The sequence below is a fragment of the Salmo salar genome, unplaced genomic scaffold, assembly GCF_905237065.1.
Source record: "Salmo salar unplaced genomic scaffold, Ssal_v3.1, whole genome shotgun sequence".
Lineage (NCBI taxonomy): Eukaryota > Metazoa > Chordata > Actinopteri > Salmoniformes > Salmonidae > Salmo > Salmo salar.
Window position 1 is genome coordinate 19,826 of NW_025548408.1, and position 72,089 is coordinate 91,914.

General features: G+C 48.3%; 1 pseudogene; it reads right to left on the reverse strand.

The window, feature by feature from the left end:
- Nucleotides 1-3,266: 3,266 nt before the first annotated feature.
- On the reverse strand, nucleotides 3,267-34,823 carry LOC106591976 (nuclear pore complex protein Nup50-like; annotated as a pseudogene).
- Between the last annotated feature and the right edge of the window lie 37,266 nt (nucleotides 34,824-72,089).

Below are 72,089 nucleotides of genomic sequence, written 5' to 3' on the forward strand. Positions count from 1 at the left end.
CGGAGGGGCTAGGGGTACAAGACTGGACCTGGGGCGGAGGGGCTAGGGGTACAAGACTGGACCTGGGGCGGAGGGGCTAGGGGTACAAGACTGGACCTGGGGCGGAGGGGCTAGGGGTACAAGACTGGACCTGGGGCGGAGGGGCTAGGGGTACAAGACTGGACCTGGGGCGGAGGGGCACAAGACTGGACCTGGGGCGGAGGGGCACAAGACTGGACCTGGGGCGGAGGGGCACAAGACTGGACCTGGGGCGGAGGGGCACAAGACTGGACCTGGGGCAGAGGGGCTAGGGGTACAGGACTGGACCTGGGGCAGAGGGGCTAGGGGTACAGGACTGGACCTGGGGCGGAGGGGCTAGGCGTACAGGACTGGACCTGGGGCGGAGGGGCTAGGGGTACAAGACTGGACCAGGGGCGGAGGGGCTAGGGGTACAAGACTGGACCTGGGGCGGAGGGGCTAGGGGTACAAGACTGGACCTGGGGCGGAGGGGCTAGGGGTACAAGACTGGACCTGGGGCGGAGGGGCTAGGGGTACAAGACTGGACCTGGGGCGGAGGGGCTAGGGGTACAGGACTGGACCTGGGGCGGAGGGGCTAGGGGTACAGGACTGGACCTGGGGTAGGGGCACAGGACTGGACCTGGGGTGGAGGGGCTAGGGGTACAGGACTGGACCTGGGGTGGAGGGGCACAGGACTGGACCTGGGGCGGAGGGGCTAGGGGTACAAGACTGGACCTGGGGCGGAGGGGCTAGGGGTACAAGACTGGACCTGGGGCGGAGGGGCTAGGGGTACAAGACTGGACCTGGGGCGGAGGGGCTAGGGGTACAAGACTGGACCTGGGGCGGAGGGGCACAGGACTGGACCTGGGGCGGAGGGGCTAGGGGTACAGGACTGGACCTGGGGTGGAGGGGCTAGGGGTACAGGACTGGACCTGGGGTGGAGGGGCACAGGACTGGACCTGGGGTGGAGGGGCTAGGGGTACAGGACTGGACCTGGGGTGGAGGGGCACAGGACTGGACCTGGGGTGGAGGGGCTAGGGGTACAGGACTGGACCTGGGGTAGGGGCACAGGACTGGACCTGGGGTGGAGGGGCTAGGGGTACAGGACTGGACCTGGGGCGGAGGGGCTAGGGGTACAAGACTGGACCTGGGGCGGAGGGGCTAGGGGTACAAGACTGGACCTGGGGCGGAGGGGCTAGGGGCACAAGACTGGACCTGGGGCGGAGGGGCACAAGACTGGACCTGGGGCGGAGGGGCACAAGACTGGACCTGGGGCGGAGGGGCACAAGACTGGACCTGGGGCGGAGGGGCACAAGACTGGACCTGGGGCGGAGGGGCACAAGACTGGACCTGGGGCAGAGGGGCTAGGGGTACAAGACTGGACCTGGGGCGGAGGGGCTAGGCGTACAGGACTGGACCTGGGGCGGAGGGGCTAGGCGTACAGGACTGGACCAGGGGCGGAGGGGCTAGGGGTACAAGACTGGACCTGGGGCGGAGGGGCTAGGGGTACAAGACTGGACCTGGGGCGGAGGGGCTAGGGGTACAAGACTGGACCTGGGGCGGAGGGGCTAGGGGTACAAGACTGGACCTGGGGCGGAGGGGCTAGGGGTACAGGACTGGACCTGGGGTAGGGGCACAGGACTGGACCTGGGGTGGAGGGGCTAGGGGTACAGGACTGGACCTGGGGTGGAGGGGCACAGGACTGGACCTGGGGCGGAGGGGCTAGGGGTACAAGACTGGACCTGGGGCGGAGGGGCTAGGGGTACAAGACTGGACCTGGGGCGGAGGGGCTAGGGGTACAAGACTGGACCTGGGGCGGAGGGGCTAGGGGTACAAGACTGGACCTGGGGCGGAGGGGCTAGGGGTACAACACTGGACCTGGGGCGGAGGGGCACAGGACTGGACCTGGGGCGGAGGGGCTAGGGGTACAGGACTGGACCTGGGGCGGAGGGGCTAGGGGTACAGGACTGGACCTGGGGTGGAGGGGCACAGGACTGGACCTGGGGTGGAGGGGCTAGGGGTACAGGACTGGACCTGGGGTGGAGGGGCACAGGACTGGACCTGGGGTGGAGGGGCTAGGGGTACAGGACTGGACCTGGGGTAGGGGCACAGGACTGGACCTGGGGTGGAGGGGCTAGGGTACAGGACTGGACCTGGGGCGGAGGGGCTAGGGGTACAAGACTGGACCTGGGGCGGAGGGGCTAGGGGTACAAGACTGGACCTGGGGCGGAGGGGCTAGGGGCACAAGACTGGACCTGGGGCGGAGGGGCACAAGACTGGACCTGGGGCGGAGGGGCACAAGACTGGACCTGGGGCGGAGGGGCACAAGACTGGACCTGGGGCGGAGGGGCACAAGACTGGACCTGGGGCAGAGGGGCTAGGGGTACAAGACTGGACCTGGGGCGGAGGGGCTAGGCGTACAGGACTGGACCTGGGGCGGAGGGGCTAGGGGTACAGGACTGGACCTGGGGCGGAGGGGCACAGGACTGGACCTGGGGCGGAGGGGCACAGGACTGGACCTGGGGTGGAGGGGCTAGGGGTACAGGACTGGACCTGGGGTGGAGGGGCTAGGGGTACAAGACTGGACCTGGGGCGGAGGGGCTAGGGGCACAAGACTGGACCTGGGGCGGAGGGGCACAAGACTGGACCTGGGGCGGAGGGGCACAAGACTGGACCTGGGGCGGAGGGGCACAAGACTGGACCTGGGGCGGAGGGGCACAAGACTGGACCTGGGCGGAGGGGCACAAGACTGGACCTGGGGCGGAGGGGCACAAGACTGGACCTGGGGCGGAGGGGCACAAGACTGGACCTGGGGCGGAGGGGCACAAGACTGGACCTGGGGCGGAGGGGCACAAGACTGGACCTGGGGCGGAGGGGCACAAGACTGGACCTGGGGCGGAGGGGCACAAGACTGGACCTGGGGCGGAGGGGCACAAGACTGGACCTGGGGCGGAGGGGCACAAGACTGGACCTGGGGCGGAGGGGCTAGGGGTACAAGACTGGACCTGGGGCGGAGGGGCTAGGGGTACAAGACTGGACCTGGGGCGGAGGGGCACAGGACTGGACCTGGGGCACAGGACTGGACCTGGGGCACAGGACTGGACCTGGGGCACAGGACTGGACCTGGGGCACAGGACTGGACCTGGGGCACAGGACTGGACCTGGGGCGGAGGGGCACAGGACTGGACCTGGGGCGGAGGGGCACAGGACTGGACCTGGGGCGGAAGGGCACAGGACTGGACCTGGGGCACAGGACTGGACCTGGGGCGGAGGGGCACAGGACTGGACCTGGGGTGGAGGGGCTAGGGGTATAAGACTGGACCTGGGGTGGAGGGGCACAGGACTGGACCTGGGGTGGAGGGGTACAGGACTGGACCTAGGGGTTAGTTGATAGGCAGAAGGGTGGAGTGGGGTCAGCCTGTATCCCCCTCCAGGGACCAGGGGTTAGTTGATAGGCAGAAGGGTGGAGTGGGGTCAGCCTGTATCGCCCTCCAGGGACCAGGGGTTAGTTATCTAAGCTTTCTTCTCCTCCAGTATGTTGTGCAGTTCGTCAGCATCCTCTGCTGTTTTGACCCTGATGAGCATGGCGACAGGGTTGGTAGGGTTGTTGTGGTCCACCACAGGGTTAGGAACACAAATCACCATCACGTTGTTCTTCCCCATTCTGGAACAGGGTATGGAAGGCTGGACCATGATGTTCAACAGGATGTTACCTGGAGGAGAGAGAGAGAGAGAGGGGGTTGTTATTGATGAGGTCTGGAGCGGGATGTTACAGACAGACAGGTTATTGATGAGGTCTGGAGCGGGATGTTACAGACAGACAGGTTATTGATGAGGTCTGGACCGGGATGTTACAGACAGACAGGTTATTGATGAGGCCTGGACCAGGATGTTACAGACAGACAGGTTATTGATGAGGTCTGGACCAGGATGTTACAGACAGACAGGTTATTGATGAGGTCTGGACCAGGATGTTACAGACAGACAGGTTATTGATGAGGTCTGGACCGGGATGTTACAGACAGACAGGTTATTGATGAGGTCTGGACCAGGATGTTACAGACAGACAGGTTATTGATGAGGTCTGGACCAGGATGTTACAGACAGACAGGTTATTGATGAGGTCTGGACCAGGGTGTGTGTGTGTGTGTGTGAGTGAGTGAGTGAGTGAGTGAGTGAGTGAGTGAGTGAGTGAGTGAGTGAGTGAGTGAGTGAGTGAGTGAGTGAGTGAGTGAGTGAGTGAGTGAGTGAGTGAGTGAGTGTTGTTATTGATGAGGTCTGGACCAGGATGTTACCTGGAAAAGGAGAGAGAAAAAGAGGGACGAGACTGCAGATATCCACAGTAGTACCTCAGATAGCCACAGTAGTACCTCAGCCACAGTAGTACCTCAGATAGCCACAGTAGTACCTCAGATAGCCACAGTAGTACCTCAGATAGCCACAGTAGTACCTCAGATAGCCACAGTAGTACCTCAGATAGCCACAGTAGTACCTCAGATAGCCACAGTAGTACCTCAGATAGCCACAGTAGTACCTCAGATAGCCACAGTAGTACCTCAGATAGCCACAGTAGTACCTCAGATAGCCACAGTAGTACCTCAGATAGCCACAGTAGTACCTCAGATAGCCACAGTAGTACCTCAGATAGCCACAGTAGTACCTCAGATAGCCACAGTAGTACCTCAGATAGCCACAGTAGTACCTCAGATAGCCACAGTAGTACCTCAGATAGCCACAGTAGTACCTCAGTCTGGCCACTAAAGGGACGAGACTACAGATAGCCACAGTAGTACCTCAGATATCCACAGTAGTACCTCAGATAGCCACACTAGTACCTCAGATAGCCACACTAGTACCTCAGATAGCCACACTAGTACCTCAGATAGCCACACTAGTACCTCAGATAGCCACACTAGTACCTCAGATAGCCACACTAGTACCTCAGATAGCCACACTAGTACCTCAGATAGCCACACTAGTACCTCAGATAGCCACACTAGTACCTCAGATAGCCACACTAGTACCTCAGATAGCCACAGTAGTACCTCAGATAGCCACAGTAGTACCTCAGATAGCCACAGTAGTACCTCAGATAGCCACAGTAGTACCTCAGATAGCCACAGTAGTACCTCAGATAGCCACAGTAGTACCTCAGATAGCCACAGTAGTACCTCAGATAGCCACAGTAGTACCTCAGATAGCCACAGTAGTACCTCAGATAGCCACAGTAGTACCTCAGATAGCCACAGTAGTACCTCAGATAGCCACAGTAGTACCTCAGATAGCCACAGTAGTACCTCAGATAGCCACAGTAGTACCTCAGATAGCCACAGTAGTACCTCAGATAGCCACAGTAGTACCTCAGATATCCACAGTAGTACCTCAGATATCCACAGTAATACCTCAGATAGCCACAGTAGTACCTCAGATAGCCACAGTAGTACCTCAGATAGCCACAGTAGTACCTCAGATAGCCACAGTAGTACCTCAGATAGCCACAGTAGTACCTCAGATAGCCACAGTAGTACCTCAGATAGCCACAGTAGTACCTCAGATAGCCACAGTAGTACCTCAGATAGCCACAGTAGTACCTCAGATAGCCACAGTAGTACCTCAGATAGCCACAGTAGTACCTCAGATAGCCACAGTAGTACCTCAGATAGCCACAGTAGTACCTCAGATAGCCACAGTAGTACCTCAGATAGCCACAGTAGTACCTCAGATAGCCACAGTAGTACCTCAGATAGCCACAGTAGTACCTCAGATAGCCACAGTAGTACCTCAGATAGCCACAGTAGTACCTCAGATAGCCACAGTAGTACCTCAGATAGCCACAGTAGTACCTCAGTCTGGCCACTAAAGGGACGAGACTACAGATAGCCACAGTAGTACCTCAGATATCCACAGTAGTACCTCAGATAGCCACACTAGTACCTCAGATAGCCACACTAGTACCTCAGATAGCCACACTAGTACCTCAGATAGCCACACTAGTACCTCAGATAGCCACACTAGTACCTCAGATAGCCACACTAGTACCACAGTAGTACCTCAGATAGCCACAGTAGTACCTCAGATAGCCACAGTAGTACCTCAGATAGCCACAGTAGTACCTCAGATAGCCACAGTAGTACCTCAGATAGCCACAGTAGTACCTCAGATAGCCACAGTAGTACCTCAGATAGCCACAGTAGTACCTCAGATAGCCACAGTAGTACCTCAGATAGCCACAGTAGTGCCACAGTAGTACCTCAGATAGCCACAGTAGTACCTCAGATAGCCACTAAAGGGACGAGACTACAGATATCCACAGTAATACCTCAGATAGCCACAGTAGTACCTCAGATAGCCACAGTAGTACCTCAGATAGCCACAGTAGTACCTCAGATAGCCACAGTAGTACCTCAGATAGCCACAGTAGTACCTCAGATAGCCACAGTAGTACCTCAGATAGCCACAGTAGTACCTCAGATAGCCACAGTAGTACCTCAGTCTGGCCACTAAAGGGACGAGACTACAGATAGCCACAGTAGTACCTCAGATATCCACAGTAGTACCTCAGATAGCCACACTAGTACCTCAGATAGCCACACTAGTACCTCAGATAGCCACACTAGTACCTCAGATAGCCACACTAGTACCTCAGATAGCCACACTAGTACCTCAGATAGCCACAGTAGTACCTCAGATAGCCACAGACAGTAGTACCTCAGATAGCCACAGTAGTACCTCAGATAGCCACAGTAGTACCTCAGATAGCCACAGTAGTACCTCAGATAGCCACAGTAGTACCTCAGATAGCCACAGTAGTACCTCAGATAGCCACAGTAGTACCTCAGATAGCCACAGTAGTACCTCAGATAGCCACAGTAGTACCTCAGATAGCCACAGTAGTACCTCAGATAGCCACAGTAGTACCTCAGATAGCCACAGTAGTACCTCAGATAGCCACAGTAGTACCTCAGATAGCCACAGTAGTACCTCAGATAGCCACAGTAGTACCTCAGATAGCCACAGTAGTACCTCAGATAGCCACAGTAGTACCTCAGATAGCCACAGTAGTACCTCAGATAGCCACAGTAGTACCTCAGATAGCCACAGTAGTACCTCAGATAGCCACAGTAGTACCTCAGATAGCCACAGTAGTACCTCAGATAGCCACAGTAGTACCTCAGATAGCCACAGTAGTACCTCAGATAGCCACAGTAGTACCTCAGATAGCCACAGTAGTACCTCAGATAGCCACAGTAGTACCTCAGATAGCCACAGTAGTACCTCAGATAGCCACAGTAGTACCTCAGATAGCCACAGTAGTACCTCAGATAGCCACAGTAGTACCTCAGATAGCCACAGTAGTACCTCAGATAGCCACAGTAGTACCTCAGATAGCCACAGTAGTACCTCAGATAGCCACAGAGGGACGACTACAGATACCACAGTAGTACCTCAGATATGCCACAGTAGTACCTCAGATATCCACAGTAGTACCTCAGATAGCCACGGAGTAGTACGCTACAGATAGCCACAGTAGTACCTCAGATAGCCACAGTAGTACCTCGTATGGCAGAGATGAGTAGCTACAGCTCATAGGTCAGGCTTAATAGGGGCTAACTAGCTGTATGGGTCGCAGGCAAAAACACTTTATAAGATTGATAATGGAGTTTCAAAATAAGGCTTCTAATGGCAGGTCACAGGTTTAACCACAAATAAGGCTTAACAGTGGTCAGGTTTCACAAGGCTTAATGCGGTCCAGGAATGTTTCATAAGGCTTAATGCGGTCAGGTTTAATAAGGCTTAATGCGGTGCAGGTTTAATAAGGCTTAATGTGGTCAGGTTTAATAAGGCTTAATGTGGTCAGGTTTAATAAGGCTTAATGTGGTCAGGTTTAATAAGGCTTAATGCGGTCAGGTTTAATAAGGTAAAGCGGTAAGGTTTAATAAGGCTTAATGCGGTCAGGTTTAATAAGGTAAAGGTAAGGTTTAATAAGGCTTAATGTGGTCAGGTTTAATAAGGCTTAATGCGGTCAGGTTTAATAAGGCTTAATGTGGTCAGGTTTCATAAGGCTTAATGCGGTCAGGTTTAATAAGGCTTAATGCGGTCAGGTTTAATAAGGCTTAATGCGGTCAGGTTTAATAAGGCTTAATGCGGTCAGGTTTAATAAGGCTTAATGCGGTCAGGTTTAATAAGGCTTAATGCGGTCAGGTTTAATAAGGCTTAATGCGGTCAGGTTTAATAAGGCTTAATGCGGTCAGGTTTAATAAGGCTTAATGCGGTCAGGTTTAATAAGGCTTAATGCGGTCAGGTTTAATAAGGCTTAATGCGGTCAGGTTTAATAAGGCTTAATGCGGTAAGGCTTAATGCGGTCAGGTTTAATAAGGCTTAATGCGGTCAGGTTTAATAAGGCTTAATGCGGTCAGGTTTAATAAGGCTTAATGCGGTCAGGTTTAATAAGGCTTAATGCGGTCAGGTTTAATAAGGCTTAATGTGGTCAGGTTTAATAAGGCTTAATGCGGTCAGGTTTAATAAGGCTTAATGCGGTCAGGTTTAATAAGGCTTAATGCGGTCAGGTTTAATAAGGCTTAATGCGGTCAGGTTTAATAAGGCTTAATGTGGTCAGGTTTAATAAGGCTTAATGCGGTCAGGTTTAATAAGGCTTAATGCGGTCAGGTTTAATAAGGCTTAATGCGGTCAGGTTTAATAAGGCTTAATGCGGTCAGGTTTAATAAGGCTTAATGCGGTCAGGTTTAATAAGGCTTAATGCGGTCAGGTTTAATAAGGCTTAATGCGGTCAGGTTTAATAAGGCAAGGTTTAATAAGGAAAGGGTTAATAAGGTTTAATAGGAAAAGGTTTAATAAGGTTCAATAAGGAAATGTTTAATAAGGTGTAATAAGGTTTAATAGAGGAAAGGTTTAATAAGGTTTAATAGGGAAAGGGTTAAAGAAAAGGAAAGGTTTAATAAGTAATAAGGAAAGGTTTAATAAGGTTTAATAAGGTTTAATAGATCTAGGTTTTAGGAAAGGTTTAAATAATAAGGTTTAATGGGTTTAATAAGGAAAAGGTTTAATATTTGAAAAACATACCCAGGTTGGTATCGGCGCGGACTAACAGCTGTGTCTTTCCGTCCGACGTCGTTTTCAGATGCAGCGTTCCGACTCCTTTCTCCTTGAACTCCGTCTCCTTCTTATAGAAGAGTTTACACCTGGAAAACACCTGGAACGTCAATCTCATCGTTGTGGAAGAAAACACATTTCTGAAAAATACTGGACGTGTGTAACGAATAACAAAAAAAAAAAAAGCGTAGAATAACTGTAAACTTTCGTTATGTTATCTAAAATAGTCGGTCTTTTCCAGCGAGTTGAAAAGGTTTTTGAAGCAACGCACTGGTAAAATATAACACTGTAAAACGTTTATGGCAAATGTGACCCATAATACATTCCATTGGATGTTTCTAACACTTATATAGGAGATCCTACAGATGTATTAGAGACATATTTATTATTATTAGTATTTTTATTTTAAATGTTTCTGTAAACGACCTACTTCTTGGAGTAAAAGGCGTCAGTCTCCTTGATCTCCTGGACTTCCACTTTGGGCGGTTCGTCCGATTCCTCCCCGTTTTCATCTACGGGGCGACAAGGAAGAGACGGGCAGACGTTATGTAGAGCACGAAACATTATTTCATTAATAAAATAATAAAGAAGAAACCAAGTGTCCGATGTACAGATGAAACCAAACATACGACCTAAATCCCCTTTAAGAATATTCACTAGTTATTTTCCACAATGACCTTACATGTGAGCTCAGACCCTTGAATGTGATATCAAATAAAAATAGATTTAAATCACTGGGATTAAAAACCTGAATGTGAGATTTTAGAGAGGTTGTGTTGTCTATCACTAGCAGCACCATATCACAGGTAACATTCTGGGTGTGTTGTCTATCACTAGCAGCACCATATCACAGGTAACATTCTGATGTTGTCTATCACTAGCAGCACCATATCACCAGGTAACATTCTGAGGATGTTGTCTATCACTAGCAGCACCATATCACCAGGTAACATTCTGGGTGTGTTGTCTAACAGCACCACATCACCAGGTAACATTCTGGGTGTGTTGTCTATCAGCACCATATCACCAGGTAACATTCTGAGTATGTTGTCTAACAGCACCATATCACCAGGTAACATTCTGGGTGTGTTGTCTATCACTAGCAGCACCATATCACCAGGTAACATTCTGGGTGTGTTGTCTAGCAGCACCATATCACCAGGTAACATTCTGGGTGTGTTGTCTATCACTAGCAGCACCATATCACCAGGTAACATTCTGAGGATGTTGTCTATCACTAGCAGCACCATATCACCAGGTAACATTCTGGGTGTGTTGTCTATCAGCACCATATCACCAGGTAACATTCTGAGTATGTTGTCTAACAGCACCATATCACCAGGTAACATTCTGGGTGTGTTGTCTATCACTAGCAGCACCATATCACCAGGTAACATTCTGGGTGTGTTGTCCATCACTAGCAGCACCATATCACCAGGTAACATTCTGGGTGTGTTGTCTAGCAGCACCATATCACCAGGTAACATTCTGGGTGTGTTGTCTATCACTAGCAGCACCATATCACCAGGTAACATTCTGAGGATGTTGTCTATCACTAGCAGCACCATATCACCAGGTAACATTCTGGGTGTGTTGTCTAACAGCACCACATCACCAGGTAACATTCTGGGTGTGTTGTCTATCACTAGCAGCACCATATCACCAGGTAACATTCTGAGGATGTTGTCTATCACTAGCAGCACCATATCACCAGGTAACATTCTGGGTGTGTTGTCTATCACTAGCAGCACCATATCACCAGGTAACATTCTGGGTGTGTTGTCTAGCAGCACCATATCACCAGGTAACATTCTGAGTGTGTTGTCTATCACTAGCAGCACCATATCACCAGGTAACATTCTGAGGATGTTGTCTATCAGCACCATATCACCAGGTAACATTCTGAGTGTGTTGTCTATCACTAGCAGCACCATATCACCAGGTAACATTCTGAGTGTGTTGTCTAGCAGCACCATATCACCAGGTAACATTCTGGGTGTGTTGTCTACCACTAGCAGCACCATATCACCAGGTAACATTCTGGGTGTGTTGTCTATCACTAGCAGCACCATATCACCAGGTAACATTCTGGGTGTGTTGTCTATCACTAGCAGCACCATATCACCAGGTAACATTCTGGGTGTGTTGTCTAACAGCACCATATCACCAGGTAACATTCTGAGGATGTTGTCTATCACTAGCAGCACCATATCACCAGGTAACATTCTGGGTGTGTTGTCTATCACTAGCAGCACCATATCACCAGGTAACATTCTGGGTGTGTTGTCTATCACTATCAGCACCATATCACCAGGTAACATTCTGGGTGTGTTGTCTATCACTAGCAGCACCATATCACCAGGTAACATTCTGGGTGTGTTGTCTAACAGCACCACATCACCAGGTAACATTCTGGGTGTGTTGTCTATCAGCACCATATCACCAGGTAACATTCTGGGTGTGTTGTCTATAAGCACCATATCAACAGGTAACATTCTGGGTGAGTTGTCTATCACTAGCAGCACCATATCACCAGGTAACATTCTGGGTGTGTTGTCTAACAGCACCACATCACCAGGTAACATTCTGGGTGTGTTGTCTATCACTAGCAGCACCATATCACCAGGTAACATTCTGAGGATGTTGTCTATCACTAGCAGCACCATATCACCAGGTAACATTCTGGGTGTGTTGTCTATCAGCACCATATCACCAGGTAACATTCTGGGTGTGTTGTCTATCAGCACCATATCACCAGGTAACATTCTGGGTGTGTTGTCTATCAGCACCATATCACCAGGTAACATTCTGGGTGTGTTGTCTATCACTAGCAGCACCATATCACCAGGTAACATTCTGGGTGTGTTGTCTATCACTAGCAGCACCATATCACCAGGTAACATTCTGGGTGTGTTGTCTAACAGCACCATATCACCAGGTAACATTCTGGGTGTGTTGTCTAACAGCACCATATCACCAGGTAACATTCTGGGTGTGTTGTCCATCACTAGCAGCACCATATCACCAGGTAACATTCTGAGGATGTTGTCTATCACTAGCAGCACCATATCACCAGGTAACATTCTGGGTGTGTTGTCTAACAGCACCACATCACCAGGTAACATTCTGGGTGTGTTGTCTATCACTAGCAGCACCATATCACCAGGTAACATTCTGGGTGTGTTATCTAGCAGCACCATATCACCAGGTAACATTCTGGGTGTGTTGTCTATCACTAGCAGCACCATATCACCAGGTAACATTCTGGGTGTGTTGTCTATCACTAGCAGCACCATATCACCAGGTAACATTCTGGGTGTGTTGTCTAACAGCACCATATCACCAGGTAACATTCTGGGTGTGTTGTCTATCAGCACCATACCACCAGGTAACATTCTGGGTGTGTTGTCTATCAGCACCATACCACCAGGTAACATTCTGGGTGTGTTGTCTAGCAGCACCATATCACCAGGTAACATTCTGGGTGTGTTGTCTATCACTAGCAGCACCATATCACCAGGTAACATTCTGGGTGTGTTGTCTAACAGCACCATATCACCAGGTAACATTCTGGGTGTGTTGTCCATCACTAGCAGCACCATATCACCAGGTAACATTCTGGGTGTGTTGTCTAGCAGCACCATATCACCAGGTAACATTCTGGGTGTGTTGTCTATCACTAGCAGCACCATATCACCAGGTAACATTCTGGGTGTGTTGTCTATCACTAGCAGCACCATATCACCAGGTAACATTCTGGGTGTGTTGTCTATCAGCACCATACCACCAGGTAACATTCTGGGTGTGTTGTCTATCAGCACCATACCACCAAGGAACATTCTGGGTGTGTTGTCTATCAGCACCATACCACCAGGTAACATTCTGGGTGTGTTGTCCATCACTAGCAGCACCATATCACCAGGTAACATTCTGGGTGTGTTGTCTATCACTAGCAGCACCATATCACCAGGTAACATTCTGGGTGTGTTGTCTAGCAGCACCATATCACCAGGTAACATTCTGGGTGTGTTGTCTAGCAGCACCATATCACCAGGTAACATTCTGGGTGTGTTGTCTATCACTAGCAGCACCATATCACCAGGTAACATTCTGGGTGTGTTGTCTAGCAGCACCATATCACCAGGTAACATTCTGGGTGTGTTGTCTAGCAGCACCATATCACCAGGTAACATTCTGGGTGTGTTGTCTAGCAGCACCATATCACCAGGTAACATTCTGGGTGTGTTGTCTATCTACAGCACCATATCACCAGGTAACATTCTGGGTGTGTTGTCTATCACTAGCAGCACCATATCACCAGGTAACATTCTGGGTGTGTTGTCCATCACTAGCAGCACCATATCACCAGGTAACATTCTGGGTGTGTTGTATCACTAGCAGCACCATATCACCAGGTAACATTCTGGGTGTGTTGTCTATCACTAGCAGCACCATATCACCAGGTAACATTCTGGGTGTGTTGTCTATCACTAGCAGCACCATATCACCAGGTAACATTCTGGGTGTGTTGTCTAGCAGAACCATATCACCAGGTAACATTCTGGGTGTGTTGTCTAGCAGCACCATATCACCAGGTAACATTCTGGGTGTGTTGTCTATCACTATCAGCACCATATCACCAGGTAACATTCTGGGTGTGTTGTCTATCAGCACCATATCACCAGGTAACATTCTGGGTGTGTTGTCTATCACTAGCAGCACCATATCACCAGGTAACATTCTGGGTGTGTTGTCTATCACTAGCAGCACCATATCACCAGGTAACATTCTGGGTGTGTTGTCTATCACTAGCAGCACCATATCACCAGGTAACATTCTGGGTGTGTTGTCCATCACTAGCAGCACCATATCACCAGGTAACATTCTGGGTGTGTTGTCTAGCAGCACCATATCACCAGGTAACATTCTGAGTATGTTGTCTATCAGCACCATATCACCAGGTAACATTCTGGGTGTGTTGTCTATCACTAGCAGCACCATATCACCAGGTAACATTCTGGGTGTGTTGTCCATCACTAGCAGCACCATATCACCAGGTAACACTCTGGGTGTGTTGTCTATCACTAGCAGCACCATATCACCAGGTAACATTCTGGGTGTGTTGTCTAGCAGCACCATATCACCAGGTAACATTCTGGGTGTGTTGTCCATCACTAGCAGCACCATATCACCAGGTAACATTCTGAGGATGTTGTCTATCACTAGCAGCACCATATCACCAGGTAACATTCTGAGGATGTTGTCTATCACTAGCAGCACCATATCACCAGGTAACATGAAGCACAATCACCAGGTAACATTCTGAGGATGTTGTCTATCACTAGCAGCACCATATCACCAGGTAACATTCTGGGTGTGTTGTCTATCACTAGCAGCACCATATCACCAGGTAACATTCTGGGTGTGTTGTCTAGCAGCACCACATGATATCACAGCTGTCAGGACAGTAAAGTATAATATTTATATTACCCTACATACATTAAATCTTCCATATCGTACCTGTTGTCTGGGTGGGGGCAGCCTCAGCTTTGGCCCCACTGAAGGAGAAGGCAGGAGGTGCAGCACCTCCGAACAGAGAGGTGGAGAAGACACTGGGAGCTCCTCCGGAGCTCAGAGACCCTAACGCTGAGCTGCTCCGCTTCTGGTCCAAGTTAAAGCTGATGCCAGCGGGGATCGGAGAGGGAGCGACGGCTGAGCTTTCCACCGGGTCCTTGTCCTTACTGAAGGAGAACAGCGGCGCCCGTGGCTGTCGAGCCAGCGGTACCAGAGGAGGAGGGTGGCGGCGGTGGTGGTGCTGCCCGCTTCTCCTCTGATCCCCCGCATCGCTACGGCTCTCTGAGCTCCCGTCCGCCACCGCCACAGCAGCTCCCGTCACAGCTCCACTCCCTCCACTCCCCTCCGTATTTCTTATCGATGCTGGCCAGGTGCTTTTCATAGTCTCTGAAGATGGGGTTCAGGTCACAGAGAGGGTTTCCGTTGACGTGCTTGGTGATCCAGTCCCTGACGGAGCAGTTGAGAGCTGTGAGCTGCCTGCTGTATTCCCGGGTGTTACCGCTGTTAGAGGAGAGAGGGGAGCTGGAGATGAGAGACTGACTGGAAACCACGGGGGACGAACCATTAGACCGCTGCCCCGCGATGACAGCACTGGAGGAGGGACCGCTGAATGTTAATGAACCTAGGAGAGGAGGAGGAGGATGGGGGATAGGAGGGATAGAGGAGAGGAGGAGGGGGGAGAGAGGAGAGGAGAGGAAGAGAGGAGGGGATAGAGGAGAGGAGGATAGAGGAGAGGAGGATAGAGGAGAGGAGGATAGAGGAGGAGGGGGATAGAGGAGAGGAGGAGGGGGATAGAGGAGAGGAGGGGGATAGAGGAGAGGAGGGGGATAGAGGAGAGGAGGAGGGGGAGAGAGGAGAGGAGGAGGGGGGAGAGAGGAGAGGAGAAGAGGAGGGGGAGAGAGGAGAGGAGAAGAGGAGGGGGAGAGAGGAGAGGAGAAGAGGAGAGGAGGGGATAGAGGAGAGGAGGATAGAGGAGAGGAGGATAGAGGAGGAGGGGGATAGAGGAGAGGAGGGGGATAGAGGAGAGGAGGGGGATAGAGGAGAGGAGGGGGATAGAGGAGAGGAGGGGGATAGAGGAGAGGAGGGGGGGATAGAGGAGAGGAGGGGGATAGAGGAGAGGAGGGGGATAGAGGAGAGGAGGGGGATAGAGGAGAGGAGGGGGATAGAGGAGAGGAGGGGGATAGAGGAGAGGAGGGGGATAGAGGAGAGGAGGGGGATAGAGGAGAGGGGGGATAGAGGAGAGGGGGACAGAGGAGAGGAGGGACAGAGGAGAGGAGGGGGAAGATAGAGGAGAGGAGGGGGGGATAGAGGAGGTGGGACAGAGGAGAGGAAGAGGGGGATAGAGGAGAGGAGGAGAGGGGATAGAGGAGAGGAGGAGGGGGATAGAGGAGAGGGGATAGAGGAGAGGGGATAGAGGAGAGGAGGAGGGGTGATAGAGGAGAGGGGATAGAGGAGAGGAGGAGAGGGGATAGAGGAGAGGGGATAGAGGAGAGGGGATAGAGGAGAGGGGATAGAGGAGAGGGGATAGAGGAGAGGAGGAGGGGTGATAGAGGAGAGGGGATAGAGGAGAGGAGGAGGGGTGATAGAGGAGAGGGGATAGAGGAGAGGAGGAGAGGGGATAGAGGAGAGGAGGAGAGGGGATAGAGGAGAGGAGGAGAGGGGATAGAGGAGAGGAGGAGAGGGGATAGAGGAGAGGAGGAGGGGGGATAGAGGAGAGGAGGAGAGGAGAGGGGATAGAGGAGAGGAGGAGGGGGGATAGAGGAGAGGAGGAGAGGGGATAGAGGAGAGGGGATAGAGGAGAGGAGGAGGGGGATAGAGGAGAGGAGGAGAGGGGATAGAGGAGAGGAGGAGAGGGGATAAGGGGGAGAGGAGGAGGTGAAGAGAGAACCAGAACGTAAACGTTACAGCAGAGAGAGAAGCAGTGATACCTCAGAGCCTTAAGGCTTCAGCATGAGTCACACGGCACCGTTTGTCCATTTTGAGACGCTGTAGCCTGTAAACACTTCCTCAAAAAACAGTCCAGATTTCATCTAAGATAACTCAAGACATACAATATATTTCTACATCTGACTAGGATGTTTGGTGCAGAATTTCTCAAGTGAAAACATTTGCATGAAAACTAGCCTGTCACTGAGTGACAAACAGATCTGTGAAGAATCATGCCGCAGACCAAAACATCACAAAATGGCGTCATCCATATATGGACAAACTGTTTCAGATGGGAAGCACGCGGAGGCCCTCAGTATGCCCTGTGTTTCAGATGGGAAGCCCTCAGTATGCCCTGTGTTTCAGATGGGAAGCCCTCAGTATGCCCTGTGTTTCAGATGGGAAGCCCTCAGTATGCCCTGTGTTTCAGATGGGAAGCCCTCAGTATGCCCTGTGTTTCAGATGGGAAGCCCTCAGTATGCCCTGTGTTTCAGATGGGAAGCCCTCAGTATGCCCTGTGTTTCAGATGGGAAGCCCTCAGTATGCCCTGTGTTTCAGATGGGAAGCCCTCAGTATGCCCTGTGTTTCAGATGGGAAGCCCTCAGTATGCCCTGTGTTTCAGATGGGAAGCCCTCAGTATGCCCTGTGTTTCAGATGGGAAGCCCTCAGTATGCCCTGTGTTTCAGATGGGAAGCCCTCAGTATGCCCTGTGTTTCAGATGGGAAGCCCTCAGTATGCCCTGTGTTTCAGATGGGAAGCCCTCAGTATGCCCTGTGTTTCAGATGGGAAGCCTTCAGTATGCCCTGTGTTTCAGATGGGAAGCCCTCAGTATGCCCTGTGTTTCAGATGGGAAGCCCTCAGTATGCCCTGTGTTTCAGATGGGAAGCCCTCAGTATGCCCTGTGTTTCAGATGGGAAGCCCTCAGTATGCCCTGTGTTTCAGATGGGAAGCCCTCAGTATGCCCTGTGTTTCAGATGGGAGGCCCTCAGTATGCCCTGTGTTTCAGATGGGAGGCCCTCAGTATGCCCTGTGTTTCAGATGGGAAGCCCTCAGTATGCCCTGTGTTTCAGATGGGAAGCCCTCAGTATGCCCTGTGTTTCAGATGGGAAGCCCTCAGTATGCCCTGTGTTTCAGATGGGAAGCCCTCAGTATGCCCTGTGTTTCAGATGGGAAGCCCTCAGTATGCCCTGTGTTTCAGATGGGAAGCCCTCAGTATGCCCTGTGTTTCAGATGGGAGGCCCTCAGTATGCCCTGTGTTTCAGATGGGAGGCCCTCAGTATGCCCTGTGTTTCAGATGGGAAGCCCTCAGTATGCCCTGTGTTTCAGATGGGAGGCCCTCAGTATGCCCTGTGTTTCAGATGGGAAGCCCTCAGTATGCCCTGTGTTTCAGATGGGAAGCCCTCAGTATGCCCTGTGTTTCAGATGGGAAGCCCTCAGTATGCCCTGTGTTTCAGATGGGAGGCCCTCAGTATGCCCTGTGTTTCAGATGGGAAGCCCTCAGTATGCCCTGTGTTTCAGATGGGAAGCCCTCAGTATGCCCTGTGTTTCAGATGGGAAGCCCTCAGTATGCCCTGTGTTTCAGATGGGAGGCCCTCAGTATGCCCTGTGTTTCAGATGGGAAGCCCTCAGTATGCCCTGTGTTTCAGATGGGAAGCCCTCAGTATGCCCTGTGTTTCAGATGGGAAGCCCTCAGTATGCCCTGTGTTTCAGATGGGAAGCCCTCAGTATGCCCTGGTGTTTCAGATGGGAAGCCCTCAGTATGCCCTGGTGTTTCAGATGGGAAGCCCTCAGTATGCCCTGTGTTTCAGATGGGAAGCCCTCAGTATGCCCTGTGTTTCAGATGGGAAGCCCTCAGTATGCCCTGTGTTTCAGATGGGAAGCCCTCAGTATGCCCTGTGTTTCAGATGGGAAGCCCTCAGTATGCCCTGGTGTTTGACGGTAGAGAAGGAGAGCTATGTGGCAGTGACAGCAGAGCGAGAGACGGACGGCGAGAGACGGACGGCGAGAGACGGAGAGCGAGAGACGGAGGGCGAGAGACGGAGGGCGAGAGACGGAGGGCGAGAGACGGACAGCGAGAGACGGAGGGCGAGAGACGGAGGGCGAGAGACGGACGGCGAGAGACGGAGGGCGAGAGACGGAGGGCGAGAGACGGAGGGCGAGAGACGGAGGGCGAGAGACGGAGGGCGAGAGACGGAGGGCGAGAGACGGACGGCGAGAGACGGACGGCGAGAGACGGAGGTCGAGAGACGGAGGGCGAGAGACGGAGGGCGAGAGACGGACGGCGAGAGACGGACGGCGAGAGACGGACGGCGAGAGACGGAGGGCGAGAGACGGAGGGCGAGAGACGGAGGGCGAGAGACGGAGGGCGAGAGACGGAGCGGCGAGAGACGGACGGCGAGAGACGGACGGCGAGAGACGGAGGGCGAGAGACGGACGGCGAGAGACGGAGGGCGAGAGACGGACGGCGAGAGACGGACGGCGAGAGACGGAGGGCGAGAGACGGACGGAGAGAGACGGAGAGCGAGAGACGGACAGCGAGAGACGGAGAGCGAGAGACGGAGAGCGAGAGACGGACGGCGAGAGACGGAGAGCGAGAGACGGACGGCGAGAGACGGACGGCGAGAGACGGACGGAGAGAGACGGAGGGCGAGAGACGGACAGCGAGAGACGGAGAGCGAGAGACGGACGGAGAGAGACGGAGAGCGAGAGACGGACGGCGAGAGACGGACGGCGAGAGACGGACGGCGAGAGACGGACGGCGAGAGACGGACGGAGAACGAACAAGTCCTAGACTAACTGACTACTGGAGCATCTCTGTTCTGTCATTCTGCCCTCAGGCACCACACTGGGAGAGGAGCCGCCACACACAGCGAACCCCACTGATTCAGCTCCATTATCCTGTAATACCAGATCCACAGAGGGAACCCCACTGACAGCTCCATTATCCTGTAATACCAGATCCACACAGCGAACCCCACTGATTCAGCTCCATTATCCTGTAATACCAGATCCACAGAGGGAACCCCACTGATTCAGCTCCATTATCCTCATACCAGATCCACAGAGGGAACCCCACTGATTCAGCTCCATTATCCTGTAATAGCAGATCCACAGAGGGAACCCCACTGATTCAGCTCCATTATCCTGTAATAGCAGATCCACAGAGGGAACCCCACTGATTCACCTCCATTATCCTGTAATACCAGATCCACAGAGGGAACCCCACTGATTCAGCTCCATTATCCTGTAATAGCAGATCCAGAGGGAACCCCACTGATTCAGCTCCATTATCCTCATACCAGATCCACAGAGGGAACCCCACTGATTCAGCTCCATTATCCTGTAATACCAGATCCACAGAGGGAACCCCACTGATTCAGCTCCATTATCCTATAATACCAGATCCACAGAGGGAACCCCACTGATTCAGCTCCATTATCCTGTAATACCAGATCCACAGACGGAACCCCACTGATTCAGCTCCATTATCCTGTAATACCAGATCCACAGAGGGAACCCCACTGATTCAGCTCCATTATCCTGTAATACCAGATCCACAGAGGGAACCCCACTGATTCAGCTCCATTATCCTGTAATACCAGATCCACAGAGGGAACCCCACTGATTCAGCTCCATTATCCTGTAATACCAGATCCACAGAGGGAACCCCACTGATTCAGCTCCATTATCCTGTAATACCAGATCCACAGAGGGAACCCCACTGATTCAGCTCCATTATCCTGTAATACCAGATCCACAGAGGGAACCCCACTGATTCAGCTCCATTATCCTGTAATACCAGATCCACAGAGGGAACCCCACTGATTCAGCTCCATTATCCTGTAATACCAGATCCACAGAGGGAACCCCACTGATTCAGCTCCATTATCCTCATACCAGATCCACAGAGGGAACCCCACTGATTCACCTCCATTATCCTGTAATACCAGATCCACAGAGGGAACCCCACTGATTCAGCTCCATTATCCTGTAATACCAGATCCACAGAGGGAACCCCACTGATTCAGCTCCATTATCCTGTAATACCAGATCCACAGAGGGAACCCCACTGATTCAGCTCCATTATCCTGTAATACCAGATCCACAGAGGGAACCCCACTGATTCAGCTCCATTATCCTGTAATACCAGATCCACAGAGGGAACCCCACTGATTCAGCTCCATTATCCTGTAATACCAGATCCACAGAGGGAACCCCACTGATTCAGCTCCATTATCCTGTAATACCAGATCCACAGAGGGAACCCCACTGATTCAGCTCCATTATCCTGTAATACCAGATCCACAGAGGGAACCCCACTGATTCAGCTCCATTATCCTGTAATACCAGATCCACAGAGGGAACCCCACTGATTCAGCTCCATTATCCTGTAATACCAGATCCACAGAGGGAACCCCACTGATTCACCTCCATTATCCTGTAATACCAGATCCACAGAGGGAACCCCACTGATTCACCTCCATTATCCTGTAATACCAGATCCACAGAGGGAACCCCACTGATTCAGCTCCATTATCCTGTAATACCAGATCCACAGAGGGAACCCCACTGATTCAGCTCCATTATCCTGTAATACCAGATCCACAGAGGGAACCCCACTGATTCAGCTCCATTATCCTGTAATACCAGATCCACAGAGGGAACCCCACTGATTCAGCTCCATTATCCTGTAATACCAGATCCACAGAGGGAACCCCACTGATTCATCTCCATTATCCTGTAATACCAGATCCACAGAGGGAACCCCACTGATTCAGCTCCATTATCCTCATACCAGATCCACAGAGGGAACCCCACTGATTCAGCTCCATTATTCTGTAATACCAGATCCACAGAGGGAACCCCACTGATTCAGCTCCATTATCCTGTAATACCAGATCCACAGAGGGAACCCCACTGATTCAGCTCCATTATCCTGTAATACCAGATCCACAGAGGGAACCCCACTGATTCAGCTCCATTATCCTGTAATACCAGATCCACAGAGGGAACCCCACTGATTCAGCTCCATTATCCTGTAATACCAGATCCACAGAGGGAACCCCACTGATTCAGCTCCATTATCCTGTAATACCAGATCCACAGAGGGAACCCCACTGATTCAGCTCCATTATCCTGTAATACCAGATCCACAGAGGGAACCCCACTGATTCAGCTCCATTATCCTGTAATACCAGATCCACAGAGGGAACCCCACTGATTCAGCTCCATTATCCTGTAATACCAGATCCACAGAGGGAACCCCACTGATTCAGCTCCATTATCCTGTAATACCAGATCCACAGAGGGAACCCCACTGATTCAGCTCCATTATCCTGTAATACCAGATCCACAGAGGGAACCCCACTGATTCAGCTCCATTATCCTGTAATACCAGATCCACAGAGGGAACCCCACTGATTCAGCTCCATTATCCTCATACCAGATCCCGCTGAACAATGGAGGATTTTCAAAAGTTATACTAACGGACTTGCACATTAACAATCAATCAGTCTCTTACCTGGTGTGGCGGTGGTCTTGGTGGCAGTAGGCGAGGTGAACCCCGTGAAGGCTGGAGTGACGGGTTTGACGCTGTTCCCATTGGACAGTCCAGACAGGGGTTTGAACCCTACCCCGCTATCGAACCCGGAGAAGGTCGCGACCCCCCCAGCAGCTGGCCCGGGTCCAGACGTAGGGGCCAGGGAGAAACCTTTAAACACTTTGAACGCTCCTCCACTCTGCCCCTGTAGGCAGAAAAGACAGGAAGTAAACAAATGATTCACTAGGAAACTGGATGCTTCCATCGCCCTCCATTAGGCTAAAACATCACCGGAGGGGGGGCGCTTTAAAAAAGGACTTCTGGCATCCAAGGAAGGAAGGAAGGAAGGAAGGAAGGAAGGAAGGACTGCTTGTCTTGGGTTAAAGTAAAGCTGGAAGGAAGGAAGGAATTGGAAGGAAGGAAGGAAGGAAGGAAGGAAGGAAGGAAGGAAGGAAGGAAGGAAGGAAGGAAGGAAGGAAGGAAGGAGGAAGGAAGGAAGGAAGGAAGGGACTGCTTGACTTGGGTTAAAGTAAAGCTGGGAGGAAGGGACTGCTGAATTGGGTTAAAGTAAAGCTGGGAGGAAGGGACTGCTGAATTGGGTTAAAGTAAAGCTGGGAGGAAGGGACTGCTGAATTGGGTTAAAGTAAAGCTGGGAGGAAGGGACTGCTGAATTGGGTTAAAGTAAAGCTGGGAGGAAGGGACTGCTGAATTGGGTTAAAGTAAAGCTGGGAGGAAGGGACTGCTGAATTGGGTTAAAGTAAAGCTGGGAGGAAGGGACTGCTGAATTGGGTTAAAGTAAAGCTGGGAGGAAGGGACTGCTGAATTGGGTTAAAGTAAAGCTGGGAGGAAGGGACTGCTGAATTGGGTTAAAGTAAAGCTGGGAGGAAGGGACTGCTGAATTGGGTTAAAGTAAAGCTGGGAGGAAGGGACTGCTGAATTGGGTTAAAGTAAAGCTGGGAGGAAGGGACTGCTGAATTGGGTTAAAGTAAAGCTGGGAGGAAGGGACTGCTGAATTGGGTTAAAGTAAAGCTGGGAGGAAGGGACTGCTGAATTGGGTTAAAGTAAAGCTGGGAGGAAGGGACTGCTGAATTGGGTTAAAGTAAAGCTGGGAGGAAGGGACTGCTGAATTGGGTTAAAGTAAAGCTGGGAGGAAGGGACTGCTGAATTGGGTTAAAGTAAAGCTGGGAGGAAGGGACTGCTGAATTGGGTTAAAGTAAAGCTGGGAGGAAGGGACTGCTGAATTGGGTTAAAGTAAAGCTGGGAGGAAGGGACTGCTGAATTGGGTTAAAGTAAAGCTGGGAGGAAGGGACTGCTGAATTGGGTTAAAGTAAAGCTGGGAGGAAGGGACTGCTGAATTGGGTTAAAGTAAAGCTGGGAGGAAGGGACTGCTGAATTGGGTTAAAGTAAAGCTGGGAGGAAGGGACTGCTGAATTGGGTTAAAGTAAAGCTGGGAGGAAGGGACTGCTGAATTGGGTTAAAGTAAAGCTGGGAGGAAGGGACTGCTGAATTGGGTTAAAGTAAAGCTGGGAGGAAGGGACTGCTGAATTGGGTTAAAGTAAAGCTGGGAGGAAGGGACTGCTGAATTGGGTTAAAGTAAAGCTGGGAGGAAGGGACTGCTGAATTGGGTTAAAGTAAAGCTGGGTTGTGTTCAGTAGCCACTAAAACTGAAGAAAACATGAAAACAGGGATGCAGTTACCACCTGAACTTATGCAATAAGAAACGCTTGTTCTTTCTCCTAATGAACATGACCCAGGTTTCCCCCCTCTGACTGACAGACAGACAGCATGCAGTGAGCTAGTTCCTGTTGGTTAGTCAGTCAGGAAGCCTACCTCTGAACCAGCAGCACGACGCTTGGCCTTCTTGATGGGCCTGCTCTTCATCACATCGTCACTAGCGATGGAAAACATCCCTGCCTGATGAACACCATCAGAAAACGATTAGAAATAGGATCAAATATGTACAGTCCATCCTCACTGTGTAATATAGTCCGTCCTCACTGTGTAATATAGTCCGTCCTCACTGTGTAATATAGTCCGTCCTCACTGTGTAATACAGTCCGTCCTCACTGTGTAATATAGTCCGTCTTCACTGTGTAATATAGTCCGTCCTCACTGTGTAATATAGTCCGTCCTCACTGTGTAATATAGTCCGTCCTCACTGTGTAATATAGTCCGTCCTCACTGTGTAATATAGTCCGTCCTCACTGTGTAATATAGTCCGTCCTCACTGTGTAATATAGTCCGTCCTCACTGTGTAATATAGTCCGTCCTCACTGTGTAATATAGTCCGTCCTCACTGTGTAATATAGTCCGTCTTCACTGTGTAATATAGTCCGTCCTCACTGTGTAATATAGTCCGTCCTCACTGTGTAATACAGTCCGTCCTCACTGTGTAATACAGTCCGTCCTCACTGTGTAATACAGTCCGCCCTCACTGTGTAATACAGTCCGCCCTCACTGTGTAATACAGTCCGCCCTCACTGTGTAATACAGTCCGCCCTCACTGTGTCATACAGTCCGCCCTCACTGTGTCATACAGTCCGCCCTCACCTCACTGTGTCATACAGTCCGCCCTCACTGTGTCATACAGTCCGCCCTCACTGTGTCATACAGTCCGCCCTCACTGTGTCATACAGTCCGCCCTCACTGTGTCATACAGTCCGCCCTCACTGTGTCATACAGTCCGCCCTCACTGTGTCATACAGTCCGCCCTCACTGTGTCATACAGTCCGTCCTCACTGTGTCATACAGTCCGTCCTCACTGTGTCATACAGTCCGTCCTCACTGTGTCATACAGTCCGTCCTCACTGTGTCATACAGTCCGTCCTCACTGTGTCATACAGTCCGTCCTCACTGTGTCATACAGTCCGTCCTCACTGTGTCATACAGTCCGTCCTCACTGTGTCACAGTCCGTCCTCACTGTGTCTACAGTCCGTCCTCACTGTGTCATACAGTCCGTCCTCACTGTGTCATACAGTCCGTCCTCACTGTGTCATACAGTCCGTCCTCACTGTGTCATACAGTCCGTCCTCACTGTGTCATACAGTCCGTCCTCACTGTGTCATACAGTCCGTCCTCACTGTGTCATACAGTCCGTCCTCACTGTGTCATACAGTCCGTCCTCACTGTGTCATACAGTCCGTCCTCACTGTGTCATACAGTCCGTCCTCACTGTGTCATACAGTCCGTCCTCACTGTGTCATACAGTCCGTCCTCACTGTGTCATACAGTCCGTCCTCACTGTGTCATACAGTCCGTCCTCACTGTGTCATACAGTCCGTCCTCACTGTGTCATACAGTCCGTCCTCACTGTGTCTTACAGTCCGTCCTCACTGTGTCATATAGTCCGTCCTCACTGTGTCATATAGTCCGTCCTCACTGTGTCATATAGTCCGTCCTCACTGTGTCATATAGTCCGTCCTCACTGTGTCATATAGTCCGTCCTCACTGTGTCATATAGTCCGTCCTCACTGTGTCATATAGTCCGTCCTCACTGTGTCATATAGTCCGTCCTCACTGTGTCATATAGTCCGTCCTCACTGTGTCATATAGTCCGTCCTCACTGTGTCATATAGTCCGTCCTCACTGTGTCATATAGTCCGTCCTCACTGTGTCGTATAGTCCGTCCTCACTGTGTCATATAGTCCGTCCTCACTGTGTCATATAGTCCGTCCTCACTGTGTCATATAGTCCGTCCTCACTGTGTAATATAGTCCGTCCTCACTGTGTAATATAGTCCGTCCTCACTGTGTAATATAGTCCGTCCTCACTGTGTAATATAGTCCGTCCTCACTGTGTAATATAGTCCGTCCTCACTGTGTAATATAGTCCGTCCTCACTGTGTAATATAGTCCGTCCTCACTGTGTAATATAGTCCGTCCTCACTGTGTAATATAGTCCGTCCTCACTGTGTAATATAGTCCGTCCTCACTGTGTAATATAGTCCGTCCTCACTGTGTAATATAGTCCGTCCTCACTGTGTAATATAGTCCGTCCTCACTGTGTAATATAGTCCGCCCTCACTGTGTAATATAGTCCGCCCTCACTGTGTAATATAGTCCGCCCTCACTGTGTAATATAGTCCGCCCTCACTGTGTAATATAGTCCGTCCTCACTGTGTAATATAGTCCGTCCTCACTGTGTAATATAGTCCGTCCTCACTGTGTAATATAGGCTAGTTGAGAACAAGTCCTTTATTTAACCAGGTAGGCTAGTTGAGAACAAGTCCTTTATTTAACCAGGTTAGGCTAGTTGAGAACAAGTTCTCATTTACAACTGCGACCTGGCCAAGATAAAGCAAAGCAGTGTGACACTGAAAACAACAACACAGAGTTACACATGGAGTAAACAAGCGTACAGTCAATAATACAGTAGAGAAAAAAGAAAGTCTATATACAGTGTGTGTAAATGGAGTGAGGAGGTAAGGCAATAAATGAGCCGTAGTAGCAAAGTAATTACAATTTAGCAGATTAACACTGGACTGATAGATGAGCAGATGATGATGTGTAAGTAGTGATACTGGTGTGCAAAAGAGCAGAAAGTAAATAAAAACAATATGGGGATGAGGTAGGTAGATTGGGTGGGCTGTTTACAGATGGACTATGTACAGCTGCAGCGATCGGTTAGCTGCTCTGACAGCTGATGTTTAAAGTTAGTGAGGGAAATATAAGTCTCCAGCTTCAGCGATTTTTGCAATTCGTTCCAGTCACTGGCAGCAGAGAACTGGAAGGAAAGGCGGCCAAAGGAGGTGTTGGCTTTGGGGATGACCAGTGAGATATACATGCTGGAGCGCGTGCTACGGGTGGGTGTTGCTATGGTGACCAGTGAGCTGAGATAAGGCGGAGCTTTACCTAGCATAGACTTATAGATGACCTGGAGCCAGTGGGTTTGGTGACGAGTATGTAGCTAGGGCCAGCCAACGAGAGCATACAGGTCGCAATGGTGGGTAGTATATGGGGCTTTGGTGACAAAACGGATGGCACTGTGATAGACTGCATCCAGTTTGCTGACTAGGGCATTGGAAGCTATTTTGTAGATGACATCGCCGAAGTCGAGGATCGGTAGGATGGTCAGTTTTACGAGGGTAAGTTTGGCGGCATGAGTGAAGGAGGCTTTGTTGCGAAATAGGAAGCCAATTCTAGATTTGATTTTGGATTGGAGATGTTTAATAGGAGTCTGGAAGGAGTGTTTACAGTCTAACCAGACACCTAGGTATTTGTAGTTGTCCACATATTCTAGGTCAGAACCGTCCAGAGTAGTGATGCTAGTCGGGCGGGCGGGTGCGGGCAGCGAACGGTTGAAAAGCATGCATTTGGTTTTACTAGCATTTAAGAGCAGTTGGAGGCCATGGAAGGAGTGTTGTATGGCATTGAAGCTCATCTGGAGGGTTAACACAGTGTCCAAAGAGGGGCCAGAAGTATACAGAATGGTGTCGTCTGCGTAGAGGTGGATCAGGGAATCACCCGCAGCAAGAGCGACATCGTTGATATATACAGAGTAAAGAGTCGGCCCGAGAATTTAACCCTGTGGTACCCCCATAGAGACTGCCAGAGGTCCAGACAGTAGGCCCTCCGATTTGACACACTGAACTCTATCTGAGAAGTAGTTGGTGAACCAGGCGAGGCAGTCATTTGAGAAACCAAGGCTGTTGAGTCTGCTGATAAGAATGTGGTGATCGAGTCGAAAGCCTTGGCCAGGTCGATGAAAACGGCTGCACAGTAATGTCTTTTATCGATGACGGGTTATGATATCGTTTAGGACCTTGAGCGTGGCTGAGGTGTTACCCATGACCAGCTCGGAAACCGGATTGCACAGCGGAGAAGGTACGGTGGGATTCGAAATGGTCAGTGATCTGTTTATTAACTTGGCTTTCGAAGACTTTAGAAAGGCAGGGCAGGATGGATATAGGTCTATAGCAGTTTGGGTCTAGAGTGACCCCCCCCTTTGAAGACGGGGGTTCTACAACATTGAATCAACATGGTGTTTTGACAAGCTTCTTTGTAACCTCAGTGACTCGGGGCTAACCGATAAACTAAACTATTTTATTTCCTTACCAACCTCCTGATCTGTTTCGGAGAGCTTGCCTTCTGCCGAGGCAGCGTAGCTCCAATACTGGAGCTGGTCCCGTGGTTGATTCAGAGAGGTAGAACCTCAAACATTACTGTGAAGCCGTTGTCTTTAACCTTCTCATTTTATAACCTAGCTTTGCTCCTATGGGGGGGGGAGACGACACTCAACATGGCCGCCAGTCCTCCCATTATACCACCAGCCGTTCTAGTCATTCTATTTCTATAGCAGCACATGCAGTCAGGAGCAGAGGAGAGAAAATGTGTGTTTAAAAAAATACACAAAACTCATAAAACGTAACTCATAGGTAGACCGCTGTCATCCAAAACTCTACACCAATCACTGAAGGCCTATCCAACCCCCTCCACACCAATCACTGAAGGCCTATCCAACCACCTATCCAACCCCCTCCATACCAATCACTGAAGACCTATCCAACCCCCTCCATACCAATCACTGAAGACCTATCCAACCCCCTCCACACCAATCACTGAAGGCCTATCCAACCCCCTCCATACCAATCACTGAAGACCTATCCAACCCCCTCCATACCAATCACTGAAGGCCTATCCAACCCCCCTCCACACCAATCACTGAAGGTCTATCCAACCCCTATCCAACCCCCTCCATACCAATCACTGAAGACCTATCCAACCCCCTCCACACCAATCACTGAAGACCTATCCAACCCCTATCCAACCCCCTCCACACCAATAACTGGCCTATCCAACCCCCCTCCACACCAATAACTGGCCTATCCAACCCCCTCCATACCAATCACTGAAGGTCTATCCAACCCCCCTCCACACCAATCACTGAAGGCCTATCCAACCCCCTCCATACCAATCACTGAAGGCCTATCCAACCCCCTCCACACCAATCACTGAAGACCTATCCAACCCCCTCCACACCAATCACTGAAGGCCTATCCAACCCCTATCCAACCCCCTCTATACCAATCACTGAAGGTCTATCCAACCCCCTCCATACCAATCACTGAAGGCCTATCCAACCCCTCCACACCAATCACTGAAGGCCTATCCAACCCCCTCCACACCAATCACTGAAGGCCTATCCAACCCCTCCACACCAATCACTGAAGTCCTATCCAACCTCCTCCACACCAATCCCTGCAGACCTTTCCAACCCCCTCCACACCAATCACTGAAGGCCTATCCAACCCCCTCCACACCAATCACTGAAGGTCTATCCAACCCCCTCCACACCAATCACTGAAGGCCTATCCAACCCCCTCCACACCAATCACTGAAGTCCTATCCAACCTCCTCCACACCAATCCCTGCAGACCTTTCCAACCCCCTCCACACCAATCACTGAAGGCCTATCCAACCCCCTCCACACCAATCACTGAAGGCCTATCCAACCCCTCCACACCAATCACTGAAGGCCTATCCAACCCCCTCTATACCAATCACTGAAGGCCTATCCAACCCCTATCCAACCCCCTCCATACCAATCACTGAAGGCCTATCCAACCCCTCCATACCAATCACTGAAGGCCTATCCAACCCCCTCCACGCAAATCACTGAAGGTCTATCCAACCCCCTCCACACCAATCACTGAAGACCTATCCAACCCCCCTCCACACCAATCACTGAAGACCTATCCAACCCCCTCCACACCAATCACTGAAGGTCTATCCAACCCCTCCACACCAATCACTGAAGGTCTATCCAACCCCCCTCCATACCAATCACTGAAGGCCTATCCAACCCCCTCCACACCAATCACTGAAGGCCTATCCAACCCCCTCCACACCAATCACTGAAGACCTATCCAACCCCCTCCACACCAATCACTGAAGGCCTATCCAACCCCTAACCAACCCCCTCCACACCAATCACTGAAGACCTATCCAACCCCCCTCCATACCAATCACTGAAGGCCTATCCAACCCCTCTATACCAATCACTGAAGGCCTATCCAACCCCTATCCAACCCCCTCCATACCAATCACTGAAGGCCTATCCAACCCCTCCATACCAATCACTGAAGGCCTATCCAACCCCTCCACGCAAATCACTGAAGGTCTATCCAACCCCCTCCACACCAATCACTGAAGACCTATCCAACCCCCTCCACACCAATCACTGAAGACCTATCCAACCCCCTCCACACCAATCACTGAAGGTCTATCCAACCCCCTCCACACCAATCACTGAAGGTCTATCCAACCCCTATCCAACCCCCTCCATACCAATCACTGAAGGCCTATCCAACCCCCCTCCACACCAATCACTGAAGGCCTATCCAACCCCTCCACACCAATCACTGAAGACCTATCCAACCCCTCCACACCAATCACTGAAGGCCTATCCAACCCCTAACCAACCCCCTCCACACCAATCACTGAAGACCTATCCAACCCCCTCCATACCAATCACTGAAGGCCTATCCCTCCACACCAATCACTGAAGACCTATCCAACCCCCTCCATAGCAATCACTGAAGGCCTATCCAACCCCCTCCACACCAATCACTGAAGGCCTATCCAACCCCCTCCACACCAATCACTGAAGGCCTATCCAACCCCCTCCACACCAATCACTGAAGGCCTATCCAACCCCTATCCAACCCCCTCCACACCAATCACTGAAGGCCTATCCAACCCCCTCCACACCAATCACTGAAGACCTATCCAACCCCTATCCAACCCCCTCCATACCAATCACTGAAGGCCTATCCAACCCCCTCCACACCAATCACTGAAGGCCTATCCAACCCCCTCCACACCAATCACTGAAGACCTATCCAACCCCTCCATACCAATCACTGAAGGCCTATCCAACCCCCCTCCACACCAATCACTGAAGGCCTATCCAACCCCCTCCACACCAATCACTGAAGGTCTATCCAACCCCCTCCACACCAATCACTGAAGACCTATCCAACCCCCTCCATACCAATCACTGAAGGCCTATCCAACCCCCTCCACACCAATCACTGAAGACCTATCCAACCCCTCCACACCAATCACTGAAGGTCTATCCAACCCCCTCCACACCAATCACTGAAGACCTATCCAACCCCCTCCACACCAATCACTGAAGGCCTATCCAACCCCCTCCACACCAATCACTGAAGACCTATCCAACCCCCTCCACACCAATCACTGAGGCCTATCCAACCCCCTCTATACCAATCACTGAAGGCCTATCCAACCCCCCTCCACACCAATCACTGAAGGTCTATCCAACCCCCTCCATACCAATCACTGAAGGCCTATCCAACCCCCTCCACACCAATCACTGAAGGCCTATCCAACCCCCTCCACACCAATCACTGAAGGCCTATGTAACCCCCTCCACACCAATCACTGAAGGCCTATCCAACCCCCTCCACACCAATCACTGAAGGCCTATCCAACCCCCTCCACACCAATCACTGAAGACCTATCCAACCCCCCTCCACACCAATCACTGAAGGTCTATCCAACCCCCTCCACACCAATCACTGAAGACCTATCCAACCCCCTCCACACCAATCACTGAAGGCCTATCCAACCCCCTCCACACCAATCACTGAAGACCTATCCAACCCCTATCCAACCCCCTCCACACCAATCACTGAAGGTCTATCCAACCCCTCCACACCAATCACTGAAGACCTATCCAACCCCTCCACACCAATCACTGAAGGCCTATCCAACCCCCTCCACACCAATCACTGAAGGTCTATCCAACCCCCTCCACACCAATCACTGAAGACCTATCCAACCCCCTCCACACCAATCACTGAAGACCTATCCAACCCCCTCCATACTAAATCAGATAACTGTTTTTACACCACATGCAGTTGTCTATTTATTATAATTTCGTGGGGATGCTGAAACTATTGAAAACAGCCAACAACAGAAAGGGAGACTAATAATTTTGTACTAGTTACTTGGCAGGATGTGTTAAAAGCCTGAACCCCCGGGACATGTTCCTGCAGGCTGTGTATTATTATACAGTCAATATAGTTTATCAGAAAAAAGAAATCTACAAAAATCTCTGAAACTGGAAACACTCATCTCCCTCACTAGCTTTAAGCACCAGCTGTCAGAGCAGCTCACAGATCACTGCACCTGTACATAGCCCATCTATAATTTAGCCCAAACAACTACCTCTTCCCCTACTGTATTTATTTAGTTTATTTTGCTCCTTTGCACCCCATTAACTCTATTTCTACTTTGCACTTTCTTCTACTACAAATCTACCATTCCAGTGTTTTACTTGCTATATTGTATTTACTTTGCCACCACGGACTTTTTTTGCCTTTACCTCCCTTATCGCACCTCATTTGCTCACATTGTATATAGACTTATTTTTCTACTGTATTATTGACTGTATGTTTGTTTTATTCCATGTGTAACTCTGTGTTGTTGTATGTTGTCAAACTGCTTTGCTTTATCTTGGCCAGGTCGCAGTTGTAAATGAGAACTTGTTCTCAACTAGCCTACCTGGTTAAATAAAGGACTTGTTCTCAACTAGCCTACCTGGTTAAATAAAGGACTTGTTCTCAACTAGCCTACCTGGTTAAATAAAGGACTTGTTCTCAACTAGCCTACCTGGTTTAAATAAAGGACTTGTTCTCAACTAGCCTACCCTGGTTAAATAAAGGACTTGTTCTCAACTAGCCTACCTGGTTAAATAAAGGACTTGTTCTCAACTAGCCTACCTGGTTAAATAAAGGACTTGTTCTCAACGAGCCTACCTGGTTAAATAAAGGACTTGTTCTCAACTAACCTACCTGGTTAAATAAAGGACTTGTTCTCAACTAGCCTACCTGGTTTAAATAAAGGACTTGTTCTCAACTAGCCTACCTGGTTAAATAAAGGACTTGTTCTCAACTAGCCTACCTGGTTTAAATAAAGGACTTGTTCTCAACTAGCCTACCCTGGTTAAATAAAGGACTTGTTCTCAACTAGCCTACCTGGTTAAATAAAGGACTTGTTCTCAACTAGCCTACCTGGTTTAAATAAAGGACTTGTTCTCAACTAGCCTACCTGGTTAAATAAAGGACTTGTTCTCAACTAGCCTACCTGGTTTAAATAAAGGACTTGTTCTCAACTAGCCTACCTGGTTAAATAAAGGACTTGTTCTCAACTAGCCTACCTGGTTAAATAAAGGACTTGTTCTCAACTAGCCTACCTGGTTAAATAAAGGACTTGTTCTCAACTAGCCTACCTGGTTAAATAAAGGACTTGTTCTCAACTAGCCTACCTGGTTAAATAAAGGACTTGTTCTCAACTAGCCTACCTGGTTTAAATAAAGGACTTGTTCTCAACTAGCCTACCTGGTTTAAATAAAGGTGAAATAAATAAATCAGTGAGGCTGTAGAAACACAGTGAAACAACCCACCTCCTCTCCATCATCCTCCTGGTCCCAGTTCCGGTCAGTCAGTTCTTTATCAGCAATCCTCTTCGCCATGACAACGCTGCTCTCTGGAAGACAACACAAGAGATAGTCGAGAAACACACACACACACACACATTAATCCAAATGTGATTATTAACATATACACTTTTAAAAAAATGTAGAGTTATTTAATAAGTGAGTTCTAGTGGTACATGATACAAGTTTACTATAAAACAAATACAATAAAACACTAGAGAATGTCAATAACAATATTTCAACATCAGGGACCTGGACGAACTAATGAACTCCAGTAAACTAAAGTTAACTACAGTAACTAGTTAATTAAGGTGAGTGATTTCCCCCATGTCCTGTTAAGACTGAGTTGATGTAGCTAGTTACTAGTAGCTAACTAGCGTTGATACTGATTTAAAAATCACACAAATTGTTGTACAAGAGAGTGAAAGTTGAGGACAAAAAGAGCACATATATATATATGTTCTTGTTTAGTGAATAGTTATGAGCTGCTAATTCTGAAATATCACCACAGGTAACTTTAGCTTGTACCATTACTATGGCTAAATGCCTGGTAGTAGCTAGCTAGATGTAATACTAGTTAGCTAACTAACGTTACATATAATCCAGTACGTATTTTCTCTTTTTGGTTTTTAAGGATCATTTCACCAACCATCTGTGGGTGGATTTCCTTTCCCTAATGTTAGCAAACTTTTATAAAAATGTGTGTCAATTTCAAAAGACAAAAGTAGCTAGCCGACTAAAGTTGGCGAACATCAACTGCCGGTAGCATGTAGCTAGCAAGCTAACTAGCTAGTTCGCTAACCAATTTAGCAATTTAGCTAGTTTTTTTTTAGCATTATAGATCGGTATCTTTTAGGCACCGTCGTGTAGAGTAACGTTTAAAAAAAAGTGTACTTTGTGTGTTTTAGCATGGCCTTATAAACAACATATTATTCCATGCTAGCTACTGTAGCATCACCGTCAATAACATGAACAACCATGAAGTCTCCTGCTAGCTGTGTTTTATAGGCCAACTACTGCTCAGATATCATTACATATAAAAGTTAACGTACCTTTTCCCTAATTAATTAAAATGTTTTCGATAAAACAACCCCCTTGATAGTAAAAACAAGTCCGAATTGCTATTAAACTTTGAATTGTCGCTGGGTGTCCGATCAGCGAGGAAGAAGCAAAGCGAGAGGTTTTACTCCACCCACGGAAATAGTGATTTATTTTGTTGTTATGGGGGTCAATGAGAGAGGTGTAGAATTTGGGTTTAATAAACTTATTAAAATGTAATTGCTAATTTGCTACATGAGCTTTTATTTATTTTGGCGGAATATAAGTTTCGTAATGGTTAGGCTGTAACCAATGCACTGATAAAAGTGGACGGATTTACTATTTCGTGAACTTGATTAATAAAAAATAAATAATAAAAAAAACAACGACTTTATGGTATTTATATGTGTATCTGCCCTCTCAGACCTCAGACTGCGTTTACACGCACACAATAATGCGATTATTATGGATAGTCGGATTCATGTAATAGTTCGATTAAAAACGTTTACATGCTTTGAAAGAAGAACGATTTCTCTAATAATCCTGTTGACATGGACACACCTGAAAAGGATGTCTGATGGAACTGATAAATTCAGTCAAAAATAAACGTTCTACCAACACAGCCAACATGTTATTGTTTTGGGGGAAGAATATTTGATTCTGAGTTTGTATGTGAAAATAATTACTTATAAGAAGTATAGATTCCGTTCCGAACTGACTCCTGCTAAAGATGGGTGTTCACTTGGCTGGTGCTAGCCATTGCTGAGGTCAAATACACTTCTGGAATGACGATTGTGTTTACACGTCCTAATAATTCGAAAGATTGCGTATGATTTTGACCGTACGCCGATTTTCAAGATAAACAGACGAAGGTGTTTACATGACTATTGCATAATCAGCCTTCTGCCATAATCCATTTAATATCAAAGTATTAGTGTGCATGGAAACATACTGAGTACAATAATAATTTGATATTAAACTGACCAAATTCAGCACTTGGTAAAGCAAGCCTTCCTCTTTTGAACGGGTATATATGAGTGGAAAAACTGAAAGTATTTATCTTATAAATAGTTTTAACATACAAACTGTATATGTCGAACTCTTGGCAAAAATAACATAGTCACTGTAGTAAGAATGTTTTTTTGGATCAGCAATTTTTTGCATTTATTCAAAAAGTCCCATCAGGTAGCTTGACTTCAGATGTGTCCATGTAAACAGGATTATTAGGGAAATCGTTCTTCTTGCAAAGCATGTAAACGCTTTTAAATGAACTATTATATTAACCTGTCTACAATAATCGCATTATAGTGTGCATGTAACCGTGCTCAGTAATGTCTCTACTTCCTGCCTGCGTTTCATCTTTGACAACATGTATTTCCATCGTTAGAGCGGTCACTTGATTATCTTGTCAATATAATAGAAAGTCTTCGGTTTAGTTTAGTAAAATTCTCCGGGCCTTTTTCACGCCGCCATTTCACAAAACGGAATCTCCGCGCGTCTCGTCTCCGATGGCCCAATGCGCAAGTGCGAAATATATGGACCATTCATGGGAGTTGTAGTCCTGTAGCAGAGTTTGAGATTCCTTCTGAGCTCGGTGTCTGTTTTAAAATATTTCTACTGAAATGCCCCCCCCCAAAAAATAACCCCAAAACTCACTTCCTCAAGAGCCTTGTGATGAGGAGATTTACACACACACACACGCACACACACACACACACACACACACACTCTTGGAGTTGTGCCACACTATATCTTGTCAGTGAGGCATTTGGGGCGTGTACAATATTCATACTGTATGTTTCAAAATAGACACAGAATGTGCTTGTGATACTTATGGCATGAGATGGTGTCTTCCTTCAACTCATTATGGCTCTACCCCATGCTAGATTATGGAGACGTAATTTATAGATCGACAGGTAAGGGTGCTCTCGAGCGGCTAGATGTTCTTTACCATTCGGCCATCAGATTTGCCACCAATGTTCCTTACAGGACACATCGCTGCACTCTATACTCTTCTAAACTGCTCATCTCTGTATATCCGTCGCAAGACCCACTGGTAGATGCTTATTTATAAAAACCCCTCTTAGGCCTCACTCCCCCCCTATCTGAGATATCTACTGCAGCCCTCATCCTCCACATACAACACCCGTTCTGCCAGTCACATTCTGTTAAAGGTCCCCAAAGCGAACACATCCCTGGGTCGCTCGTCTTTTCAGTTCGCTGCAGCTAGCGACTGGAACGAGCTGCAACAAACACTCAAACTGGACAGTTTTATCTCAAATCTCTTCATTCAAAGACTCAAATCATGGACACTCTTACTGACAGTTGTGGCTGCTTTGAGTGATGTATTGTTGTCTCTACCTTCTTGCCCTTTGTGCTGTTGTCTGTACCCAATAATGTTTGTACCCTGTTTTGTTTGCTACCATGTTGTGCTGCTACCATGTTGTGTTTCTACCATGCTGTGTTGTCATGTGTTGCTACCATGCTGTGTTGTTGTCTTAGGTTTCTCTTTATGTAGTGTTGTCTCTCTTTATGTAGTGTTGTGTTGTCTCTCTTGTCCTGATGTGTGTTTTGTCCTATATTTATATTTTATACAAAAATATACTTTTTATCCCAGGCCCCTGTCCCCGCAGGAGGCCTTTTGCCTTTCGGTGGGCCGTCATTGTAAATAAGAATTTGTTCTTAACTGACTTGCCTAGTTAAATAAAGGTTAAATAAAAAATAATACAAAATGAAAATAGCTAGGCTCCAGAGCTGCAGTAGGCCAGGCTGCAGTAGGCCAGGCTGCAGTAGGCCATGGCTGCAGTAGACCATGGCTGCAGTAGACCAGGCTGCAGTAGACCAGGCTGCAGTAGACCAGGCTGCAGTAGACCAGGCTGCAGTAGACCATGGCTGCAGTAGACCAGGCTGCAGTAGACCAGGCTGCAGTAGACCATGGCTGCAGTAGACCAGGCTGCAGTAGGCCATGGCTGCAGTAGACCAGGCTGCAGTAGACCAGGCTGCAGTAGACCAGGCTGCAGTAGACCAGGCTGCAGTAGACCATGGCTGCAGTAGACAAGGCTGCAGTAGACAAGGCTGCAGTAGACAAGGCTGCAGTAGGCCAGGGCTGCAGTAGACCAGGCAGCAGTAGGCCATGGCTGCAGTAGGCCAGGCTGCAGTAGACCAGGCTGCAGGCCTACAGAGGCTCCAGGGACTGAGGGTGCAGAAGGCCCAGTAGAGCTGCAGTAGGCCATGGCTGCAGTAGACCAGGCTGCAGTAGACCAGGCTGCAGTAGACCATGGCTGCAGTAGACCAGGCTGCAGTAGACAAGGCTGCAGTAGACAAGGCTGCAGTAGGCCATGCCTGCAGTAGACCAGGCAGCAGTAGGCCATGGCTGCAGTAGGCCAGGCTGCAGTAGGCCATGGCTGCAGGCTACAGAGGCTCCAGGGACTGAGGGTAGAATGGCCAGTACTGCAGTAGGCCATGGCTGCAGTAGACCAGGCTGCAGTAGGCCATGGCTGCAGTAGGCCAGGCTGCAGTAGACCATGGCTGCAGTAGACCAGGCTGCAGTAGACAAGGCTGCAGTAGGCCATGGCTGCAGTAGACCAGGCTGCAGTAGGCCATGGCTGCAGTAGACCAGGCTGCAGTAGACCAGGCTGCAGTAGACCAGGCTGCAGTAGACCAGGCTGCAGTAGGCCATGGCTGCAGTAGGCCATGGCTGCAGTAGACCAGGCTGCAGTAGACCATGGCTGCAGTAGGCCATGGCTGCAGTAGGCCATGGCTGCAGGCTACAGAGGCTCCAGGGACTGAGGGTAGAATGGCTCCAGTACTGCAGTAGGCATGGCTGCAGTAGACCAGGCTGCAGTAGGCCAGGCTGCAGTAGACCAGGCTGCAGTAGACCATGGCTGCAGTAGGCCAGGCTGCAGACTACAGAGGCTCCAGGGACTAGGGAGGTAGAACTATAGAATAGTGTAGAGTTGGGAAGCAGAGCAGATGGCCGGTCTCCAAGCTCCCAGGATTCTCCAGTCCAGTGCCAGGGTCTTGACAAGGCAGGAACAGGTGCTGGAGAAAAGGAGGAAGTGAGCTGGGGGCTCTAGAGGCCCCTTGACCAGGGGAAACTTCAGCCCGGAGCAGCTGGTCTGGCCAGGAGGAGAAGACAGTAGGCCGGGGAGCCTTGGGTTGGTTGGTTGGGCACTGCTAGAAAGAGAAAGCTGTTACAACGTGGAGAGAGCAGGGACAAAAAAGGTCATTGAGGATAATTCAAGGTAAATATAAATGTAAGGTGCATGAAACAAAGAGGACCTCTAAAATAATTTTACAGTGGAGTGAAATGCATGCTGGGGAAGCCAACTACCATGGGTCAGTGGAGTGAAATGCATGCTGGGGAAGCCAACTACCATGGGTCAGTGGAGTGAAATGCATGCTGGGGAAGCCAACTACCATGGGTCAGTGGAGTGAAATGCATGCTGGGGAAGCCAACTACCATGGGTCAGTGGAGTGAAATGCATGCTGGGGAAGCCAACTACCATGGGTCAGTGGAGTGAAATGCATGCTGGGGAAGCCAACTACCATGGGTCAGTGGAGTGAAATGCATGCTGGGGAAGCCAACTACCATGGGTCAGTGGAGTGAAATGCATGCTGGGAAGCCAACTACCATGGGTCAGTGGAGTGAAATGCATGCTGGGAAGCCAACTACCATGGGTCAGTGGAGTGAAATGCATGCTGGGGAAGCCAACTACCATGGGTCAGTGGAGTGAAATGCATGCTGGGGAAGCCAACTACCATGGGTCAGTGGAGTGAAATGCATGCGGGGGAAGCCAACTACCATGGGTCAGTGGAGTGAAATGCATGCTGGGGAAGCCAACTACCATGGGTCAGTGGAGTGAAATGCATGCTGGGGAAGCCAACTACCATGGGTCAGTGGAGTGAAATGCATGCTGGGAAGCCAACTACCATGGGTCAGTGTAGTGAAATGCATGCTGGGGAAGCCAACTACCATGGGTCAGTGGAGTGAAATGCATGCTGGGTAGCCAACTACCATGGGTCAGTGGAGTGAAATGCATGCTGGGGAAGCCAACTACCATGGGTCATTGGAGTGAAATGCATGCTGGGAAAGCCAACTACCATGGGTCAGTGGAGTGAAATGCATGCTGGGAAGCCAACTACCATGGGTCAGTGGAGTGAAATGCATGCTGGGGAAGCCAACTACCATGGGTCAGTGGAGTGAAATGCATGCTGGGAAGCCATCTAGCTTGCTGTATTGTTTTTTAAATTGACTGTTTACTTTTCAACTTGATAATGATATTCATTTGTCTTACCGGTATTCAGAGCATCAGTGAAGTGCATTAGGTTCAGTCATCCATAGAGGGCCTTGGTAGGCTATTCTCCAGCCCAGGGAGAAGGGGCGTAGATGGGGTAACAAAAGGAGGCCCTCTGCCTGCCTGCTGGGTGGAGGAGATTACCAGCCAGGCTGACAAAATGGAGGAGCCCTACTGGGCACTATGGGGGAAGCACTTCCATAGGCAGGTTAAGAGTTACACACACACACACACACACACACACACACACACACACACACCACACACCACACACCACACACCACACACACACACCACACACACACACACACAGTCACACAGTCACACAGTCACACACACACACACTGTTAGAATCACAGGCTTGTTATTTCCCTGGACAGACAGAGACTGTTTTAATCACTATGAGAGGATGTCAGACCCCCAGCGATTATTGCCGATGAGTTTCTGATTCTAACACGCCGTCAATACATCAGGACAAGGACAATACATGTTCAACCACAAGTTTGTTATTTCAGAGCTTCGTTCAGAGCAAAGAATTGAAATTGGATACACAGATAAATCCGGTACAATATTTGAAAGATATAAACAGCTTCTTTCAAACCATATAATTCCATATAAACTATTATAATGAACTATTTGTCTCATAGAAAACATCCCCATCTCTTTTAGTGATGTTCTGGAATTAAAATCCAGAGGTCTTAAATCATAATTCCTACAGCAGCCATCTCTAATAGCTGGTCTGTTCTCATCATGACATTAGCTACATCCAAAATGGCCACCTTATTCACTATATAGTGCACTACTTTGGACCAGGGCTCATAGGGCTCGGGTTATTAACGTCAGTGCACTTACGTAGCGAACAGCAGGGTTCCGTTTGGGACGCGTGTCGTATTTAAATGTCAATCAGGCGCTATGCAAATCGCCGAGTAGAATTACACCCAATTAGTTTAGCGGCGTTATACAGTAATTAGTAGAGTGACAAATTAATTTCATGATTCAACACAATCACCATTATCAAAAGAAACGAGAACTACAATGCTAACTGTGGAATTAATGTGTATTTCTCTCCTAGGAATAGTTACAGGGTACTAACTAGTGACAGGGGAAGGGTACTAACTAGTGACAGGGAAGGGTACTAACTAGTGACAGGGAAGGGTACTAACTAGTGACAGGGAAGGGTACTAACTAGTGACAGGGAAGGGTACTAACTAGTGACAGGGAAGGGTACTAACTAGTGACAGGGAAGGCTAACTACGGGGATCCTAGTGACAGGGAAGGGTACTAACTAGTGACAGGGAAGGGTACTAACTAGTGACAGGAAGGGTACTAACTAGTGACAGGGAAGGGTACTAACTAGTGACAGGGAAGGGTACTAACTAGTGACAGGGAAGGGTACTAACTAGTGACAGGGAAGGGTACTAACTAGTGACAGGGAAGGGTACTAACTAGTGACAGGGAAGGGTACTAACTAGTGACAGGGAAGGGTACTAACTAGTGACAGGGAAGGGTACTAACTAGTGACAGGAAGGGTACTAACTAGTGGCAGGGAAGGGTACTAACTAGTGACAGGGAAGGGTACTAACTAGTGACAGGGAAGGGTACTAACTAGTGACAGGGAAGGGTACTAACTAGTGACAGGGAAGGGTACTAACTAGTGACAGGGAAGGGTACTAACTAGTGACAGGGAAGGGTACTAACTAGTGACTGGGAAGGGTACTAACTAGTGACAGGGAAGGGTACTAACTAGTGACGGGAAGGGTACTAACTAGTGACAGGGAAGGGTACTAACTAGTGACAGGGAAGGGTACTAACTAGTGACTGGGAAGGGTACTAACTAGTGACAGGGAAGGGTACTAACTAGTGACTGGGAAGGGTACTAACTAGTGACAGGGAAGGGTACTAACTAGTGACAGGGAAGGGTACTAACTAGTGACAGGGAAGGGTACTAACTAGTGACAGGGAAGGGTACTAACTAGTGACTGGGAAGGGTACTAACTAGTGACAGGGAAGGGTACTAACTAGTGACTGGGAAGGGTACTAACTAGTGACAGGGAAGGGTACTAACTAGTGACTGGGAAGGGTACTAACTAGTGACTGGGAAGGGTACTAACTAGTGACTGGGAAGGGTACTAACTAGTGACAGGAAGGGTACTAACTAGTGACAGGGAAGGTACTAATAGTGACGAAAGGGTACTAACTAGTGACAGGGAGGATACAGACTAGTGACTGGAAGGGTACTAATTAGTGGCAGGGAAGGAAACTAACTAGTGACAGGAAGGCACAAACTGGTGCGACCGGGTTGCTACTTCACTAGTGACAGGGAAGGAAACCAACTAGGATATCACCGTGTGCCAGCAAGCATATCACCGTGCTACCAAGCCTGATATCACTGTGTACCAAATATCACTGTGTACCCTATGTCTAAGCATCACTGTGTACTAACAGTGCATGGTCTAACTGTGACAGGCAAGGTACTAACTAGTGACAGGAAGGGTACTAACTAGTGACAGAAGGTACTAACTAGTGCAGGGGTAACTAGTGACAAATAACTAGTGAAACTGGGTACTCACTAGTGACAGGGAAGGTACTAACTAGTGACTGGGAAGGGTACAAGACTGAAGGTACTAACTAGTGACAGGGAAGGGTACTAACTAGTGACTGGGAAGGGTATAACTAGTGACTAAGGGTACTAACTAGTGACAGGGAAGGGTACTAACTAGTGACAGGGGAGGATGCAGAAAGCTGTGTCCTATTGGCTGTTAGGGAGGATACAGAAGAAAACGTTTTATACGGCTTTATAGAAATGACAAATTAAATGTTTAAAAAAGTTATATACTCCTATACTCTGATGTTAAATGAAAGTCAAATTAATCCTCAAGCCTGATATCACTGTGTACCCTAACCTGATATCACTGTATCCTCAAGCCTGATATCACTGTGTACCAAGCCTGATATCACTGTGTACCAAGCCTGATATCACTGTGTACCAAGCCTGATATCACTGTGTACCAAGCCTGATATCACTGTGTACCAAGCCTGATATCACTGTGTACCAAGCCTGATATCACTGTGTACCAAGCCTGATATCACTGTGTACCAAGCCTGATATCACTGTGTACCAAGCCCGATATCACTGTGTACCAAGCCCGATATCACTGTGTACCAAGCCTGATATCACTGTGTACCAAGCCTGATATCACTGTGTACCAAGCCTGATATCACTGTGTACCAAGCCTGATATCACTGTGTACCAAGCCTGATATCACTGTGTACCAAGCCTGATATCACTGTGTACCAAGCCCGATATCACTGTGTACCCAAGCCTGATATCACTGTGTACCAAACCTGATATCACTGTGTACCAAGCCTGATATCACTGTGTACCCAAGCCTGATATCACTGTGTACCAAACCTGATATCACTGTGTACCAAGCCTGATATCACTGTGTACCAAGCCTGATATCACTGTGTACCCAAGCCCGATATCACTGTGTACCAAGCCCGATATCACTGTGTACCAAGCCTGATATCACTGTGTACCAAGCCTGATATCACTGTGTACCAAGCTTGATATCACTGTGTACCAAACCTGATATCACTGTGTACCAAGCCTGATATCACTGTGTACCAAGCCTGATATCACTGTGTACCAAGCCTGATATCACTGTGTACCAAGCCCGATATCACTGTGTACCAAGCCTGATATCACTGTGTACCAAGCCTGATATCACTGTGTACCCAAAGCCTGATATCACTGTGTACCAAGCCTGATATCACTGTGTACCAAGCCCGATATCACTGTGTACCAAGCCTGATATCACTGTGTACCAAGCCTGATATCACTGTGTACCAAGCCTGATATCACTGTGTACCAAGCCTGATATCACTGTGTACCAAGCCTGATATCACTGTGTACCAAGCCTGATATCACTGTGTACCAAGCCTGATATCACTGTGTACCAAGCCTGATATCACTGTGTACCAAGCCTGATATCACTGTGTACCAAGCCTGATATCACTGTGTACCCAAGCCTGATATCACTGTGTACCAAGCCCGATATCACTGTGTACCAAGCCTGATATCACTGTGTACCAAGCCTGATATCACTGTGTACCCAAGCCTGATATCACTGTGTACCTAAGCCTGATATCACTGTGTACCAAGCCTGATATCACTGTGTACCCAAGCCTGATATCACTGTGTACCAAGCCTGATATCACTGTGTACCAAGCCTGATATCACTGTGTACCAAGCCTGATATCACTGTGTACCAAGCCTGATATCACTGTGTACCAAGCCTGATATCACTGTGTACCAAGCCTGATATCACTGTGTACCCAAGCCTGATATCACTGTGTACCAAGCCTGATATCACTGTGTACCAAGCCTGATATCACTGTGTACCAAGCCTGATATCACTGTGTACCAAACCTGATATCACTGTGTACCAAGCCTGATATCACTGTGTACCCAAGCCTGATATCACTGTGTACCAAGCCTGATATCACTGTGTACCAAGCCTGATATCACTGTGTACCCTAACCTGATATCACTGTGTACCAAGCCTGATATCACTGTGTACCAAGCCTGATATCACTGTGTACCAAGCCTGATATCACTGTGTACCCAAGCCTGATATCACTGTGTACCAAACCTGATATCACTGTGTACCCAAGCCTGATATCACTGTGTACCAAGCCTGATATCACTGTGTACCAAGCCTGATATCACTGTGTACCAAACCTGATATCACTGTGTACCAAGCCTGATATCACTGTGTACCCAAGCCTGATATCACTGTGTACCCTAACCTGATATCACTGTGTACCAAGCCTGATATCACTGTGTACCAAGCCTGATATCACTGTGTACCAAGCCTGATATCACTGTGTACCAAGCCTGATATCACTGTGTACCAAGCCTGATATCACTGTGTACCCAAGCCTGATATCACTGTGTACCCTAACCTGATATCACTGTGTACCAAGCCTGATATCACTGTGTACCAAGCCTGATATCACTGTGTACCAAACCTGATATCACTGTGTACCAAGCCTGATATCACTGTGTACCCTAACCTGATATCACTGTGTACCAAGCCTGATATCACTGTGTACCAAGCCTGATATCACTGTGTACCAAGCCTGATATCACTGTGTACCAAGCCTGATATCACTGTGTACCCTAACCTGATATCACTGTGTACCCTAACCTGATATCACTGTGTACCAAGCCTGATATCACTGTGTACCAAACCTGATATCACTGTGTACCAAGCCTGATATCACTGTGTACCAAGCCTGATATCACTGTGTACCAAGCCTGATATCACTGTGTACCAAGCCATGTGGGTTGGAAAAGGAGTAAAATTAAATTAAATAAAAAATAGAAGCATAAATCAAACCAGGGATCTTTGTTTCCTCTCATGAAAGAGACAATCAACACGAGTCTCTCTTAACTCCCCACAACATCTCAGGTCCTGCAGTATTAAAGGCCCAGTGCAGTCAAAAACATGATTTTCTTATGTTTTATATATTTCCACACTATGAGGTTGGAATAATACTGTGAAAAATGACGATAATGCTGTTTTAGTATAAGAGCTGTTTGGAAAGACTGCCTGAAATGTCAGCCTGTTTTGGTTCGTTAGTTAATAGACCAATAAGAAAGAGAGTTCCAAACCTCTCTGACAATAACAGCTAGTTTTTAGTTTCCCCCTCCCCACTCAGACCACTCCCAGAGACAGTCCTAGGAAAATACTTGCTTGAGAAATTGCTTTTTGCTAAGAAGCTATTTGTGTTTCTCTTTTACCATTTTAATTTAAAATAATCACATTAAGCATCACTGTTGATTCCTCTCATGGTTTTCTGGCTGCATCCCAACCGGCACCCTATTCCCTACATAGTGCACTACTTTAGACCAGGGTCAGTAGGACTCTGGCACCCTATTCCTACATAGTGCACTACTTTAGACCAGGGTCAGTAGGACTCTGGCACCCTATTCCCTACATAGTGCACTACTTTAGACCAGGGTCAGTAGGACTCTGGCACCCTATTCCTACATAGTGCACTACTTTAGACCAGGGTCAGTAGGACTCTGGCACCCTATTCCCTACATAGTGCACTACTTTAGACCAGGGTCAGTAGGACTCTGGCACCTATTCCCTACATAGTGCACTCCTGTTGATCAAAACCCTAGGGGCCCTGGTCAGAATAAGTGCACTATATAGGGAATAGGGTACCATTTGGGACACCCCCTCCTCTGACTTCAACATACGGTTTGCCTGTCCCTCAACTGTTTAGACACACAGCCTTAAGCTGCTATCATTATTCTCTGGCAAACATGAGTACAACAGCTAGACTGGAGAACGCTGCTGAAAGGCATGATGGGAATTTCATTTGGCCACTGCCTCAACGGCATTATGACAGTGGTATAGACCATCTACTGTACAGGGTTACATTATAGACCTCTGTTACTTCCTGTTTCCTCAACCATCCAGATTAAACATACATTACGTTATGACAGTGGTACTTCCTGTTTCCTCAACCATCCAGATTAAACATACATTACATTATAGACCTCTGTCACTTCCTGTTTCCTCAACCATCCAGATTAAACATACATTACGTTATGACAGTGGTACTTCCTGTTTCCTCAACCATCCAGATTAAACATACATTACATTATGACAGTGGTACTTCCTGTTTCCTCAACCATCCAGATTAAACATACATTACGTTATGACAGTGGTACTTCCTGTTTCCTCAACCATCCAGATTAAACATACATTACGTTATGACAGTGGTACTTCCTGTTTCCTCAACCATCCAGATTAAACATACATTACATTATTGACCTCTGTCACTTCCTGTTTCCTCAACCATCCAGATTAAACATACATTACATTATGACAGTGGTACTTCCTGTTTCCTCAACCATCCAGATTAAACATACATTACATTATGACAGTGGTACTTCCTGTTTCCTCAACCATCCAGATTAAACATACATTACATTATGACTCTGTTACTTCCTGTTTCCTCAACCATCCAGATTAAATATACATTACGTTATGACAGTGGTACTTCCTGTTTCCTCAACCATCCAGATTAAACATACATTACGTTATGACAGTGGTACTTCCTGTTTCCTCAACCATCCAGATTAAACATACATTACGTTATGACAGTGGTACTTCCTGTTTCCTCAACCATCCAGATTAAACATACATTACGTTATGACAGTGGTACTTCCTGTTTCCTCAACCATCCAGATTAAACATACATTACGTTATGACAGTGGTACTTCCTGTTTCCTCAACCATCCAGATTAAACATACATTACATTATGACAGTGGTACTTCCTGTTTCCTCAACCATCCAGATTAAACATACATTACATTATGACTCTGTCACTTCCTGTTTCCTCAACCATCCAGATTAAACATACATTACGTTATGACAGTGGTACTTCCTGTTTCCTCAACCATCCAGATTAAACATACATTACATTATTGACCTCTGTCACTTCCTGTTTCCTCAACCATCCAGATTATACATACATTACATTATGACAGTGGTACTTCCTGTTTCCTCAACCATCCAGATTAAACATACATTACATTATGACAGTGGTACTTCCTGTTTCCTCAACCATCCAGATTAAACATACATTACATTATGACTCTGGCACTTCCTGTTTCCTCAACCATCCAGATTAAACATACATTACATTATGACAGTGGTACTTCCTGTTTCCTCAACCATCCAGATTAAACATACATTACGTTATGACCTGTGGCACTTCCTGTTTCTTCAACCATCCAGATTAAACATACATTACATTATGACAGTGGTACTTCCTGTTTCCTCAACCATCCAGATTAAACATACATTACATTATTGACCTCTGTCACTTCCTGTTTCCTCAACCATCCAGATTAAACATACATTACATTATGACCTCTGTCACTTCCTGTTTCCTCAACCATCCAGATTAAACATACATTACGTTATGACAGTGGTACTTCCTGTTTCCTCAACCATCCAGATTAAACATACATTACATTATGACAGTGGTACTTCCTGTTTCCTCAACCATCCAGATTAAACATACATTACACCAACCACGGGGTTTACAAATGGACATGACTTGTTATTTAAAGGTCTATAGTTATGATACTAACACTAACTTCTATGAAGTGTGATAATTAACATTCCTGGTTGTCTTTTCAAAAACCCTCCTTACATACCAATCACCTGGGTTGAGTCTGAAATGGCTTCCTAGTCCCCTTAATTAGTGCACTACTTTTGTCCAGAGTCCTATGGTTAAAAGTAGTGCACTATATAGGGAACGGGTTGTCATTTCAGACACTTCCTGTTCCTGATGGGCGTGGTGTTGTTACTTGAGTTTGTGTTTTGTACTTGATGAGACTAAAACGTTATCCACAAAACGTTTTGCCTCTATGCAGGAGGGTTTGTTGTTTATCCCTGATGAGAATTTAATTCACTTCCCTTTGTGTGCTGAGAAGAGAAAACATCGGCGTGCCTCTCTCTCCCCCAGCTCGGCAAAAGAAAAGAGAGCAGAGCCACAGACAATAAACAGACAGCAGGAGATTTTTTCCTTCATCCTGAAGTTCAGAATAGCAGTGAGTCACTAGAAAGGATCAGTCCCAAATGGCAACATATTCCCTATATAGTGCACTACTTTTGACACGAGCCTTATGGGTCCTGGTCAAAAGTAGTGCACTATATAGGGAATAAGGGCACCATTTTTTGGGGGACACAGTAAAAAAACAAGATTCAGTATATCTCCACATGCGATTTTTTTTTTTCTCACCAGGACTGAACAATACAAGGTTTTACAAAGAGAGTGCTGAGATTCAACGAATCACAATTGTTTATTTTAGAGGCGAATGTAATTTTGTGGACAAAGCCAAAAACCATTTCCATAGTGATACAATTACACTCTGGATGCTAGCGAAATGGCACCCGATTCCCACAGTGCACTTCTTCTGACCACTAACAGTAGGGTTCGACAGTATTCAACAAGCACAGCACTTACACAAATGACTGATGATTGGCTGAGAGAAATTGATGATTAAAAAAAGAAATTGTGAGTGGGGCTGTTTTGTTAGACTTCCGTGTGGATTTTGACATTTATTGATCTTAGTTTGCCGCTGGAAAAAACGTATGTGTTATGACTTTGCATCCCCTGCTATATTGTGGATAAAGAGTTACCTGTCTAACAGAACACAGAGGGGGTTCTTTAATTGGAATCCTCTCCAACATAATCCAGGTAGAATCGGGCATTCCCCAGGGCAGCTGTTTAGGCTCATTACTTTGTTCCATCTTTACTAATGAATTGCCATTGGCTTTGAGTAAAGCCAGAGTGTCACGGTTGTCGTAGGAATGAGCGGACCAAAGTGCAGCGTGTGTCTCGTTCCGCATTTTATTTATACTGTGAAACTACGCAATACATAAATACACTGAATGAAAAACCAAACAAACCATGACGCAGAGATGAACACATACACAACTCAAAATAAATCACCCACAAAACCAAGGTGGAAAAAAACCCTACTTAAGTATGATCTCCAATTAGAGACAACAAGGACCAGCTGCCTCTAATTGGAGATCATCCCCAAACAAAACACCAACATAGAAATACAAAACTAGAACCTAAACATAGAAATAGAAAACATAGAGAGAGAAAAAAAAAAACTGTCACGCCCTGACCTACTCTACCATAGAAAATAACATCTTTCTATGGTCAGGGCGTGACACAGAGTGTCTATGTATTGTGATGACTCAACACTATACATGTCAGCTACTACAGCGACTGAAATGACTGCAACACTTAACAAAGAGCTGCAGTTAGTTTCAGAGTGGGTGGCAAGGAATAAATTAGCCCAAAATATTTCTAAAACTAAAAGCATTGTATTTGGGACAAATCGTTCTCTAAACCCTAAACCTCAACTCAATCTTGTAATAAATAATGTGGAAATTGAGCAAGTTGAAGTGACTAAAATGCTTGGAGTAACCCTGGATTGTAAACTGTCCTGGTCAAAACATAATGATACAACAGTAGCTAAGATGGGGAGAAGTCTGTCTATAATAAAGCAATGTTCTGCCTTCTTAACAACACTATCAACAAGGCAGGTCCTACAGGCCCTAGTTTCTACCTTCTTAACAACACTATCAACAAGGCAGGTCCTACAGGCCCTAGTTTCTACCTTCTTAACAACACTATCAACAAGGCAGGTCCTACAGGCCCTAGTTTCTACCTTCTTAACAACACTATCAACAAGGCAGGTCCTACAGGCCCTAGTTTCTACCTTCTTAACAACACTATCAACAAGGCAGGTCCTACAGGCCCTAGTTTCTACCTTCTTAACAACACTATCAACAAGGCAGGTCCTACAGGCCCTAGTTTCTACCTTCTTAACAACACTATCAACAAGGCAGGTCCTACAGGCCCTAGTTTCTACCTTCTTAACAACACTATCAACAAGGCAGGTCCTACAGGCCCTAGTTTCTACCTTCTTAACAACACTATCAACAAGGCAGGTCCTACAGGCCCTAGTTTCTACCTTCTTAACAACACTATCAACAAGGCAGGTCCTACAGGCCCTAGTTTCTACCTTCTTAACAGCACTATCAACAAGGCAGGTCCTACAGGCCCTAGTTTCTACCTTCTTAACAACACTATCAACAAGGCAGGTCCTACAGGCCCTAGTTTCTACCTTCTTAACAGCACTATCAACAAGGCAGGTCCTACAGGCCCTAGTTTCTACCTTCTTAACAACACTATCAACAAGGCAGGTCCTACAGGCCCTAGTTTCTACCTTCTTAACAGCACTATCAACAAGGCAGGTCCTACAGGCCCTAGTTTCTACCTTCTTAACAGCACTATCAACAAGGCAGGTCCTACAGGCCCTAGTTTCTACCTTCTTAACAACACTATCAACAAGGCAGGTCCTACAGGCCCTAGTTTCTACCTTCTTAACAGCACTATCAACAAGGCAGGTCCTACAGGCCCTAGTTTTGTCACACCTGGACTACTGTTCAGTCGTGTGGTCAGGTGCCACAAAGAGGGACCTCAGGAAATTGCATTTGTCTCAGAACAGGGCAGCGCGGCTGGCTCTTGGATGTACACAGAGAGCTAACATTAATAATATGCATGTCAATCTCTCCTGGCTGAAAGTGGAGGACAGATTGACTTCATCACCACTTGTATTTATGAGAGGTATTGGCATGTTGAAAGCACCGAGCTGTCTGTTTAAACTACTGGCACACAGCTCAGACACCCATCCATACGCCACAAGACATGCCACCAGAGGTCTGTTTAAACTACTGGCACACAGCTCAGACACCCATACATACCCCACAAGACATGCCACCAGAGGTCTGTTTAAACTACTGGCACACAGCTCATACACCCATACATACCCCACAAGACATGCCACCAGAGGTCTGTTTAAACTACTGGCACACAGCTCAGACACCCCATCCATACCCCACAAGACATGCCACCAGAGGTCTGTTTAAACTACTGGCACACAGCTCAGACACCCATCCATACTCCACAAGACATGCCACCAGAGGTCTGTTTAAACTACTGGCACACAGCTCAGACACCCATCCATACCCCACAAGACATGCCACCAGAGGTCTGTCTAAACTACTGGCACACAGCTCAGACACCCATACATACCCCACAAGACATGCCACCAGAGGTCTGTCTAAAACTACTGGCACACAGCTCATACACCCATACATACCCCACAAGACATGCCACCAGAGGTCTGTCTAAAACTACTGGCACACAGCTCATACACCCATCCATACCCCACAAGACATGCCACCAGAGGTCTGTCTAAACTACTGGCACACAGCTCAGACACCCATACATACCCCACAAGACATGCCACCAGAGGTCTGTTTAAACTACTGGCACACAGCTCATACACCCATACATACCCCACAAGACATGCCACCAGAGGTCTGTCTAAACTACTGGCACACAGCTCAGACACTCATACATACCCCACAAGACATGCCACCAGAGGTCTGTCTAAACTACTGGCACACAGCTCAGACACCCCATCCATACCCCACAAGACATGCCACCAGAGGTCTCTTCACAGTCCCCAAGTCCAGAACAGACTATGGGAGGAGCACAGTACTACATGAGAGCCATGACTACATGGAACTCTATTCCACATCAGGTAACTGATGCAGCAGGAGAATCAGATTTAAAAAACAGATTAAAAAACACCTTATGGAACAGCGTGGACTACACACACACACACACACACACACACACACACACACACACACACACACACACACACACACACACACGCACACACACACACACACACACACACACACACACACACACACACACACACACACACACACACACACACACACACACACACACACACACGCTAGCACACACACACACACACACACACACACACACACACACACACACACACACACACACACCACAAAACACACACACACACACGCTAGCATACACACTATACACACTATACACACATGGATTTAGTACTGTAGATATGTGGTAGTGGTGGAGTAGGGGGGCCTGAGGGCACACAGTGTATTGTAATGTTTTTAAAATGGTATAAACTGCCTTAATTTTGTTGGACCCCCAGGAAGAGTAAGTGCTGCCTTGGGATGTATCCAGTATGTATTTCCCAGGGGACTGCAGCATCGAGAGATGAGCTGTTCACTTCCTTACCGTCTTTGTAAATGCCTTCTCTCATCAAGCAGATCTTTAAACAGACAGAGACAGGAGAACCAGTACTTAGCTAGTCTGTTTATCTTGGATACAGTTAAAGCTAAAGTGGACATCTGTGTCCCAAATGGTATTCTATTCACCTATATAGTACACTACTTTTGACAAGAGCCCTATTTGGAATATAGGGAATAGGGTGCCGTTTAGGGTGTCATAGGGAATAGGGTGCCGTTTAGGGTGTCATAGGGAATAGGGGTGCCGTTTAGGGTGCCATAGGGAATAGGGTGCCATTTAGGGTGTCGTAGGGAATAGGGTGCCATTTAGGATGCCATTTAGGGTGTCATAGGGAATAGGGTGCCGTTTAGGGTGTCATAGGGAATAGGGGTGCCGTTTAGGGTGCCGTTTAGGGTGTCATAGGGAATAGGTGCCGTTTAGGGTGCCATAGGGAATAGGGTGCCATTTAGGGTGTCGTAGGGAATAGGGTGCCATTTAGGATGCCATTTAGGGTGTCATAGGGAATAGGGTGCCGTTTAGGGTGCCGATTAGGGTGTCATAGGGAATAGGGTGCTGTTTAGGGTGCTATTTAGGGTGCTATAGGGAATAGGGTGCCATTTAGGGTGCCATAGGGGAATAGGGTGCCGTTTAGGGTGCCATTTAGGGTGTTAGGGAATAGGGTGCCGATTAGGTGTCATAGGAATAGGGTGCCGTTTAGGGTGCCATAGGGAATAGGGTGCCATTTAGGGTGCCATTTAGGGTGTCATAGGGAATAGGGTGCCGTTTAGGGTGCCGATTAGGGTGTCATAGGGAATAGGGTGCCGTTTAGGATGCCGTTTAGGGTGTCATAGGAATAGGGTGCCATTTAGGGTGCTATTTAGGGTGTCATAGGAAATAGGGTGCCGTTTAGGGTGCCGATTTGGGTGTCATAGAGAATAGGGTGCCATTTAGGTGCCATTTAGGGTGCCATAGAGAATAGGGTGCCATTTAGGGTGTCATAGGGAATAGGGTGCCGTTTAGGTGCGATTTGGGTGTCATAGGGAATAGGGTGCCATTTAGGGTGCAATTTAGGGTGCCAAACGGGATGCAGAGGATGTGAATCTTTTTCTTCTTGGCATCACCAGATGGCTGCCAGGTGAAGTGGACCACCATGGACAAGATGGCTGCCTGGTGGAAGTGGGCCACCATGGACAAGATGGCTGCCTGATTGAAGTGGGCCACCATGGACAAGATGGCTGCCTGATTGAAGTGGACCACCATGGACAAGATGGCTGCCTGGTTGAAGTGGACCACCATGGACAAGATGGCTGCCTGGTTGAAGTGGGGCACCATGGACAAGATGGCTGCCTGGTTGAAGTGGACCACCATGGACAAGATGGCTGCCTGGTTGAAGTGGACCACCATGGACAAGATGGCTGCCTGATTGAAGTGGGCCACCATGGACAAGATGGCTGCCTGGTTGAAGTGGACCACCATGGACAAGATGGCTGCCTGGTTGAAGTGGACCACCATGGACAAGATGGCTGCCAGGTGGAAGTGGACCACCATGGACAAGATGGCTGCCTGGTGGAAGTGGGCCACCATGGACAAGATGGCTGCCTGGTTGAAGTGGACCACCATGGACAAGATGGCTGCCAGGTGGAAGTGGACCACCATGGACAAGATGGCTGCCTGGTGGAAGTGGGCCACCATGGACAAGATGGCTGCCTGGTTGAAGTGGACCACCATGGACAAGATGGCTGCCTGGTTGAAGTGGACCACCATGGACAAGATGGCTGCCTGGTTGAAGTGGGCCACCATGGACAAGATGGCTGCCTGGTTGAAGTGGACCACCATGGACAGGATGGCTGCCTGGTTGAAGTGGACCACCATGGACAAGATGGCTGCCTGGTGGAAGTGGACCACCATGGACAAGATGGCTGCCTGGTTGAAGTGGACCACCATGGACAGGATGGCTGCCTGGTTGAAGTGGACCACCATGGACAAGATGGCTGCCTGGTTGAAGTGGGCCACCATGGACAAGATGGCTGCCTGGTTGAAGTGGACCACCATGGACAAGATGGCTGCCTGGTGGAAGTGGACCACCATGGACAAGATGGCTGCCTGGTGGAAGTGGACCACCATGGACAAGATGGCTGCCTGGTGGAAGTGGACCACCATGGACAAGATCGCTGCCTGATTGAAGTGGACCACCATGGACAAGATGGCTGCCTGGTTGAAGTGGACCACCATGGACAAGATGGCTGCCTGGTTGAAGTGGACCACCATGGACAGGATGGCTGCCTGGTTGAAGTGGGCCACCACTGACAAGATGGCTGCCTGGTTGAAGTGGACCACCACTGACAAGATGGCTGCCTGGTGGAAGTGGACCACCACTAACAAACACTCTCTTTCACATTGAGAAGAAGTTGTCTATCTGGATAGTGATACGCCATCAGCTAATGTAAAGCTGAAAAACAAGAGGGATAGAGGAAAGTCTTGGATAGAGTGAAGCAGTATCTCTGCTCTAGTCCAGAGGTTTCCTAAAGGACCAGGGATAGAGTGAAGCAGTATCTCTGCTCTAGTCCAGAGGTTTCCTAAAGGACCAGGGATAGAGTGAAGCAGTATCTCTGCTCTAGTCCAGAGGTTTCCTAAAGGACCAGGGATAGAGTGAAGCAGTATCTCTGCTCTAGTCCAGAGGTTTCCTAAAGGACCAGGGATAGAGTGAAGCAGTATCTCTGCTCTAGTCCAGAGGTTTCCTAAAGGACCAGGGATAGAGTGAAGCAGTATCTCTGCTCTAGTCCAGAGGTTTCCTAAAGGACCAGGGATAGAGTGAAGCAGTATCTCTGCTCTAGTCCAGAGGTTTCCTAAAGGACCAGGGATAGAGTGATGCAGTATCTCTGCTCTAGTCCAGAGGTTTCCTAAAGGACCAGGGATAGAGTGAAGCAGTATCTCTGCTCTAGTCCAGAGGTTTCCTAAAGGACCAGGGATAGAGTGAAGCAGTATCTCTGCTCTAGTCCAGAGGTTTCCCTAAAGGACCAGGGATAGAGTGAAGCAGTATCTCTGCTCTAGTCCAGAGGTTTCCTAAAGGACCAGGGATAGAGTGAAGCAGTATCTCTGCTCTAGTCCAGAGGTTTCCTAAAGGACCAGGGATAGAGTGAAGCAGTATCTCTGCTCTAGTCCAGAGGTTTCCTAAAGGACCACGGGGATAGAGTGAAGCAGTATCTCTGCTCTAGTCCAGAGGTTTCCTAAAGGACCAGGGATAGAGTGATGCAGTATCTCTGCTCTAGTCCAGAGGTTTCCTAAAGGACCAGGGATAGAGTGAAGCAGTATCTCTGCTCTAGTCCAGAGGTTTCCTAAAGGACCAGGGATAGAGTGAAGCAGTATCTCTGCTCTAGTCCAGAGGTTTCCTAAAGGACCAGGGATAGAGTTAAGCAGTATTCTGCTCTAGTCCAGAGGTTTCCTAAAGGACCAGGGATAGAGTGAAGCAGTATCTCTGCTCTAGTCCAGAGGTTTCCTAAAGGACCAGGGATAGAGTGAAGCAGTATCTCTGCTCTAGTCCAGAGGTTTCCTAAAGGACCAGGGATAGAGTGAAGCAGTATCTCTGCTCTAGTCCAGAGGTTTCCTAAAGGACCAGGGATAGAGTGAAGCAGTATCTCTGCTCTAGTCCAGAGGTTTCCTAAAGGACCAGGGATAGAGTGAAGCAGTATCTCTGCTCTAGTCCAGAGGTTTCCTAAAGGACCAGGGATAGAGTGAAGCAGTATCTCTGCTCTAGTCCAGAGTCTAGCCGATTACAACACGTGACAATTGTTTATTTATTTTTACCCCTTTTTCATGGTATCCAATTGGTAGTTACAGTCTTGTCTCATCACTGCAACTCCCGTACGGACTCAGGAGAGGCGACAGTTGAGAGCCATGCGTCCACCGAAACACAACCCAACCAAGCGCGCTGCTTCTTGACATAATGCCCGCTTAACCCGGAAGCCAGCCACTCCAATGTGTCAGAGGATATGCCGTACACCTGGCGACCGTGTCAGTGTGCACTGCGCCCGGCCCGCCACAGGAGTCGCTAGAGCGCGATGGGACAAGGACATCCCCTGCCGGCCAAACCCTCCCCTAATCCAGACGACGCTGGGCCAATTGTGTGCCGCCCATGGGTCTCCCGGTCGCGGCCGTCTGCGACAGAGCCTGGACTCGAACCAGGATCTCTAGTTGCACAGCTAGCAACTGCGATGGAGTGCCTTAGACCACTGCACCACTCGGGAGGTCAACAACAACCTTACAGTGAAATGCTTACTTACAAGCCCTTAACCAACAATGCAGTTTTAAGAGAAATAAGTGTTAAGTAAAAAATGTAAGTAAGAAATAATTCAAGCGCAGCAGTTAAATAACAAAAGCGAGGCTATATACAGGGAGTACTGGTCAATGTGCAGGGGCACCGGTTAGTGAGGTTATTGAGGTAATATGTACGTGTAGGTACAGTTATGCATAGATGCATAGATAATAACATGCATAATGACTATGCATAGATAATAACAGAGAGCAGCAGCAGCGTAAAAGGGGGGGCAAAGCAAATAGTCTGGGTAGTCATTTGATTAGCTGCTCAGGAGTCTTATGGTTTGGGGGTAGAAGCTGTAAAGCAGCCTTTTGGACCTAGACTTGGCACTCCGGTAAACGCTTGCCGTGCGGTAGCAGAGAGAACAGTCTATGACTGGGGTGGCTGGAGTCTTTGACAATTCTTAGGGCCTTCCTCTGAACACCGCCTGGTATAGAGGTCCTGGATGGCAGGAAGCTTGGCCCCAGTGGTGTACTGGAACGTACGCACTACCATCTGTAGTGCCTTGCGGTCGGAGCCCCGAGCAGTTGCCATACCAGGCAGTCATGCAACCAGTCAGGATGCTCGATGGTGCAGTTGTAGAACCTTTTGAGGATCTAAGGACCCATGACAAATCTTTTCAGCCTGAGGGGGGTATAGGTTTCTGGGATGATGGTGTTGATGTGAGCCATGGCCAGCCTTTAAAAGCACTTCATGGCTACAGACATGAGTGCTACGGGTCGGTAGTCATTTAGGCAGGTTACCTTGGTGTTCTTGGGCACAGGGACTGTTGTGGTCTGTTTGAAACATGTTGGTATTACAGACTCGGTCAGGGACATGTTGAAAATGTCAGTGAAGACCCTTGCCAGTTGGTCAGCGCATGCTCGGAGTACACGTCCTGGTAATCCGTCTGGCCCTGCGGCCTTGTGAATGTTTACCTGGTTAAAGGTCTTCACACATCGGCTACGTGATCACACACTCGTCCGGAACAGCTGATGCTCTCATGCATGTTTCAGTGTTGCTTGTCTCGAAGCGAGAACAGAAGTAATTTAGCCTCGTCTGGTAGGCTCGTGGCACTGGGCAGCTCTCAGCTGTGCTTCCCTTTGTAGACAGTAATATTTTTCAAGCCCTGCCACATCCGACGAGCGTCAGAGCCGGTGTAGTACGATTCAATCTTAGTCCTGTATTGACGCTTTGCCTATTTGATGGTTCGTCCGAGGGCATAGCAGGATTTCTTATAAGCTTCCGGGTTACAGCCCCGCTCCTTGAAAGCGGCAGCTCTACCCTTTAGCACAGTGCGGATGTTGCCTGTAATCCATGGCTTCTGGTTGGGCTATGTACGTACAGTCACTGTGTGGGACGACGTCGTCGATGCGCTCATTGATGAAGCCAGTGACTAATGTGGTGTACTCCTCAATGCCAACGGAAGAATCCCGGAACATATTCCAGTCTGCGCTAGCCAAAACAGTCCTGTAGTTTAGCATCTGCTTCATCTGACCACTTCCTTATTGACCGAGTCACGGAGCTTCCTGCTTTAGTTTTTTTTGCTTGTAAGCAGGAATCAGGAGGATATAATTATGGTCAGATGTGCCAAAATGGAAGGCGAGGGAGAGCTTTGTTACGCGTCTCTGTGTCTGGAGTAAAGGTGGTCTCGAGTTTTCCTTTTCCCCGTCTGGTTGCAAATGTAACATGCTGGTAGAAATTAAGTAAAAAGTATTTCAGTTTCTTTGCGTTGAAGTCCCTGGCCAATCACGAGCAGTGAATGATATGTGCTTGGCTCTGCATCTTGTGATGTGTGGTGAAATACTGTACTGTATACTGTGTGGTGTAGTACTGTATACTGTGTAGTGGATGTACTGTACTGTATACTGTGTGGTGTAGTGCTGTACTGTATACTGTGTAGTGTAGTGCTGTACTGTATACTGTGTGGTGCAGTGCTGTACTGTATACTGTGTAGTGGATGTACTGTACTGTATACTGTGTGGTGTAGTACTGTACTGTATACTGTGTGGTGTAGTAATGTACTGTATACTGTGTGGTGTAGTACTGTATACGTGTAGTGTAGTACTGTACTGTATACTGTGTGGTGCAGTGCTGTACTGTATACTGTGTGGTGTAGTACTGTATACTGTGTGGTGTAGTACTGTACTGTATACTGTGTGGTGTAGTACTGTATACTGTGTGGTGTAGTACTGTACTGTATACTGTGTGGTGTAGTACTGTACTGTATACTGTGTGGTGTAGTACTGTACTGTATACTGTGTGGTGCAGTGCTGTACTGTATACTGTGTGGTGTAGTGCTGTACACTATACTGTGTAGTACTGTACTGTATACTGTGGTGCAGTGCTGTACTGTATACTGTCTGGTGTAGTACTGTACTGTATACTGTGTGGTGTAATATTGTACTGTATACTGTGTGGTGTAGTGCTGTACTGTATACTGTGTGGTGTAGTACTGTATACTGTGTGGTGTAGTACTGTACTGTATACTGTGTGGTGTAGTACTGTATACTGTGTGGTGTAGTGCTGTACTGTATACTGTGTGGTGTAGTACTGTATACTGTGTGGTGTAGTACTGTACTGTATACTGTGTGGTGTAGTACTGTATACTGTGTGGTGTAGTGCTGTACTGTATACTGTGTGGTGTAGTACTGTACACTGTGTGGTGTAGTACTGTACTGTATACTGTGTGGTGTAGTACTGTACTGTATACTGTGTGGTGTAGTACTGTATACTGTGTGGTGTAGTGCTGTACTGTATACTGTGTGGTGTAGTACTGTATACTGTGTGGTGTAGTACTGTACTGTATACTGTGTGGTGTAGTACTGTATACTGTGTGGTGTAGTGCTGTACTGTATACTGTGTGGTGTAGTACTGTACACTGTGTGGTGTAGTACTGTACTGTATACTGAGTGGTGCAGTGCTGTACTGTATACTGTACTACACCACACAATATACAGTACTGTACACTATACTGTGTGGTGTAGTACTGTACTGTATACTGTGTGGTGTAGTACTGTACTGTATATTGTGTGGTGTAGTACTGTATACTGTGTGGTGTAGTACAGTACTGTATATTGTGTGGTGTAGTACTGTACTGTATACTGTGTGGTGTAGTACTGTACTGTATACTGTGTGGTGTAGTACTGTATACTGTGTGGTGCACTGCTGTACTGTATATTGTGTGGTGTAGTACTGTACTGTATATTGTGTGGTGTAGTACTGTATACTGTGTGGTGTAGTAGTGTACTGTATACTGTGTAGTGCTGTACTGTATACTGTGTGGTGTAGTACTGTACTGTATATTGTGTGGTGTAGTACTGTACTGTATACTGTGTGGTGCAGTGCTGTACTGTATACTGTGTGGTGTAGTACTGTATACTGTGTGGTGTAGTGCTGTACTGTATACTGTGGGGTGTCGTACTGTACTGCATACTGTGTGGTGTAGTACTGTACTGTATACTGAGTGGTGTAGTACTGTACTGTATACTGTGTGGTGTAGTACTGTACTGTATACTGTGTGGTGTAGTACTGTATACTGTGTGGTGTAATGCTGTACTGTATACTGTGTGGTACTGTACTGTATACTGTGTTGTGCTGTACTGTATACTGTGTGGTGTAGTACTGTATACTGTGTGGTGTAGTGCTGTACTCTATACTGTGGGGTGTAGTACTGTACTGTATACTGTGTGGTGTAGTACTGTACTGTATACTGAGTGGTGTAGTACTGTACTGTATACTGTGTGGTGTAGTACTGTACTGTATACTGTGTGGTGTAGTACTGTATACTGTGTGGTGTAGTGCTGTACTGTATACTGTGTGGTGTAGTACTGTACTGTATACTGTGTGGTGTAGTACTGTACTGTATACTGTGTGGTGTAGTACTGTATACTGTGTGGTGTAGTACTGTACTGTATACTGAGTGGTGTAGTACTGTATACTGTATACTGTGTGGTGTAGTACTGTACTGTATACTGTGTGGTGTAGTACTGTACTGTATACTGTGTGGTGTAGTACTGTACTGTATACTATGTGGTGTAGTACTGTATACTGTGTGGTGTAGTGCTGTACTGTATACTGTGTGGTGTAGTACTGTATACTGTGTGGTGTAGTGCTGTACTGTATACTGTGTGGTGTAGTACTGTACTGTATACTGTGTGGTACTGTACTGTATACTGTGTGGTACTGTATACTGTGTGGTGCTGTACTGTATACTGTGTGGTGTAGTACTGTATACTGTGTGGTGTAGTACTGTATACTGTGTGGTGTAGTACTGTACTGTATACTGTGTAGTGCTGTACTGTATACTGTGTGGTGTAGTACTGTACTGTATACTGTGTGGTGTAGTACTGTATACTGTGTGGTGTAGTACTGTACTGTATACAGTGTGGTGCAGTTCTGTACTGTATACTGTGTGGTGTAGTACTGTATACTGTGTGGTGTAGTACTGTACTGTATATTGTGTGGTACTGTACTGTATACTGTGTTGTGCTGTACTGTATACTGTGTGGTGTAGTACTGTACTGTATACTGTGTGGTGTAGTGCTGTACTGTATACTGTGTGGTGTAGTACTGTACTGTATACTGTGTGGTGTAGTACTGTACTGTATACTGTGTGGTGTAGTGCTGTACTGTATACTGTGTGGTGTAGTACTGTACTGTATACTGTGTGGTGTAGTACTGTACTGTATACTGTGTGGTGTAGTGCTGTACTGTATACTGTGTAGTGTAGTACTGTACTGTATACTGTGTGGTGCAGTGCTGTACTGTATACTGTGTGGTGTAGTACTGTACTGTATACTGTGTAGTACTGTACTGTATACTGTGTGGTGTAGTACTGTACTGTATACTGTGCAGTGCAGTACTGTATACTGTGTGGTGCAGTGCTGTACTGTATACTGTGTGGTGTAGTACTGTACTGTATACTGTGTGGTGTAGTACTGTACTGTATACTGTGTAGTGCTGTACTGTATACTGTGTAGTGCTGTACTGTATACTTGTGTGGTGTAGTGCTGTACTGTATAGTAGTACAGGGGACCACACACCAGATGACACCCTATTCCTACATAGTACACTACTGTTGACCAGGGCCCATGCACCCTATTCCCTACATAGTACACTACTGTTGACCAGGGCCCATGCACCCTATTCCCTACATAGTACACTACTGTTGACCAGGGCCCATGCACCCTATTCCCTACATACTACACTACTATTAAAGGAGGATCCTGATAGGAATGAAGAACAACACTACAGCAGATAGCTCAAGGCAGAGAGTCAGAGTTCAGAGTTCAGAGTTCAGTGACTAAAACCTTCTACAGTGAGGAAGAAAGTATTTGATCCCCTGCTGATTTTGTACATTTGCCCACTGACAAAGAAATGATCAGTCTATAATTTTAATGGTAGGTTTATTTGAACAGTGAGAGAAAGAATAACATTTAAAAAAATTCCAGAAAAACACATGTCAAAAATGTTATAAATTGATTTGCAACAACACTACAGCAGACAGCTCCAAGCCGAGTTCAGAGTTCAGAGACTAAAACCTTCTGTTCATGCATTTATAAGGCAGATGGATGTCTGATACTGAGAGAAAGCAGTGTTCATATTGTGTAATAACAACGTTCAAGTGGGAAGTAAAGAGTGTAAGATATAAACCAATCGCAGCTGTCTGACTGCTCGTTGCTAAGCCGATTACAGCTGTCTGACTGTTCGTTGCTACGCCGACCACAGCTGTCTGACTGCTCATTGCTAAGCCGATCACAGCTGTCTGACTGTTCGTTGCTCGCCGACCACAGCTGTCTGACTGCTCATTGCTAAGCCGATCACAGCTGTCTGACTGTTCGTTGCTACGCCGACCACAGCTGTCTGACTGCTCATTGCTAAGCCGATCACAGCTGTCTGACTGTTCGTTGCTACGCCGACCACAGCTGTCTGACTGCTCGTTGCTAAGCCGATTACAGCTGTCTGACTGTTCGTTGCTACGCCGACCACAGCTGTCTGACTGCTCGTTGCTGCCGATCACAGCTGTCTGACTGCTCGTTGCTAAGCCAATCACAGCTGTCTGACTGCTCGTTGCTAAGGCAATCACCGCTGTCTGACTGCTCGTTGCTAAGGCAATCACAGCTGTCTGACTGCTTTCGTTGCTAAGGCGATCACAGCTGTCTGACTGCTTCGTTGCTAAGGCAATCACAGCTGTCTGACTGCTCGTTGCTAAGCCAATCACCGCTGTCTGAATGCTCGTTGCTAAGGCAATCACAGCTGTCTGACTGCTCGTTGCTAAGGCGATCACAGCTGTCTGACTGCTCGTTGCTAAGCCGATCACAGCTGTCTGACTGCTCGTTGCTAAGGCAATCACCGCTGTCTGAATGCTCGTTGCTAAGCCGATCACAGCTGTCTGACTGCTCGTTGCTAAGCAAATCACCGCTGTCTGACTGCTCGTTGCTAAGGCAATCACCGCTGTCTGACTGCTCGTTGCTAAGCCGATCACAGCTGTCTGACTGCTCGTTGCTAAGCCGATCACAGCTGTCTGAATGCTCGTTGCTAAGCCAATCACAGCTGTCTGACTGCTCGTTGCTAAGCCAATCACAGCTGTCTGACTGCTCGTTGCTAAGCCAATCACAGCTGTCTGACTGCTTGTTGCTAAGCCAATCACCGCTGTCTGACTGCTCGTTGCAACACCTACTACAATAACACAGGGGAGGCAATAGGACCTGGTCTCAACACCTACTACAATAACACAGGGGAGGCAATAGGACCTGGTCTCAACACCTACTACAATAACACAGGGGAGGCAATAGGACCTGGTCTCAACACCTACTACAATAACACAGGGGAGACAATAGGACCTGGTCTCAACACCTACTACAATAACACAGGGGAGACAATAGGACCTGGTCTCAACACCTACTACAATAACACAGGGGAGGCAATAGGACCTGGTCTCAACACCTACTACAATAACACAGGGGGAGACAATAGGACCTGGTCTCAACACCTACTACAATAACACAGGGGAGACAATAGGACCTGGTCTCAACACCTACTACAATAACACAGGGGAGACAATAGGACCTGGTCTCAACACCTACTACAATAACACAGGGGAGACAATAGGACCTGGTCTCAACACCTACTACAATAACACAGGGGGAGACAATAGGACCTGGTCTCAACACCTACTACAATAACACAGGGGAGGCAATAGGACCTGGTCTCAACACCTACTACAATAACACAGGGGAGGCAATAGGACCTGGTCTCAACACCTACTACAATAACACAGGGGAGACAATAGGACCTGGTCTCAACACCTACTACAATAACACAGGGGAGACAATAGGACCTGGTCTCAACACCTACTACAATAACACAGGGGAGGCAATAGGACCTGGTCTCAACACCTACTACAATAACACAGGGGAGACAATAGGACCTGGTCTCAACACCTACTACAATAACACAGGGGAGACAATAGGACCTGGTCTCAACACCTACTACAATAACACAGGGGAGACAATAGGACCTGGTCTCAACACCTACTACAATAACACAGGGGAGACAATAGGACCTGGTCTCAACACCTACTACAATAACACAGGGGAGGCAATAGGACCTGGTCTCAACACCTACTACAATAACACAGGGGGAGACAATAGGACCTGGTCTCAACACCTACTACAATAACACAGGGGAGGCAATAGGACCTGGTCTCAACACCTACTACAATAACACAGGGGAGACAATAGGACCTGGTCTCAACACCTACTACAATAACACAGGGGAGACAATAGGACCTGGTCTCAACACCTACTACAATAACACAGGGGAGGCAATAGGACCTGGTCTCAACACCTACTACAATAACACAGGGGGAGACAATAGGACCTGGTCTCAACACCTACTACAATAACACAGGGGAGACAATAGGACCTGGTCTCAACACCTACTACAATAACACAGGGGAGACAATAGGACCTGGTCTCAACACCTACTACAATAACACAGGGGAGACAATAGGACCTGGTCTCAACACCTACTACAATAACACAGGGGAGGCAATAGGACCTGGTCTCAACACCTACTACAATAACACAGGGGAGGCAATAGGACCTGGTCTCAACACCTACTACAATAACACAGGGGAGGCAATAGGACCTGGGCTTGGTATCCACTGGTACCCTATTCCCTTTTTACTTTGGATTATAGTGCACTATATACGGAATAGGGTGCCATTTGGGATTTAACCCAGTTATATGGCTATTTATAAGGCTTTTTATTTAACTCGGCAAATCAGTTAAGAACAAATTCTTATTTACAATGACGGCCTCCCGGGGGAACAGTGGGTTAACTAACCTTGTTCAGGGGCAGAACGACAGATTTTTATCTTGTCAGCTCAGGGATTTGAACTTGCAACCTTTTGATTACTTGTCCAACGCTCTAACCACTAGGCTACGCTGCCGCCCCAACGCTCTAACCACTAGGCTACCTGCCTCTAACCACTAGGGCTACCTGCTCTAACCACTAGGCTACCTGCTCTAACCACTAGGCTACCTGCCTCAAACCACTAGGGCTACCTGCTCTAACCACTAGGCTACCTGCCTCTAACCACTAGGCTACCTGCTCTAACCACTAGGCTACCTGCTCTAACCACTAGGCTACCTACCCAACCACTAGGCTACCTGCTCTAACCACTAGCTGCTCTAACAACTAGGCTACCTGCCCAACCACTAGGCTACCTACCTCAACCACTAGGCTACCTGCTCTAACCACTAGGCTACCTGCCTCTAACCACTAGGCTACCTGCTCTAACCACTAGACTACCTGACTCTAACCACTAGGCTACCTGACTCTAACCACTAGGCTACGCTGCCTCTCTAACCACTAGGCTACCTGCTCTAAACACGAGGCTACCTGCTCGAACCACTAGACTACCTGTCTCTAACCACTAGGCTACCTGCCTCTAACCACTAGGCTACCTGCCTCTAACCACTAGGCTACCTGCGTCTATCCACTAGGCTACCTGCTCTAACCACTAGGCCACCTGCCTCTAACCACTAGGCTACCTGCTCTAACCACTAGGCTACCTGCTCTAACCACTAGGCTACCTGCTCTAACCACTAGGCTACCTGCCTCTAACCACTAGGCTACCTGCTCTAACCACTAGGCTACCTGCTCTAACCACTAGGCTACCTACCTCTAACCACTAGGCTACCTGCTCTAACTACTAGCTGCTCTAACCACTAGACTACCTGCCTCCAACCACTAGGCTACCTGCCTCAACCACTAGGCTACCTGTCTCTAACCACTAGGCTACCTGCCTCTAAAAACTAGGCTACCTGCTCTAACCACTAGGCTACCTGCTCTAACCACTAGGCTACCTGCTCTAACCACTAGGCTACATGCTCTAACCACTAGGCTACCCGCTCTAACCACTAGGCTACCTGCCTCCAACCACTAGGCTACCTGCTCTAACCACTAGGCTACCTGCTCTAACCACTAGGCTACCTGCTCTAACCACTAGGCTACCTGCCTCCAACCACTAGGCTACCTACCTCTAACCACTAGGCTACCTGCTCTAACCACTAGGCTACCTGCCTCTAACCACTAGGCTACCTGCCGCCCCCTCTAACCACTAGGCTACCTGCCGCCCCCTCTAACCACTAGGCTACCTGCCGCCCCCTCTAACCACTAGGCTACCTGCCTCTAACCACTAGGCTACCTGCTCTAACCACTAGGCTACCTGCTCTAACCACTAGGCGACCTGCTCTAACCACTAGGCTACCTGCTCTAACCACTAGGCTACCTACCTCTAACCACTAGACTACCTGCCTCTAACCACTAGGCTACCTGCCTCTAACCACTAGGCTACCTGCTCTAACCACTAGGCTACGCTGCCGCCCAACGCTCTAACCACTAGGCTACCTGCTCTAACCACCAGGCTACCTGCTCTAACCACTAGGTTACCTGCTCTAACCACTAGGCTACCTGCCTCTAACCACTAGGCTACCTGCTCTAACCACTAGGCTACCTGCTCTAACCACTAGGCTACCTGCTCTAACCACTAGGCTACCTGCTCTAACCACTAGCTGCTCTAACCACTAGGCTACCTGCCTCTAACCACTAGGCTACCTGCTCTAACCACTAGGCTACCTGCTCTAACCACTAGGCTACCTGCTCTAACCACTAGGCTACCTGCTCTAACCACTAGCTGCTCTAACCACTAGGCTACCTGCCTCTAACCACTAGGCTACCTGCCTCCAACCACTAGGCTACCTGCCTCTAACCACTAGGCTACCTGCCTCTAACCACTAGGCTACCTGCCTCTAACCACTAGGCTACCTGCTCTAACCACTAGACTACCTGCTCTAACCACTAGACTTCCTGCTCTAACCACTAGGCTACCTGCTCTAACCACTAGCTGCTCTAACCACTAGGCTACCTGCTCTAACCACTAGGCTACCTGTCTCTAACCACTAGGCTAACTGCTCTAACCACTAGGCTACCTGCCTCTAACCACTAGGCTACCTGCCTCTAACCACTAGGCTACCTGCTCTAACTACTAGGCTACCTGTCTCTAACCACTAGACTACCTGTCTCTAACCACTAGGCTACATGCTCTAACCACTAGGCTACCTGCTCTAACCACTAGGCTACCTGCCTCTAACCACTAGGCTACCTGCCTCTAACCACTAGGCTACCTGCTCTAACCACTAGGCTACCTGTCTCTAACCACTAGGCTACCTGTTTTTCTAACCACTAGGATACCTGCCTCTAACCACTAGGCCACCTGCTCTAACCACTAGGCTACCTGCCTCTAACCACTAGGCTACCTGCTCTAACCACCAGGCTGACCTGTCTCTAACCACTAGGCTACCTGCTCTAACCACTAGGCTACCTGTCTCTAACCACTAGGCTGACCTGCCTCTAACCACTAGGCTACCTGCCTCTAACCACTAGGCTACCTGCTCTAACCATTACCTGCTCTAACCACTAGACTTCCTGCTCTAACCACTAGGCTACCTGTCTCTAACCACTAGGCTACCTGCCTCTAACCACTAGGCTACCTGCCTCTAACCACTAGGCTACCTGCTCTAACCACTATGCTACCTGCCTCTAACCACTAGGCTACCTACCTCTAACCACTAGGCTACCTGCCTCTAACCACTAGGCTACCTGCCTCTAACCACTAGGCTACCTGCTCTAACCACTAGGCTACCTGCCTCTAACCACTAGGCTACCTGCTCTAACCACTACCTGCTCTAACCACTACCTGCTCTAACCACTAGACTTCCTGCTCTAACCACTAGGCTACCTGCTCTAACCACTAGGCTACCTGTCTCTCACCACTAGGCTACGCTGCTCTAACCACTAGGCTACCTGCCTCTAACCACTAGGCTACCTGCTCCAACCACTAGGCTACCTGTCTCTCACCACTAGGCTACGCTGCTCTAACCACTAGGCTACCTGCCTCTAACCACTAGGCTACCTGCTCTAACCACTAGGCTACCTGCCTCTAACCACTAGGCTACCTGCCTCTAACCACTAGGCTACCTGCTCTAACCACTAGGCTACCTGCCTCCTAACCACTAGGCTACCTACCTCTAACCACTAGGCTACCTGCTCTAACCACTAGGCTACCTGCCTCTAACCACTAGGCTACCTGCTCTAACCACTAGGCTACCTGCCTCTAACCACTAGGCTACCTGCCTCTAACCACTAGGCCACTAGGCTACTGTCTCCAACCCCTAGGCTACCTGCCTCTAACCCCTAGGCTACCTGCTCTAACCACTAGGCTACCTGCTCTAACCACTAGGCTACCTGCTCTAACCACTAGGCTACCTGCTCTAACCACTAGGCTACCTGCCTCTAACCACTAGGCTACCTACCTCTAACCACTAGGCTACCTGCTCTAACCACTAGGCTACCTGCCTCTAACCACTAGGCTACCTGCTCTAACCACTAGGCTACCTGTCTCTCACCACTAGGCTACGCTGCTCTAACCACTAGGCTACCTGCCTCTAACCACTAGGCTACCTGCTCTAACCACTAGGCTACCTGCTCTAACCACTAGGCTACCTGCCTCTAACCACTAGGCTACCTGCCTCTAACCACTAGGCTACCTGCTCTAACCACTAGGCTACCTGCCTCTAACCACTAGGCTACCTGCTCTAACCACTAGGCTACCTGCCTCTAACCACTAGGCTACCTGCCTCCAACCACTAGGCTACCTGCTCTAACCACTAGGCTACCTGCTCTAACCACTAGGCTACCTGCTCTAACCACTAGGCTACCTGCTCTAACCACTAGGCTACCTGCTCTAACCACTAGGCTACCTGCTCTAACCACTAGGCTACCTGCTCTAACCACTAGGCTACCTGCTCTAACCACTAGGCTACCCTGCAGGCTTTATTGGTGATCATGTCAGAGAAACTGTATGAATAATACACTCTAACAAAACCTTTCTATTCTGGATGGAACTCCATCAAATAATATGAAGGTTGGAAACAGCGTTGTTCAATGTCTTTTCTTAGGCTCCGTTTATTAAAAAGGCAAGACGTAGTTGTGGTGTGTGTGTGTGTGTGTGTGTGTGTGTGTGTGTGTGTGTGTGTGTGTGTGTGTGTGTGTGTGTGTGTGTGTGTGTGTGTGTGTGTGTGTGTGTGTGTGTGTGTGTGTGTGTGTGTGTCTGTGTGTGTGTGTTGGTGTGTGTCTGTGTGTGTGTGTGTGTGTGTGTGTGTGTGTGTGTGTGTAGTGTGTGTTGTGTGTGTGTGTGTGTGTGTGTGTGTGTGTGTGTGCGTGCTGCGGGGGTGCGGGTGCGGCGTGCGTGTGTGTGTGTGCGTGTGTGTGTGTGTGTGTGTGTGTGGTGTTGTATAGGTTTTCTAACCTTCACACTGCAGCCATATAAGTTATTGAATTGTAACAGTAATGAGCTGGTTACACTATTAACGAGTCTACGAGCCAGTTGAACAATTCTCTCTTTGTTCATCAAGTGGTACTTGTCAGGCCTAAATCAAATCAAATGTATTTATAAAGCCCTTCTTACATCAGCTGATGTCTCAAAGTGCTGTACAGAAACCCCCAGCCTAAAACCCCAAACAGCAAGCAATGCAGGTGTAGAAGCACAGTGGCTAGGAAAAACTCCCCTAGAAAGGCCGAGAACCTAGGAAGAAACCTAGAGAGGAACCAGGCTATGAGGGGTGGCTAGGAAAAACTCCCTACGCCTAAGGAGATGGAACTCCGAAAACAGGAAGAAACCTAGAGGGAACCAGGCTATGAGGGGTGGCTAGGAAAAACTCCCCTTGAAAGGCCAGAACCTAGGAAGAAACCTAGAGAGGAACCAGGCTATGAGGAGAACCAGGCTATCACTTTTAGTGAGTTTTGGTACACATCCGGTGGATAGAGAGCCGTTTATTATGTTCAACATAGGAGGGCCAAGCACAGGAAGCAGCTCTTTCACTAGTTTAGTTGGAATTAGGGTCCAGTATGCAGCTTGAAGGTTTAGAGGCCATGATTATTTTCATCATTATTTTACTATCGTGTAGGATATAAACAGAGCTGGGTCCGATAGCTTATTATTAACCTCAAAAACACAGCGATAAATATTTCGCGTGTCTCGTATTCTGGTGTTCATTGTGAGTCGGCGACGCTGCTGTGAAGAGGAGCTTTACTAAAAGCATCTTGCAATCGAAAGTGACTGACTGGTTGTTTTTCAGCGAGGAGTTCAGAGTTTCAACCGCTGAGCCGTGAAATGAGGTGGAACAGCTGATGTAGCACGGAGGCAGCGTCACACACACACACACACACACACACGCTCACACACACACACACACACACACACACACACACACACACACACACACACACACCCTGGCTGGCTCCGACCTGTGCAGAGTGGATGGGGGAGGGGAGCTTTCCTTTCACGCCCGGACAAAAAAATCAGCTCAACTAAGTCCACAAAACTTAAAGCTTTGTTACTCTTACGTGTGAATGAGTGAGTTTAATGAATTAACTTATTGTTGGCCCTATTTAAAAACAACAGTATACTAGCCTGTAAATTATCGATTTTTTTTTGTCTACTACCCATTAAAGGATCGCTTGACCAACGCCTGGTTGAAAACCGTGGTTATATATTGAATAACCCCGCAGGGATTTGCACGTTACATTTAATATGACCTGCGGAGTACAACTCGAAGCAAGTGAACGACATGAATAAAGTAACTTGTTTTAAAACGTCGATAGAATGGAATGGATACCGCCTGAAAACAGTCCGGTATTTTAGCGAGCAAGCGGCGTTTCAACGCTGGTGCTGTCCATGGTACTACTTCCTCTACATAGCGGCTGTAGCTCACTCTGTTTCCGCCTGTGTTGGAACACTGCTGTGTTTTTACAAGTGGAAATGATATTATAATATATATTCCAGACCTATTTTTCCCCAGTATTTTTTAGAACAACACGCAATACTACTCAGCTGCGTGTTTATTTTTTTCCCTCTTCCCTTTTTATTCATTTTGTCTTGGAAACTATCCTTCTCTAGACTAGGTTAGTCCTGTGGTGTTTTTCTCCTTGAGTTGATTTGAAAAGCATAGCAACGCTATCTCTGTTTCACATCAACTCTCTACTCACATCCTCCCCTCCGTGGCCGACCGACACCGACCCAGTCCGAGGCTCGGATTGGCTGCTCGCCGCCCCACCTCGCGTCGCTCTGGAGACGTAGGCAGCAGCGGAAACTCCTGATTGGCTCAGCGCGCACCCTCCCCCTCGCACACCACGCCAAAGGAGCTCCAATGGCGGCTTGACCTGTGTGGCTTGGAGGAGGGAGACCGCGGGAGGCTGAGGGAGGGAGGGAGGGAGACAAATCCTTGAGCACAGGGTGAGAGGGGTGTCAGATTAGAAAAAGGAGAAATGTATTTGTGTGAGTAAAACGTCACACTCGGTAGGCTGTTAGCTGTATGAGCCGGTTTCTCTGTGTCAGAACAAAATGGCCAACTGCCCCTCTTACAGCCTGGTCTCTGTGTTACAGCAGAGAAGGGTGGTGGGATAATTCAGATCATATCATACTAACTTCCAGACCGTTTCTTTATATTCAATTACTC